Here is a 67962-nt window from a genome sequence, read left to right as displayed (position 1 = left end):
AGGTGTGAAGAGTACGGTAGAGTCGCAGGCAACGGAACAGGACACAGGTGCCAGAACGGATGCGTGTGGAGGTATCTGGAGGTCGTCAGTGAGGGACAACTTGGTGCGGGAAAGCGAAACGTCGTCAGATATGGCATTTCCAAGCGAAGAGAAGGCGACTTCTGCACGGGAGCAATCAATAACAGCTTGGTGACGGGAGAGAAAATCCCAACCTAAAATAATATCGTGGGAACAGTGGGGAAGAACGACGAACTCGGCGAAGTAGAGCACTCCTTGAATTTCAAGTCTGGCGGTGCACGCAGCCACTGGCTGGACGTGCTGTGCTGTGGCCGTGCGGAGTAATGGACCGAAGAAAGGCGTCGTGACTTTTCGTATTGAGCGGCATAGTTTTTCGGCAATCACAGATATGGCGGCACCTGTGTCAATGAGGGCAAGCACAGAGACACCTTCAACAGCGACATCAATAACGTTGGGCGGCGAAAGAAGAGGGCTTGAGCGTTGCGACGATGACGCAGTTCTTGCCTCGGGAACTGCGCCACTTAGTTTTCCGTGTCAGCGGTAGAGGGACGTCGACGCATCGGGGAGAGCGAGCGACGACGAGGAGAAGGAGAACGGCGGTCAGAAACTGGGCGATGGCTTGGGCGGGGAAGGGGTAAATCGCGGTCTGGAGCGTAAGACAATGGATGGTCGTACGCTGCTGTGCGTGGGTCGTCACGTGGATGAAGTGGACGGCGGCGGCACAGGCGTGCAACGTGTCCGGCAATACCACACGAATAGCAGATGGGCCGATTGTCCGCTGTGCGCCAAGGATTTACTCGATGCACCGGAGGTCGTGAGGGCGTGGAGGTAAAAACAGGGCTAGGCATCGGAGGCGGAGCCCGGAACGTCGGTGGGCGTGGTCGTGCGACGGCGTCGGCGTAAGTCAACGGGGTGGTGAGTTGAGGCGCCCGCTCCAGAGGAAGAACTTCGGACACTTGTTCTTCTATAACGTGTCGTAGGGTCGGACTAAGGGACGAACTTGACTCCGGCGGGTTGTTGGAGATAAGGGAGAGCTGGCGAGCAACTTCTTCCCGGACGAATGCCTTGATCTGCGAGAGGAGGGTGGAATCTGGAAAAGGGGAGGTCAAGCCGGACAACGATTCCTGATGGGGATTAGGGCGGCGGGTGAGGAGGCGTTGACGGCGTAGCTCGTCATAGCTTTGGCATAGTTCAATGACTTGGGCAACAGTAGAGGGGCTCTTTGAAATGAGCATCTGAAACGCGTCCTCGTCGATGCCCTTCAGTATTTGTTTGATTTTATTGCCCTCAGGCATGGATGCATCGACGCGTTTGCAGAGATCGATGACATCTTCAATGTAGCTGGTAAAGGTCTCACCAGGCTGCTGAGCGCGCGACTGCAGACGCTGTTCGGCACGAAGCTTTTGAACAGCAGGACGGCCGAAGACCTCGCTGAACTTCGTCTTGAACACGGTCCAGCTTGAGACTTCGCTTTCGTGGTTTCGAAACCACAAGTGGGCAATTCCGGTGAGGTAAAATGGGACGGTGGTCAATTTCGTGATGTCATCCCATTTGTTGTTGCGACTCACGCGTTCGTATGATGACAGCCAGTCATCAACGTCGTGGTCATCACTGCCGCTAAAGATGGGAGGGTCCCGCTGACGGAGTGTGCCGGGGCATACGGAGGACTGGGGAGCAGCTGGTGGTAAGCTCGTGGCGCTTGCGGAGGTCATGGTAGCAGGGAGAATCCGGCTGCGCAATTCCAGGATGACAGAAGACCCAGCAAACCTCCACCAAATATGACAAAGAAGTCTGGCACAGCTGTGGACGACACGAAGGACGCCGACAGGAAGACACAACTGCGTAGGCTTAGCCAGGCGCACCAGGAACAGCGTCGAGCCCGTGCCCCACTTCAGTAGCGCTGGCAATCCGGCTGCGGAGCTCTGCACGGCGTACTTCTTCTTCCTTACACAAGCAATGCATTTGTGTTTAAAAGTGAAGCCGACTTTAAGGGGATATCGGTGAAAGCTTGATTTTTCTAAGCCGGCTTTCCCAAGTTCTGGGTTGCAATGAAGCCTACTCATTAAGAAAAATGCGATGCGAACAGGGCCCGATAACGCTATATCGTGCTCCACTCTTAAAGGCGAAGCTTACGCGTCCTCCAATTTTTGGTCTGCCGACTGTTGGCGACAGCGTTTTCCTTCCATTGGCCATAGCGTTTTCCGTCCTGTAAACTGCTCCCGTCATCAGTTGGCAGACCAAAATCGTTCTCGTGTTGGCGTAGTGTGAGTCAGCCTTTAGAGGTGAGGTGGGGGCAATATCCTCTTGCCTAACTGGTAGTGCTTGGTGATGTCATTGTATCTGACTAAGCGTTCTCGCGTGTTTCGCACCTGGAGGCATGATTGGAGCACAGTGCGTTAGCGAAAACTCAGTTGCATTTCCAACAGCTGATTGCACAGAAGCACGGTAGAAGTGGTAATGGTTTCGTATTCGTGCGCGGTTGCCGAGGCCTTGAGGTGACGTGCGATGATGATGAATGGTGGCTGATCCCTTTGTAACGGGCGGGCTGCCTTAAAGCGACCTAGCCGGAGCAAATAATTATACATGGCGATAAAAAAGGAAAAATTAGATCTTGGTGCACAGACATTGATGCTGAGGCACTGGACAGCGCGCCGCCGAAAGCGCCATCTCGTTTCGCGACAACAAACTGCTCTGCGAAAAGGGTCAACAATGCACTTAATTGAGATATGCTCCCATTACGGCTAGCTTCAGAAGTAAATCTCTTATTCACCTCAATAATACCCCTAAAGGGGCCTTAAAGGGTCATTAAATGACAAATGATGATGACTACAACCCCCTCTCCCCCTGAGCAGGGAGGGGGGGGGGGTACTCTGTCTCGCAATATGTTGCCAGCGTAATAGTGGCTACAGCGGGCATCAGCAAATCAGGCTACCGATCGGGTGAAAGCACAGAGTTTCTCCGCCGTGGAGCGTCGTCTGCTCTTGAAACACTGTGGGCACACAGTACGGTTTGCTTGCAGATTTTCACTTTCCACTTTTCGTGAACAGCGACAGGACAAGTACTTATCGCACGCATCACGTTTCACTTGTGTAGAAGCTTTGTGCTCGCAAACATAAGCAATATGCATAAGTTACTCGCGCGCGCGGCGTGCTTCGCGTAGGGATAGTCAGTGACGTGGCACCATTAAGAGACAATAAGAAGTATAAGCAAACATTTGTAATTTGTAGCCTCTAAGGTATGGCATGGCCTGTTGAAGTCTACGTCACATCTCGGAGGCCGTGTACATATTGCCACCTGTAGGTAGTGGGTCGAGGGCAAGAGTGGGTCGAGCCCAAGAGAACAAAGAAGACCGCGCGCCCATTTCCCTGCTCAACCAAGGCTTAATTTCTATACCCATAGGTCTGGTTTGGCGCCTTTCCCTCAATGCTTTTATTGCAATGAACCCGAAACTATGGATCATTTCTTTATAGAGTGTCGTAGGTTCACCATGCATAGAAAACGACTTCTAGAAGGTCCCCTCCGCCAACTTGGATTGATCATTACGCTACCTATCATTCTATCTCTGGGGGCGTCGGCACTGGGACACTGTAATAGGAACGCGTGTGATGCCATATTTAATTTTGTAATGGAAACAAGGAGACTGCCATGCTAGTTTTTTTTCACAAGGCAACAAAAATATTTGCTTCAAATTTTAAGATGCTATAGCATGAAAATTAATATTAACGATTATAATTCATTTATTATCTCATTCTTAAGTAAAAAAATCCCATTTAGGTACCCTTCATTTTTCTTCCCACTGCCGCCCGATTCATGGCCAATCCCCCGTAGTGAGTTGTGCTATTTCTATAGGCACCAAACCAAACCAAACCAAATCGAGCCAGCCCCGACGGTCGCGTCTTCCAAGAGCCAGCTGCTCTACGGTTATTAAACCTTCAGGATTACTTCTCGAGGCTCGTGACAAACTGGTGGAGGTGCGGGGTAAGCGTCCTCACGGAAGTACTGGAGGATGTCCGTGTAAGTGGTGAGTAGAGAATCGCGCGATATAGTGGTGTCAGGGGAATCGCAACCGGTCCTTGGACTGGTCCCCTCTTTTTGGGCGAAATAAAGAATTCACCACCACCACCGTCCTCACGGATGTTGCAGACCCCTCCAAGGATCCGCGCTACAAATCCAGTGCCTGTCGACACTCCCGTGCATCGGGCCAGCCGCAGGATCAGGGGACTGTACCCAGAAGTCTTCGACGCTACAGTTCCCACCACATCAACCGGTATGACCAGCGCTTCCCTTCAAACCGCCCCAACCGGTACGGGAAGCACGATGTCGAACCGGTACACACTTAAAAGCCCACGAATTCCGAAGACGTTTCATGGCACAGTGTTCGAAGACGTCGAAGACTGGATGGTCGACTTCGAGCGCGTGGCCTCCGTGAACGAATGGAACGACACGGAAAAACTCAGAAACGTCTACTTCTACCTGGAGGATGGCGCGCGTACGTGGTTTCAGAACCGCGAGGAGCAACTGACGTCGTGGCGCGAGTTTGGTCGTCAGCTCTTGGAGACCTACACCAGTGCTGATCGCCACGAACGAGCTGAACGAGCGATTCAGGCCTGCGTCCAGTTGCCAAACGAAACTGTGACTACGTACGTACGTCGAAGACATGACGCGCCTCTTCCGACGAGCGGATCCAAGAATGACAGAGGAGAAGAAGTTACATCATCTGATGCGCGGGGTCAAGGAGCAACACTTCGCTGGCTTCGTACGGAGCCCTCCGAAGACGGTGGCGGAGTTCTTGTCCGAGGCCGTGACCATGGAAAAGATGCTTCTGCATCGCTCGAACTTGTATGAGCGGCAAGCGAATAGCATGTCTGCTGCTGATATTTTCACGGCCATAGGAAGCAACGGCGACTCTCTGCGAGAACTCATCCGCTTTGTAGTGCGTGAAGAGTTGCAAAAGGCCGCCGTAACAGCGCAACCTACGGTAAGCTCCATAGCGAGCATTATCAAGGACGAACTGCACCAGGCGCTCCGGTACACCTTGCCTCCTGCTAACGCTGCGGCAGTACCTCCTGAATACCCCCGTGCGACCTACGCGGAAGCCCTGAAGCGCCCTGCTTCCTCTCCGCCGCTATTCGTTCGTGCTCCTCCTACGGTGTCAGTTCAGTCGGTGCAGCCGATACCGTACTACGACGCTGGGTACACGCCGCCGCCCGTTGTTAATGCCGCTCCATTTGCCCATCGTTCGGAGCAAGCGGTTCACTACGTCGACGGTAGACGCCCGCCCCCTCGGAAGTCAGATGTTTGGCGCACACCCGATCATCGGCCTCTTTACTTCCACTGCGGTGAAGCCGACCACTTGTACCGCCAGTGCCCATACCGGCGCCTTGGGATTCGCGGCTTTTCCGCATACTCGCCGCCGCGCCGATACGGCCAGTGACCCCGGGACATTCAGGAATACCTGTCCCAGCAGCGCTTGCCACCGCCTGCCAGGCGGCAGTCGCGTTCGCCATCTCCGAGACGATTTTCACCTCCGCCCCAGCGGTATTCTCCCGAGCGGTCGACCAGTCCCCGCCGGGAAAACTGAGGCTATCTTTGGGGGTGAGGTCGCTGAGGGTCGAAGCGCTGAAAACCTCCGACGGACGCAGTTACGGAAAGATACCGATCCGACATCACCTGCAGCTGAACGGGACGACCGGCTTTCGCTCGATATACCAGTTACTGTTGACGGTTATGCCGTTAGTGCTTTAGTGGACACCGGCGCAGACTACACGATACTAAGCGTGAAAATAACAACGCAGCAGAAGAAAGTGATCACGCCCTGGAATAACTCGCACATTCGGACGGCTGGCGGCCACGTCGTTACTCCACTGGGCGCCTGCACGACTAGAGTTGAGATTCAAGGATCTACATTCGTAGCGAGCTGCCTTGTCTTACGTGAATGCTCCCGCGACGTTATTCTTGGGGTTGACTTCCTGCAGGAGTACGGCGCGATTATCGATCTGCAAGAGCGTCGTATCCCTTTCTCTGCCGAACGAGCAATGGACGTGCAAGACGGCCAACGGCACGACGACGTACTTCGTGGTTCTGCAGACAGTGTAACGCTTCCTCCACGAGCCAGTGTCCTCGTCGACGTCACATGCTGTGGCTTACGCGATGGCCGAAAGTAACTTGGAACACCTACTGGAGCAAGGTGTTTGTGTGGCTGGAAGTGTTATACAGATTTGTGCTGGTCATTCGCAATTGCTTGTTACCAACTTTAGCTACGAGCGCCGACACCTGTTCCGCGGCACTTCGTTAGCGTTTGCAGACGCAGTAGCAAACGTTAACAACTGTTTCACGTCAGAAGTAGGGGAGACAAGAGACACGTCTCTGGGCCATCTCGACTAGAGCACTGCGCGGGCCCGGGCCGGGCTCGGGCTTGAGGCCGCGGGCCCGGGCCGGGCTCGGGCTTGAAGCCACGGGCTCGGGCGAGACTCGGGTCCGCTCATTGAAGGGCCTAAGTAGGCCTTCGAGCACACGCGACCGTTATGCACTGCATGGTTTAATGCATTCTGTGCAAAGCTGAAGTGACACGTGCAAGGTGACTGTCAGCATCATCATCAGCCTATATTTATGTCCACTGCAGGACGAACTCCCTGCGATCTCCAATTAACCCTGTCTTGCGCTAGCTGATTCCGATTTGCGCCTCCGAATTTCCTAACCTCAGCACACCACCTAGTTTTCTGCCGTCCTGGACTGCGCTTCCCTTCCCTTGGTATCCATTCTGTAGCTCTAATGGTCCATCGGATATCCATCCTACGCATTACATGGCCTGCCCAGCTCCATTTTTTCCGCTTAATGTCAACTAGAATATCGGTTATCCCCGTTTGTTCTCAGATCCACACCGCTCTCTTGACTGTATATCTTATCAGATGACTATATCTTATCAAAGAAAATAGTAAAACAGATGAAGTTCTCATTTTTAACAGCGGAGCTGTTTCAGCCGGGCCTAATGTGTCCGCTGAATCCAAAAATATGGGCAGATCCTGGCAGCAGTGCAGAAAGGGTCTAAGAGCAATGACACATACACCTGTGAACTAGCAAAGCTGAGCCTGGATATGTCTAGCTAAGAATGGTGGGGACTAATTGCCTATTGATAGGCAATTGATAGCCGATCAATAGCTAGTCGATAATCGATCAATAATCAATAAATGCCCGAAAATGCTAGGGATTACTTGGTAGTGCTTAGCCTAGCCCAAATACCTGGCCAATACCTTACGATAACCAATCAACAGCCAATCAAGAGCTAATCAATAATGGATCAATAATCAATAAATTCGGATAACTTGGTAGTGCTTAGCCTATCCCAAGTACGTGGCCAATATCTTGTAATAGACAATCGATAGCCAATCAATAGCTAATGGATAATCAATCAATAATAAATAAATTCAGGGAAATGCTGGGGATGACTTGGTAGTGCTCAGCCTAGCTCAAAAGCCAGGACTAGCTAGGTGCCCATCATCTCCGCTGTCTCTTTAGCATTGCGCCGCCAGTGTAAGCTACGCTAATTTTTTTTTTCCGCAAAAACGAACATTGTTTCCGCGTAAGAAAAAATAAATTAGACAAAGAACCACTACTCAAACCATTTCCATGTTACCGCTTTTGCGATCGCACTATTACCAGTGTCGATACTATGGCATTATTTTAGCGCTAAGTCCAGTTACTTTTGTGCTTCAATGCATAAAACAGCGTTTTCCTTCCTCAAAGAGTGAACTGGAACGCCCATGCATTTCTTCGTACATTTTGAAAATTAATATTACCAAACTGGTTCAGTCCTGAGAATTCGTTCCAAGTGGATACGCCTTGCGAACTCAGCGGCTATAATTCGTAGATTAAGAGATGTGCCGTAAAATATTTAATTAAAAAGTTAATTCGCGTAATTATGTTAAATATTCAATTAGGCGTTTTGACCATCCATTAGGCCATCCATGTCAGAATTAGCTTGGAACTACATAAAACAATTAGCCTCCTTAGAGTGTCGTCGCATTAATGCGAACACAAGAAATCCTGAGATATGGTCAGTTCCATTCTTCAGAACACTCTATAAGCATCAGTCGTTAATACATTCTACCATTCACTTTGAACAGATACAAAAATGGCGGTAATTTCAGTAAGAAAGAACTCAGCTGACACTTTGGTCGCTGGTAATGTATCTGATGTGATTATTATTCTGCCTTTGTGTATGGTTCTGAGTATATAATGTAAATCCTGTTTCGTTTTCTTAGCAAATGTGGATCTTGTAAAATTCAGTCTCATGCTATGTTGTATAGCTGGTGTTGCGTTGTTTTGTATAGCTAGTATTGTTATTGTAGTGTTGTTTAGAATGCATTCTGTTAAAACTTTTTTCCAATTCTGTTAACTCGCCGGGACGCAAATATTCTTTGTCTTTCCGTTCATAGCTAGCTATTTCGTCTATGAGGAATTCCAGCGACAACTGGAAATATATGTGAATATCTGTGCATGTGTGCACACTGTTTGCTGTACTATTGCCTTCCCTGGTCTTTTGGGTCACGTCAAGCTACATATGTAGCTTTTAGTCCAAAATGACCGTCCAGCATGTAAACTGGACAATAAATTGATTTGATTTGATTGATTTCGTCGGACACTTCGAAAATTATATCGAAACTGGTTTAGTCCTGAGAATTCGTTCCAAGTGGATACGCCTTGCGAACTCGGCGGCTATAATTCGCAGATTGAAAGATGTGCCATAAAATAATTAATTAAAACGTTAATTAGCGTATTATGTTAATTCTTCAATTAGGCGTTTTTATTTCTCGTGGAAGTAATGGCCGCCTCATCGAGTAGTTTAGATCAAGGATTATAACTGTGCTATCTGCCACAGGCAATCTTTAAAAATTTGGTTCAGCTAAAATGAAACGCCCTGTATGTTTGCATGCTAAATGACATCATAGAACCATATCGCACAAATCAAGGTAAGTGCATGCGCACCACCAGAAAAATAGTAGCACAGGCAATGGGCTGGATTACTGATGTTCCCGTGGGAGAAACAAAGATTCGCGCCTTTTATTGCTTATATACTGCAGCAGATTAAACCTCGAGAAGGATGAGGCTGACAGATACGGTACAATCTGTAAGTAAAAAAACAAGAATTTTTTTCTTACAGGCCGGGCCTGGTCATGCACGCGCGGGCCCTAGCTAAGCTTAGTAATGAACGCCCGGGCCCGGGTCGGGCCCGGGCTTGGAACCACGGGCCCGTGCCGGGCCCGGGCTGGTCTCGGTCATGTACGCCCGGGCCCGGGTGGGCTCGGGTATTGTAGTACGGGCCCGGGCTGGGTTCGGGCCTCGTAAAGCGGGCCCGGGCCGGGCTCGGGCCGAAAAATCAGGCCCGTGCAGTGCTCTAATCTCGACATCAATTCTGAACTGTCCACCGATAGCCAGACAGCATTGCGCAAGCTCTTGCTTGAATTCAGGACCTGCTTCGCACATTCTTCCAAGGTACGCCAGACTTCCGTCACTAAACACAGGATCATCACGTACGAAGACGCACGCCCGATACACCAGCAGCCTTACCGCGTCTCGGCAAAAGAACGCGAAGCCATACGTACGCAAGTCCGGGAGATGCTTGACGATGGCGCTACGAACCTCCCAACAGCCCGTGGTCGTCTCCGGTCGTTCTTGTCAAAAAGAAAGACGGAACGCTACGCTTCTGTGTCGACAACCGCAAGCTCAACAACGTGACCAAAAAGGACGTGTACCCGCTGCCGCGTATCGACGACTCGTTAGATAGACTACGGCGCGCCCAGTACTTTTCTTCTCTCGATTTAAAAAGCGGGTACTGGCAAATCGAGGTAGACGAAACGCGACCGCGAGAAAACAGCCTTTGTGACTCCAGATGGGCCCTATGAATTTCGAGTGCTTCCTTTTGGCTTGTGTTCAGCCCCGGCTACTTTCCAGCGAATGATGGACACTGCCCTTACTGGACTGAAGTGGCAGGCCTGTCTTGTGTACCTGGATGATGTGGTCATCTTCTCTGAAACGTTCGAGCAGCATCTTCACCGCCTACGGAGTGTGCTAGAAGCCATCCGATCGGCAGACCTCACACTTAAGCCCGAAAAGTGCCACTTTGGTTATGAAGAGTTCAAGTTCCTCGGGCATGTAGTCAGCGCCAAAGGGATCCGACCCGATCCAGACAAGCTTGCCGCTGTGACCGCGTTTCCAGCTCCTGCCGATAAGAAGGCCGTCCGGCGCTTCCTGGGTTTGTGCGCCTACTATCGACGGTTTATTAAAGGCTTCTTGAAGATAGCGGAACCCCTGACTCGCCTTACAAGGGACGATATGCCATTTGTGTGGCATAATGAGCAACAGGCGGCTTTTGCTGAATTACGACAGCGCCTGCAGTCAGCACCCGTTCTTGCACATTTTGATAATGACGCTTATACTGAGGTGCATACCGACGTCAGTAGCATTGGGCTTGGCGCAGTGCTCGTTCAGCTCCAAGATGGAGTGGAAAGAGTTATACCGTATGCCAGCCGCTCCCTAGCTGTCCCGTGCCAAGGCGAATTATTCGACTACGGAGAAAGAGTGCCTCACGGTCGTGTGGGCGATCATCAAGTTTCGACCCTATCTCTGTGGTCGTCCCTTCAAAATAGTGACGGACCACCATGCCCTCTGTTGGTTGGCAAGCATGCGCGACCCTTCAGGACGACTGGCACGGTGGAGCTTGCGGCTACAGGAATTTGACATCACCATAGTTTATAAGTCTGGCCGTAAGCATGAAGACGCTGACACGCTGTCCCGCGCACCCATTGATCCTACCAGTCAGGAAACAGAGGATGATGACAGTTTCCTGGGCGCCATTAGTTCGTCGGACTTGAGCAGACGGCAGCGTGAAGACGCTGAGATTCGACCGATCATCGATCATTTAGAGGGCCGCGACACAACCATACCACGCCATCTGTCCCGCTCGCTGACGTCCTTCTGTTTGCGAGACAACGTGCTCTATAAGAAGAATGCTCGTTCGACCAGCCGTGCTTACCTCCTGGTGGTTCCAAGGGACATGCGCGACGACGTCCTCTTCGCTTGCCATGACGAACCGACATCTGGTCATTTAGGCTTTTCACGAACACTCGCTAGAGCGTAAGCGAAATGTACTATTGGCCCGGGCTTTCGGCAATCGTCAAACAGTACGTTAAAGGCTGTCGTGAATGCCAGCGCCGCAAGACACCATCCGTTAAACCGGCTGGCTTACTCCAGCCAATTGAAACACCTCACACGCCTTTCGGCCAAGTCGGCATGGACATTCTCGGACCGTTTCCTATGTCTGCCGACGGCAACAAATTGGTGATCGTCGCGACGGATTATTTAACACGCTATGCTGAAACGCAGGCGATCCCACGAGCCACGGCCTCAGAGGTAGCGCAATTCTTCATGCGCCACATCGTCTAGCGTCACGGTGCTCCCTCCACTGTAATAACAGACAGAGGGACAGCATTCACAGCGCAGCTTATGGACGAAGTTTTTGAATTAAGCAACACCAGGCATCGCAAGACGACCGCGTACCATCCGTAGACCAACGGACTTACCGAGCGACTGAATAAGACGGTAACAGACATGCTCGCAATGTACATCGACGTCCAAGACAAAACATTGGATCGGATCTTGCCTTACGTGACCTTCGCGTATAACACCGCTGTGCAAGAGACGACGCGCTTCACGCCCTTTCGCCTTCTCTACGGTCGCGAAGTCCAGACGATGCTGGACGCTATGCTGCCGTGTCAAGACGCTGACCTATTGACAACTGACGCCGAGGAATTTGCAGAGCGTGCTGAGGAAGCTCGGCAGCTCACGCGGCTGCATATAGGCCAACAGCAGCAGGCAGACGCACGACGCTACAACATCCGCCACAGGGACGTGTCCTACAACCCCGGGGACTAGGTTTGGGTGTGGACCCCCGTTCGCCGTCGTGGCCTCAGTGAAAAGCTGCTCAGCCGGTATTTCGGTCCGTAAAGAGCGCTCCGCCGCGTCAGTGACGTAAACTACGAAGTTCCAGACACATAATCGCAGACACGGAGTAGGACACAAAGACAACCGAGTTCATGTGCCCATGAAGCCGTACATTGCGCGGCTGTAACTTTTGTTCTGTTTTCGTTTTTTTTTTCTCTCATTCCCTTCTTTGTTTCTACTTTTCATTTATCTTCGGGAGCTTGTTTCTTCGTTCATTGACTGTGTCGGCGTGACGTTTACTTTTTTTGTGTATTTCGCTTTGCCTGCTTTTTTCTTGATCTTCTACGCCTATTTTTTTTTAATTTTTTTTAGCATCGAGACGATGCTTTTGTTCGGAAGGGGGGATATTGCCAGCTGTAGGTAGTGGGTCGAGGGCAATAGTGGGTCGAGCCCATGAGAACAAAGAAGACCGCGCGCCCCTTTCCCTGCTCGAGCCAGCCCCGACGGTCGCGTCTTCCAAGAGCCAGCTGCTCTACAGTTATTAAACCTTCAGGACTACTTCTCGAGGCTCGTGACAATATTGTTAGGTGTGGAAAGACACACACGAAAGAGGCTATTTACAATATATTTACACTGGAATCAAACCGCCAGGCCGACACCTTGCTCGCGCCAAAAGCCCAGACATACTTCATCGTCTTTCTCGCGGCGGCTCGTCTCTTGAGCATCTCTAGATGATATCGTAATACTACCCCCCCCCCCCCCCCCCCGGCGGCAAAAGCGCCGTCACGGTGCTGTTAAATATCCAAGGCGCTTGGAGAGGAGTAGGGTTTGAGTCGGGCGACGTGGACAATATCACTGGTTGTCACAGCGGAGGACGTAGTGGGCTAGGCCAGAATGATTTCATAGGTGACGTCGGTCACTTGGCGGAGCACGCGATATGGGCCTGTGTAACAAGAGAGCAGTTTTTCAGGAAGGCCAACTTTACGCGATGGTGACCAAAGCAACACGAGGGTGCCGGGCGCAAAATGCACATCACGGTGACGGAGGTCATAGCGTTGCTTCTGTTTGTCTTGAGACACTCGCAGACGAGCACGCGCAAGTTGGCGAGCATGGTCAGCACGGGCGATTGCATCACGGGCATAAGCGCTAGTAGAAGGTGTAGTGGACGGAAGCAGAGTGTCGAGTGGTAGCGTCGGTTCTCAGCCATACAAGAGGTAAAACGGGGAAAAGCCAGCAGTTTCAAGATGGGAAGAGTTGTACGCAAAGGTAATGTAAGGTAGAGCCAGGTCCCAGTCACGATGGTCGGCTGAAACGTATTTAGATAGCATGTCTGTAAGAGTGCGGTTCAAACGTTCAGTGAGGCCGTTCGTTTGTGGGTGGTAGGAGGTGGTAATTTTATGCTGTATTGAGCAGGCACGCATGATGTCGTCAATGACTTTGGACAAAAACGTACGGCCACGGTCGGTGAGAATTTGACGCGGAGCACCATGCATCAAAATAATATCGTGTAGGAGGAAGTCCGCAACATCAGTAGCGCAACTGGTCGGTAGAGCGCGTGTTATGGCGTAGCGGGTCGCGTAGTCCGCAGCGACGGCAACCCACTTGTTGCCTGAAGTAGATTCCGGAAATGGGCCGAGAAGGTCTAAGCCGACACGATGGAAGGGCTCGGCAGGGATGTCGAGCAGCTGCAGGTAACCAGCGGGGAGCTGGGAAGGCTTCTTGCGTCGTTGGCAAAGTTCACAAGCGGCGACGTAACGCCGTACGGAACGTGCAAGGCCCGGCCAGAAAAAACGGCTACGTACTCGGTCATAGGTTCGAGATACGCCAAGGTGTCCTGCCATTGGAGCGTCATGAAGCTTTTCTAGAACGGTTGAGCGGAGGTGTTTAGGTACGACGAGTAGGAACTCAGAGCCGGCTGGATGAAGGTTACGACGGTATAGAGTACCGTCGCGGAGGACTAAGAGGCGTAGAGTAGCATCGGCCGGAGCGTGTTCAAAACGGTCGATGAGTGCTCTGATGTAGGTATCACGACGTTGCTCGTCGGCGAAATTAAGGAGCTTGGATACTGAGAAAACGCAAGCAGCACTGTCAATATTGGAGGAGTCAGAGTCGTCAACAGGGTAACGCGACAAGCTGTCAGCGTCTTGGTGCAGGCGGCCAGACTTGTAGACCACGGAATAAGAAAACTCTTGTAGCCTCAAAGCCCATCGACCAAGCCGGCCTGTAGGATCTTTTAGCGATGAGAGCCAGCAGAGGGCATGATGGTCAGTGACTACGGAGAAAGTACGACCGTAAAGGTAAGGCCGGAACTTCGCAACTGCCCAGACTACAGCAAGGCATTCCCTTTCCGTAATGGAATAGTTGCGCTCCGATGGTGATAGGAGGCGGATTGCGTAAGCAATAACGCGATCCTGGCCACGCTGACGCTGGGCTAAGACGGCACCGACGCCATGACCGCTGGCATCTGTACGCAATTCTGTAGGGGCATCAGGGTCGAAGTGGGCGAGAATGGGTGGTGAGGTGAGAAGAGTGACGAGACGAGAGAAGGCGGTGGCTTCTGAAGTACCCCACGAAAATTGTATGCCTTTCTTCAACAGATTAGTGAGGGGTCTAGCAATTGCCGCGAAATCTTGAACAAAACGACGAAAGTACGAGCATAGCCCAACAAAACTGCGAACATCTGCGGCTGTCTTCGGAACCGGGAAGTCTCGGACAGCGCGAGTTTTGTCGGGATCAGGCTGTACTCCGGAAGCGTCGACGAGATGGCCCAGAATCGTAATTTGGCGGCGGCCAAAACGACATTTGGACAAGTTGAGTTGCAGATTTGCCTTTCGAAATACATCAAGTATAGTTGTTAGACGCTCAAGGTGAGTGTCGAACGTTGGCGAGAAGACGATGACGTCGTCGAGGTAACAGAGACACGTGGACCATTTAAAACCCTGGAGCAAGGAGTCCATCATACGCTCAAAGGTGGCAGGGGCATTGCATAATCCAAACGGCATTACCTTATATTGGTATAGGCCACCAGGTGTTATGAACGCGGTTTTTTCTCTTTCCATATCGTCAACAGCAATCTGCCAGTATCCAGAGCGAAGATCAATACAAGAGAAATAGCTGGAGCCATGAAGGCAGTCAAGGGCGTCGTCGATACGTAGGAGCGGGTAGACGTCCTTCTTAGTAATCTTGTTCAAATGACGGTAGTCTACACAGAAGCGCCACGTGCCGTCCTTCTTTTTAACCAACACCACAGGTGACGCCCAGGGACTCGAAGAAGGCTCAATGATGTCTTTATCTAGCATTTTGTTTACTTCATTTTGAATTACTCGGCGTTCCGTCGCAGAAACTCGATATGGTCGTCGGTGAATGGGCGTAGCATCGCCAGTAGGAATCCGATGCTTGACCGCGAGCGTCTGGCCTAAAGGGCGATCGTCGAAGTCGAAAATATCTCGGTACGACGATAACACTTGGCAAAGGTCTTCAGCCTGCGCAGAGGACAGGTCTGCCGCAACCATTTTCTTTATGTTGGGACCGGCGCCAGAGGCTGGCGCGAGGGGCCCGCCATGTTCGTAAGAACCATCGGTTGATAAAGCTGCCACTTGATGGTCGCCGAGACAATCAACCTTGGCAAGGCAAATACCTTGCGTGAGAATTTGCTTTGCCAATCCAAAGTGAAAGATAGGCATTCGAGTGCAGTTGTCATTAATAGTAAGAACACTGTGAGGCACGGTGACGTCATACTGTAGTGGAATGTCGGGCAGAGGAGTGACTAGGTACTCGCCATCAGGAACAGGTGGGGAAGACATCAGTTCAACATAGGCTAATGACTTTGGCGGCAGGCGAATAAAGCCGGGGGGGCGTAAGCGGCACTGGGGTGCATCAGGAGGTTCTGCGAGAATCGGAAACTCAAGGCGAAGGGTACTGGCAGAGCAGTCAATGAGAGCAGAATGCGCGGAGAGAAAATCGAGGCCGAGAATTAGGTCGTGGGGGCACTGAGCAAGCACGGTGAAGAGTACAGGAGTGTGGCGGCCGGAATGCGATGGGCGGGGTTGGGCGAACGAGACTGATGACGTCGAGGGGAGGGCGAGCGGCTGTAGCGAAGGTTCGGAGCTGGGGCATCAGCGGCAGCGGGTTCATGGCGGGTAGCATAAGGAACAGTAGGTCGAAAGGTACGGGAATAAGCGTCGGCGTACGTCCGAGCAGGTGGTGGCCATCGGTTGCGGCAGTGACGAGCGACGTGGCCGATGCGACAGCAGTGGAAGCAGATCGGCCTGTCATCAGGGGTACGCCAAGCAGAAAATGACTGCCGGGGACGAGGAGGGCAGCTAGAGAACTGGTGAACGCTGGGTTGAGTGGTTGAACACACGGAGTTCAGACCCATGTTCTCAAATTCCTGTCGTACGACGGCCTGAATCATTGCAATCGTGGCTACAGGCGGATCGGGAGGCGTCGCGGAGAAGGCTGGTGAACAGGTGGCCTCAAGCTCGCGGCGAACAATTCGGGTTACGTCGTCACAGGTGGTCGTCTGACGAGGTCGACCCTCACATGTCGACGTAGCAGCAGTGTTTGGTAGCCGCGTGATGTGGTGAGAGATACGGCGGCTCTTAGCCTGTTCAAGGCGACGGCATTCTTTGATGACGATGTCGATAGTCGAGACGTTGCCGAAAACAAGCAAATTGAAAGCGTCGTCGGCGATGCCCTTTAGCACATGTGCCACTTTATCTGCTTCAGACATAGTGTCGTCCGCTTTGCGGCATAGAGCCAAAACGTCGAGGATGTATGAAACGTAGGGCTCCGTAGATGTCTGAACACGGGACACAAGAGCCTTTCTCGCGGCAACCTTGCGCCCAATGGCGTCGCCGAACAGTTCCCGTAGCTTCTCTTTGAAATAGAGTGTACTAGAATATGGTCGAGTGGGACGAGCGGCTGGGGCGGCGCATGCTTTGCAGTGAGGCGCCCGACGTGGAAAAATACTGGGGCGGCGCTGCGGTCGAAGTGGATTGGGCCGCTTCAAGGTCGCGCCGTTGGAAACTGCTGGCGATACTGCTCGGCAGGGTCATTCGTACTACTTCGCGCGCCTGGTACTTGCGTTCAGACCGATCAAATGGGGTTCATAATTGCATATGACATGTATTTATGCCTTAAGAATAAATTGCTTTTCTTTCTCTTATTTATTTATTTTTTATTATTTTCTAATGCCGCTCGGTGATTGCGCGTGCATTGCGGCCGCAGTGTGGGCTTTCATTCTACTATGTTATTGTACGGTTCCCCTTTGGAGAAAAAATATTTTTATCGTTCTTCAAGCAGCATGTATTTCTCGTGTGTGTTATTGCGCATATAGTTTTCCATCAGTAGGTCTCGTGAAACGCAGACGGAGAAACACATGTAACCTTCCTGCTTGCCGCTTCAAACAAGTGTACAGCATATCTGCCCCATCCGGCGCCTTGTACTCAGATTTACGGGAAGCATTGTTATAGATAAACAAAGAGTAAACTGCAGCGCAACATTCCATTCAAGTTTCCGCCTTCCTCGCGTAACAGAATGCGGAGTAATAGGTACGGGGTCATTTATTGCGGTAGGACCTCGAGCACCGAGAACAGTTTTAGTTAATCATTCTATATTCTCATCTTTGACCATATAAGCCGTACGTGGAAATTGTTTCCCCTGTCAATAATTCAAAAAAAAAAGAAAAAAAGAGAGAAGAAAAGAAAGAAAGCAGAGTAAAGAAAGCGGAGTAAACAGAATGCGGAGTAATTGGTACGGGGTTATTTATATATTGCAGTCAGGCCTCGAGGGCCGAAAACGGTTTTAGTTAGCCATTCTATATGCTAATCTTTGGCCCTAAGCCCGTACATGGAATTTTTTTCCAGTCGATACTTCAAAAAAGAAAAAAAAAAAAAAAAGAAAAGCCTGCGCGGTAGCCTAATTAGTGCCTATATTGTGGATACGGCGTTGCGCTGCTAAACTGGAGCTCGCGGGTTCAATCCAGGTCGCGGAATTTCATGGGAACGAAATGGAAAGAGACTCGTGTACTTCTATTTAGGTGCGTGTTAAAGAACCCCAGGTGGCAAAAACTAAACCGGGTGCCTCATAATCATATCGTGGTTTTGCCACGTAAAAGCGAAGAATTTGCTTATATTAAAAAAGGAAAAAGCAGGTGGCTGCGTTCTTCGGCCTATTTCTGGAGATGTAAACAACATCAATTATTCTCGAGTCTGATTTCCGAGAAAACATGTTACGCTTATCCTATATACCATGCATAAATGTAATGCCGTTCCCAAATGTATGACCGCTCAACTCTGCAGCTTGTATATTATAAACGGCTGCGTTCAGTTATCCGTACAGTATATCAATGAGACTTGCACACACACACACACGTGGTGTGTGTGTGTGTGTGTGTGTGTGTGTGTGTGTGTGTGTGTGTGTGTGTGTGTGTGTGTGTGTGTGTGTGTGTGTGTGTGTGTGTGTGTGTGTGTGTGCGTGCGCGCGCGCGCGCGACGCCAATTAGTCATTTCCGTTCGAATGTAACGCATAACAGCACTATTGAAATCTCAAAGGTGAGTGACTGCATGCAAGTGAGGACTGTTATCCCGCATGATTTTGCTGCCGGAAAGTCGTGGCTGTTGCGCAGAGGCGCAGTGCCTGACAGAATTAACGGACGGGTGTTAATAAGTCCTGCTTAACAAATTCCCAGCTCTCATTCAATATAAACGCCCCGTTTTGGGGCAGCCTGTAAATCTGCTTACTTGATTCCGACAAGGAAAACTTTTTTTGACAGTCTCACCATGTTTGCAACCCATTAAAACTGGGTGCCCCATGTGGTACGTACTTCAACGAACGCGACAGATCTGCACATATCTCTGCGTGTATGTGAGACATGCAGTTCCTTTAATTGTTTCACTATGGTCGGTATGATAGTGCACCGGATAAGTGAACGCAACCGTTCAGTTATATATATAATCAGATGGTTTTGCCTGCTATGAATATTATTGCTGCGAATAAGAGTTTTATTTCCAGTATTCACTAATAAGTGTGTTTGTTACTGCAAACACATGCGCTTATTCCCCCCCCCCCCCCCCCCTGGTCGGGAGTTCTCACTTTTTCAATTAGTGCACTTAGAATATATGTTATTTTTTCCCTTACATATATATATCGCAAATATATATGTCCATGTACCCTTTGATTTAATTACCTAGAAATATATTGGTCATTCTTCGCGCCACGCAGCTAATAAACCTGGTTTATATAAGTCGAATATTGTTTTCTTCGATCATTGTCCCTGATCAATATCCACCAACAAGAAGCGCGTGTAAAATGACAGGATATCAATAATAAAATTTTGTTACGTAGCCTTCATGGCGCGGAGATACCATTTACTTTTAGAAGACAGTGGTAAAAACAGCAGTTCACCTGGCTAAAACTACATTTCGCACCGGCCGTCAAGAGTCATGGGCGCACCAAAGCGATTAAACCATTAAAAAAAATGTACTGCACAGAGGTTCTGCGAGAAAAACTGGGCGTCCGCCAGCGTCCGCGTAGCGAACGCGCGCTCGCTAGCAGACGACGCGCTTGACAACGGCAGCAAAATGGAAGACGTCGCGTTGTATAATCTATGCCTCAAATATATATGTTTGGCAAAATCGTGTAAACATAAATTTGCAGTTGAAATAAAGCGCTATTTGAAGAGCGCACTATGCGCAATCGGTCTCGGCGCCCGCAGCGAAAGTACGTTGAATATGCCGCGGAGCGCGTCTCCGCCCCAATCCAGTTCGCTCGCAGCGCCCTCGCACTATTTTGCCACACGCGGCGCCTCAGCGGCAGAGCGCTGTTCGACCCACTCGACCATTGTCTAGTACACTCTACTTTGAAACTGTCCCAACTGGTTAACTCATCTTCGTGCGTTTGGTGCCACACGCGTGGGGTGCCGCCGAGATAAAAGATGACATTGGCGAGCATAATCGTTCGGTCCCACCTGTTATTAGCACTGGCGTACTCATAGAGCTTGAGCCATTCGTCAACGTCCTGTCCCTCCAGGCCAGAGAACACACCAGGGGCCGTATTCTGAAACGTTCGCCTAGGCGAAATTTCTTTTTTCGCTTTCAGGCGTGCGCCGATTGGCTGTTTTAGCAAAATTGGATGAGCTGATTGGGTGGTTGAGCCCGACGTCATTCAATTTGCTCAACCAGCCAATCAGCGCGCATGCTGATTTCGCCTAGGCGAACGTTTCAGAATACGGCCCCAGGGTCGCGATGTTGGGCAACCGTGACGATTGGAGCAGGCGGACGAGCCGAAGCCGTTGCAGACGCGGTCTCGTCACCGGGAGGCATGGTGACAAGCTCGATGTACCGACCACTTCGGAGTTCCGTGGCGAGGACGGGGATCGCAATCCTCCACCAGAATGTTACGTGTGGAAAGACACACACGAAAGAGACTATTTACAATATATTTACACTGGAATCAAACCGCCAGGCCGACACCTTGCTCGCGCCAAAAGCCCAGACACACTTCATCGTCTTTCTCGCGGCGGCTCGTCTCTTGAGCATCTCTAGATGATATCGTAATAATATAGTACATCAATTTTCACTAAGCCTAAGCGCCGAAAAATCGAGAACGGATCTTAAAAACAGCGCTGAACGGTCACTAATACCATAGTCCCTTAATAGCATATTGAGGGACTATGCTAATACTTTGCTGTCAAAGCATTACGACACAAAGCTAGAGCACATACAAGCATCAGTTGGGAACACAGTGCGCGACGACACTGGAACTATGTTTTGGCGCGCAGACGTGAACGGCGTCCCGACGCTCGTAGCCTTGGCTGCACTGCCAACGCGTGCGCATGTCTGTCAAGGCGGTACGCGGCTGCTTGATATTCGCTGCCTTCTGTCTGCGCTCTTCATGACGGTCATTTTCGGAGATATCGCATTCAGTGCGTGCAGATTGGCTGGTGCAGTAAAGCCAATTGAGCTGATTGAGCAAAGCCGCTCCAATCAACTAACGCACCTTGTACTATGCCAGGCATAAGTGATCGCCCGCCAATACTACTCCATGGTATTGGAATTCTTTTTTCCGATTACTCGATATTGCGGAAAATTTTAAGGCCCCTTCCGCGTAAGCAAAATCCGTCGGCGACTGCACTTTTCATAAAAGGTCGAATTTCGATATAACGAACTTAAGTGCCATGTTTACCAACTTAGTTATACTAGGTTTAACTATTGATATTCGAACCTTTATGCAAATAAATACAGTCGCCCGCGGATATTTTTTAGAAGGAAGGGGTCGTAATATTTTCTGTATTATATGGCAATCAGAAAAAGAAAAACGAATTTCAATGAGAACAGAAGTTCATTTTGTTGAAGCTGAGAGTCGATCACCAAAGATCTGCTGTATTGACGATGTCTTCACATCGGCGGTATGAAGTGAAGCCTGTGATGCTTTTGTGTCCACTCTGCCCCGGCGACTGACAGTGTCGCCGGCAGTGGGACGATGTTATCATAAAGAGCGCAAGAGAGCAAACGCTTCGTGCGCTTCGCTTCACCGCGTCTCTGAAAATCGAGGTTACACGACCTCTAGCGCCCATGAAGATGCAGCCATCTCGGCTTGCCCACTTTTGCACCCGCCACAGATTACCTCTAAGACGGCCGTGTGCCCCGTTTGGAGACCTACGTGACGACTCGTTGCAGTTGCTACCGTTTGTGCTGCTATGCACCAAACATTCCATAAGCCATAATGACGCACAAGAAATGCTCCACGAATGTGTTCATTCAAGCAAATCTTAACAGGGTCTTGTGGCTTTAGTACTGCATTGTTTGCAGTGCATGATTGAACTATGTGGCGAATGGTTTGCCGAGTGGACACAAGCTTCAGCGTGGTCCCAACATGGGAGTGGATGCAAAAGCTTTGCTTAACCAACTCTTGCACTGCGTGAAGTCTGCATAATTTTTATATGGCAACTCACCTCTGCCAACATTAAAATGCTTAAAGCATTGGTGAACAACGCTGCATACGCACTAATTATATGTACACGTCTATCGTGATGAGCATTATTGGTGAAGTGCACTGCTTGGTTGTCACGTCATTGCTCTGTGCCGTCCGATTCATTCTCTTTGGAGAGAAAGTGGTTCAGGTGCAGAATGACACTCACGGACTCGTACAATGCAAGCTGGCTCCTCCGATAGGCTCACATCCAAGTTGCATCCAAAACGAAAATGTCTTCGTTATATCCGATACTCGTTGTAAGCATACATGACACTATCAGTGAAAAAATTAGCAATCATGTCTACGCAAAAGAAATGCAAGCGTGATGCTTCTTATAGGTCAGCTAAGGGTCTCCTGTCAATTTTGATGGCCCGTCGTTGGCCTGCCATGCTGATAAGTTATTAAGTTACAGACATGCTTTGCACTATCATTGATAGGCAACCATGGAATTGGTGTGATCACATGGGATTGGCACTTTGGCTTGCTGCTTGCAGGACAGCTAAGCCAAGCCTGGTGGTGAGACCACATCCCTCCAGAATATACCATTTCAAGTTACCATGTGTTCGGCACTTTTGCTAAGAGAATACATACTTGCAGTAGCAAGTGAACAAATACAGCTGAGCCTCAATATAATGAACATGGATATAATGAAATGTCAAATATAATGAAGTAAATCTAAAACGTTTCTCACTGACATCACCATGTAAAAATACATGCTTATAACAAATGTCGGATATACAGTCCGAGCCCGGGTATATCGAACTCGCCAAAAAACGTTTATTGAATTGAATTGAATTGAATTTTTATTCCGCAACAAGAAAAAGTTACGAGGAGGGCAGGTAAAAGCTGTAAGAACAGCTTGAGGTGCCCTGACCCCCCTAGCACACGGGAAAGCATAAAAGCGTGCGGCTAAGGAAGTACAACCTACTAAGGAAACACAAAAGATATAAAACGTCACTTGAAAAGGGGATTACGAAGCAGTCATAAAGAACAAGGAAATCGTCGTATCAGATCATTATACAAACATTAAACGCAGTTGTTTTGGTGATGTACTAGATATGTCAATGTTATTTTCTTTTATTATGTGGTTTAGAAGTGTAGGCAATTGAAATTTTAACATTTGATTTCCGTAATTAGTTCTACATTTCGCGACATACCACACTTCAGGATGGCGTACATTATAAGCATGAATGTTTTTCTCTAGCCTTGCTAGGCTAGTCATGTCATCATTATTTTTCAGCAAACCGTGTTTATATAAACGGCATAGCTTGTAATCATACATTGATGTAACCTGAATGATGTGGTACTTCTTAAACAAGTCTACAGTGTGGTAGCGATATGGAACTTTACAGGCTAGGCGTAGAGCACTTTTTTGCAGGACGGTAAGTTTGCTAATGTTTCCAGCTGTTGTTGTTGACCATACAAGAAACGCGTAATTTAATAGAGACAAAAATAAACAGTTATATATGAGTATGTTAACGGAGGTAGGAAAATTGTAGCAGTGGCGGCGCATAATGCCTGTTGTCCTAGATAGTTTATTAATAATGTAGTTCACGTGATCATCCCATGTCATGTTTTGTGAAAAATACACGCCCAATGATTTGAAGCTTTTTACCACTTCAATTTTAGAGTTGTTTAACAAAATGGTGGGTAACTGGACATATGCGTGGCGGGGGTGAAATAAAACTGCCTTCGTTTTATTAATGTTTAGTTTTAGGGAGTTCATTTGGGCCCATGCATTAATTTCAGACAGTGCGCTATTCACTCGACTACCCAAATCGGCACATGATTTGCCCGAAAAGAATAAACTCGTGTCATCAGCATAGATTATATAATGGGCTGTTTTATCAATGTGGACAATCTCATTAATATAAAGTATGAACAGAAACGGTCCCAGGATGCTTCCCTGAGGGACGCCTGTTTTAATGCATTTTATTGAAGAATGATTTCCTCCGATGGCACCAAATTGAGTACGGTATAGTAAATACGACTTGATTAGTTTGTGCGTGACACCTCTTATGCCATAGTGATCCATTTTTTGAAGCAGAATATCATGATTAATGAGGTCGAAGGCTTTTGAAAAGTCTAAAGAGAGCCCAAGCACCATATTTCTACACTCGAAATTTTCTAGAATGAATTCCTTTTGGGCCAGTAGTGCGAGCTCTGTAGACTTGTTTCTGCGAAAGCCATACTGTACAGAGCTTATCAAGTTGAAGCGGTCAGTGAAAGAGGTCAGGCGTTTCAAAATTATTTTCTCCAAGCCTTTGGAAAATACAGGCAGAACTGAGATAGGACGGTAGTTGGACATATCATTTCTATTACCCTTTTTGTATACAACTGTAACTTTTGCTATCTGCATATTTCGAGGGAAGATTCCTGTAGACAAACACATATTAAATATGTAGGTAAGGCATGGTGCTAGTATATCAATGACATATTTTACAGGTTTTATTTGAATATTGTCCGCGTCAGGGGCTTTGCTATTGCTGAGGGTTAGAAATGTGGCTACAAGCTCACCATCTGAAACTGGCTCTAAAAATATGGTTTGGTTAGTTCGGTCATTCATATATCTTAGGTCAGCGCTGCTGGTGGTAGCGTCACCAACTGATAGGAAGAAATCGTTATGCCATTCGATATATGACATAATTAGATATAGGCCCGCTATAGGATTTGATGACGCAAATCACATACCATTAAGAAAAGTACTTTATTAATATGGTGGCTTACTTGCGTGCCCTACTTTGGAACAAAATAGTCCTGGATTTTCTTCTGTTTCAACGACTTCGCTGCGTGCGACAGCACGCACGCCTCCACGTTGTCCAACGAGTCGGAGCAGCTGAGGCCGCAACCTTCTATATTCACGCAATAGCGCCGGACCAACGCAAGTGCAGTAATCACTTCGGAGGATGTAGGCAACGGGCCATCGTCAATTTCCTTATTGCTGTCGCTTTGGCTCGTGGTCGGCACGACGTCTGCAACGTAGTCCTCATCTTGTAGCCGGCCCATGATGGCGACATCATCGTCCGCACTGACGAACTCGTCGAATGTCGATCCGTCGATGGCACCCGGGAACTCTGCCAGCTTGCTCCAAACCGCCTCCGCGCCTCGGAGAAAGCACGATGGCCTCTGATTGGCTGTGAGCGCTGCGAGCAGGCCAGGATCATTTTTTGCAGGGGGGTGTTCGCCCGTGCACAGCCGGGTCTAAACCACTTTTTCTAGGGTGGCACCGGCAGTTTTCCCCGCCACCGCGAGAGAAAGCCAACTTGCTGGGGCACTTTTGAGGCACATGGAGTTTGATATATCGGTTGTCGTTGCTATTTTCGTCCGATGTAACAGTAACTTTTGCGATACATTCTCAATGTAAATTTACCGTGTTTAGAAATTGTTCGATATACGGGATAATTTGATATAAACGAGTTCGATATAGTTGGGCTCGACTGTAATGAAGGATTTTTATGCCAAGTGCACCTTTGTCAAGGTTCGACTTTATTCACTTTACTGCAACCTGTATTATTCCCAATCTCTTATTTTTGGTATATCTTTTATTTTTGGTTTTCTTTATAGCAGTAGAATGCTTTTGAAATATGACAAGCCCCAACCAAATCTTGGGTCTACTTCGTTATATCCATGTTCGTGTATATGTTGAGGTTCGACAGTACTTTGGAAAAAAAAAAACACAAAAGACACAATGGCTGCTTAAGTGCACTTTCAAGCTTTAATTTGAAACTTTGCTTCTCTCTTCGAAAAGCCCCTACTGTGTGAAGGGGTAACAGTGCATTCATAGACACACTGTCGTCCACATGCTTCCCTCGCTCACTTGGCTTGTTCACACCCTACAACGCTCACTGCAACTTTCCTCTAGTGTGTGTCACAAAACTGGGTGGTCTAATAAACAACCCACGCAAGTGAAGAACAAGGGCCTGTTAAAACAAAAACAACAAACTGCCGTTCGAACAACACTGGGCACTAGAAACCTAGTGCCAAAAAAAAAAAAGAGAGAGAGAGATACAAAGCAATACGAAGTTTGATGACAATCTCACTCAAATCTCTGTGCTGCAAAAACCACGCTGCCATAGAAAGCACAACATTGAAAGATGAGTTGGCATTCCCGGGCAGACTGGTTTTGGCAAATGGAGTTTGTCGCTTGAGCGCTGCGTTCACACCTTCTCCACCCCTTTTACATGTGTGTGCCGACTTCCTCATGAGATATCAAGCATCTTTGCAATTGCTCAGCATCGCAAAATTTTCATTTAATGTATAGAATGAAGGCCTCCTTCTGCTGCCCTGTAACCATTACAGCCAATCTAAGAAGTCTGATGCAGCTATATACTTGCACCCATAAGAGTTTCGTGCTAAGAACAGAGAAATGTGGCGCTAGTGTCTGCATATGGCACATGCACATATGTTTTTCCAGGATGGGAATGATATGCAGAGATCAATGTGCCTGAAATTCGTCCTTTTGTATTCAAATGACTCGGTGGATTCTTATAATGTTTCTGAGGCTCTTTTTTTTTTTCATGGCAAATTTATTGTGCAGCAAAAAATGGTCTCATATACCCTCTAAGTTCTGTCATTTGATGGTTTCCAGAACATCGCGAACAAAAATGATTTGTTTAGGTTCACAAAAACAATTAGGCGCTGTGGGTGTTACTTGCCAATGGCAACACTGTCCAGCTTTAGCAGCATATAAACTCATTGTGATCCGCTTATATCCTGGAAATTACACAACAAAGTCATTGTGGGGTGCAATGCAGTTGAACGGCAAATAACCACAAAGAAACTGCAATATGCTTTCTCAATAAATCCTTGCCAAATCGTAGAGAAACCCACAATTCTTATGGTGTCGGAGTAATTACAGTGCCCTCTAATAATTATAATATGAAAACTCTTCTTTGTGAAACGAAAGTGACTGGACCCACATTCGAAAAAACTTTTCATACGTAAGAGTTCCAGGTTATTGGTCACCGCTACAGTGAACTTGTTGGCACACCGACTGCTATTATGAGCGTTACGTACACGAATGCCCGTCACTAAGGAAAGGCTCTTCTGTAAGATAATTTTTGGGAATATGGGCCTCGATCTGTGTACTTTAGTTGAAGCAAGCATGAAGACAGCTCTGTTACACTCCCAATAAAAACAAAGTTGGCAAGTGTAGTTTTTCACGGCATGCACTTTGACTAAGCTGTAAGATAAACAGCTAACTTAAATGTGTGACATTAAGCTCTGAGTGCAAGGGTAAGTCCACACTAAAATTTGCACTGGATTGTCTTCTGCAGGGGGCAGTAGTGTGACAATCTGCTCAGGTTTGTTGGGGTGCAGGTCTGTGAGAATCAAAAGAGATTCTGAAGAAGCTGACTAGCTGCATGTGCAAGATTCAGGGGCGCTGCTGTGCTTTTGATGAATGTGTATGCGAGGCATAACACCGTAAACAAAAGTTTGCTCTCAAAAGCCTATGAATGTGTACAAAGGAAAAGTAAACATTTCTGGCACTTACCTACAGTTTTAATAAACTGTTTCACTAAAAAAGTAGGTTACTGACAGCAGCAAGTTCTTTCAAGTGCTTGTCACAGCTGTGCTTGGGGGCCATAATGTTCCCGCACAAACCCAAATCGACAGCATGAAAATTGTGTCTAACTTAAAGCACTGGCCGGAACTACGGTTTGTCCAAGTAACACTATCATAGATTTACAGGATCGCTGCTCGGGCAGAGTACAGAACTTCAAGGCATGCTAGCTCAACAACACAAACCAACCCTCTGCATTCACGTTAAAATCACGTACAGTCACTTCAGCCCATTCAAATTCAACACGTATGCATGGCTCTTAGCAAACAGAGCATGAAAGTAATTTGACTGAAGTGGGACAGTCGTCTGGTTACCCCACCCGAGACATTTTTGTTTAGAACGATGTTTGCGACACTGCACAATTGAACTGCTTTTTCACCATGCAAAAGCAAATAAAACTTCTTCAGCTGTTGATAGAAAAGCAAGAGAAGCATAGAAGTCAGGGCTAGCACTCCACCGAACAAGATCTCAAAAGAATGCTGGCTCCTAGGAGACCATCACTGGCCTTAGAGGTGGATGTGTTTGACTCCACTGCTGTTAAACAGCACGACAGATGAAGAGCACTGGACTACACGAGACAGAGCTCACCCTACGTAGGCTGTCGGTCTGTCGTCTGTCATTCTGTTTTACCATGATGAACACCACCGGCTTTCCTAGCAGCAGATCATAGCTCTTGCCCAGACGCTCAAGCTCGTTAGTTCTTCAGCCTCACTTGCGCGCTAGGTCCGAACCAGCAACCCTGACCAAGGTTGATCGACAGCAGGCACGAAGAACGGAACGGAGGAGCCGAGTTGGAGGAGTAAAAAAAAGAAAATGAAAAAAAAAAAAGAGTGGTTAAAGGCAACAGGGAAGACGCTGCCCGCTTCATCCGCAGCTGCTCAGAGCCTGAGCTCCTTGTCACTCGGCAGTGGCTCGAAGTAGGAGTTGACTTTCTCGTCCGTGACTTCTTCCAAGCTTGCTGGACTCCATTTGGGAGTGCCCGTGCGGTCGATTAGCACTGCACGCAGGCAGAACAGGGCGTTCCGGTCAAGTCAACAATGCACAACAGTACGTGCCATATTTTACTGTACGCTGGGTGCAACATTACAGGGCTACTGTCACCATCATCGGCCTATTTCGTGTACACTGCAGGACAAAGGCATCCTTCAAGAACCTACAGTCACCTCAATCATCGAACTCAAAGAAATCGGGGGTCATAATATGATAATGAGGCAAACCGTAGTGGAGGACTCCAGATTAATTGTTATTATCTGTAGTTCTTTAACAGGCGCTTAAATAAAAGTACACAAGTGTTTTTGACTGTCGGCCACTGATCTTGGCTACACGAAGTCTTGGGCTGTGTATGTCAATGTACACCTGTGCCCCAAATTGAAAAAAAAAGAAAAAAAAAAGAAAAAAAAAACTTTTGTGCATGTTGATCACACAAAGAAAAGAATCCCACTACGACGTGGGATGGGAAGATCTTTGCTCAGAAGACTGAATCTTACGGTTGTTGCAAATAATGCATGTCTCTGACCTTGATAAAATTGACTAATCAAGGTTTCACGGCTTCTAATGATGACATCATGTCTGGAAGCACTATGCACGCAGCATATATATATATACACATATTGCCTATATGGCAAAAATAAGAACTGCCTTTCTTTTGTCCACCTTAATGCGCATGCCCGTATTACAGAAGAACAGAACCTTGCACTCATCGCTACGTTAGGCTTGGCTCCTGACATACTGATGTTGACAGAAACATGGTATGAATGCGTATCATAAGTTCTCAAGTCGCCCGGCTACAGAACATTTTTTTATGAATCGGTCATGTCGAAGAGGAGGTGGCGTTGTGCTAATAGCAAAAAGCACGTTCCGTTGCAACATTGTTGCATCTCTTTCCCTTGTTACGTCGGATTATGAAGTGCTCACAGTGCGGTGCAACGATAATGTGTTCTGCTTCCAATATTGACCACCAGGAGCGAGTACTTGAGCTGGGTGAATGATAAAGGTTAAAAGTTAATTCTGGCAAAAGACCTAAACATCGATTTATTAAAAGGTTTCTGCTTCTCGACAGGCACTTAGCAAGACAATCGAATCAAATGGTTTTGAAAATGTTATTAATAGTCTGACTCGCATTTTAACAGATACATCGACATTAATTGACATCTTCACAACCAATATCCACCATTCTACCATTTTTATCAAATTTTGTGAGTGCTCGTATAAGTGATCACCTTCCAATATTTCTTTTAATGGGCCAGTGATCACTTACAACATGCAAACATTGTCTGCCACAAACAGTTATACATGTCAATATATACAGCCTGAAGAATTTTCGTGAGGCAATATCGCTAATGGATTGGTCAGAACTGGTGCGTACCACAGACCCAGAAACTGCTCATGAATACTTCTGCGCTAGGTTTAAGAATGCCTATGATAAATGGTAGGAAATTTGCAGGCACAAGTTGGAATCAGCTAGCGCAAGACAGGGGTAATTGTAGACAGCTGCGAGAGGCCTTCGTCCTACAGTGGACATAAAAATAGGCTGATGATGATGATGATAAATGCTCTAAATACAAAGTAGTTAAACCTGAATGCAAAAGCACCATGGATAAATAAAAATTTTATCAATGAAATTCGAACCAAGAACTGCCTATACACAAATTTTATTGACATCACAACTGAAGAAGCAGCGCATGAAACAAAGTAAACAGAATTTTTTTGCATAGAGAGAAGAGACAGTATTTACATAATTTGTTCAATAATGACGTAATAAAGACATCCATTGTTGCCTAGAGGTGTATTAATGGTTTTTTCGGACGAAGAGATGCGAATAAGACAACAAGCGAAATCACATTAGTTGATAAAGTTTTATTAAACAAGGTGCTTGCAAATACTTTTAATGCCTATTTAACAATCTTAGTAAACAGTACTCATGATTCTAATTAAGTTACCTCAGTTGCAGGACTTATCAATCTACGGTTTTAGCGTCGACTACGAAAAATGAGGTATTTACTGCTTTTACGTCTATCATGAACAGATGTTGCGATGTCGACGGATTTGAGATCACACCAATTATGCATGTCTTGAACTTGAGTTTACTTGCATCAGTACACATTTCTAACTTAATATTCTTGAGCAGCTCCTTCCCGAAAAAACCACAGGTTGTGAAGGTAATAATGTTGCACAAAGGTGGTGATAAAAACGAGTTAACCTAGCGATCAATATCCGTGTTGCCCATTCTTTCTAAGGATATTGAAAAACTAGTACATACCCGCATGACATCATTTCTAATCAAATACAAACTGATCACTAGTATGTAGTATGGCTTTATGAAAGGGCAGTCGACAGAAACTGCCTTACTTACTGAAAAAGAAATTATACTGGAGTTGTCTGCACAGCAATTGTGTACTATGTATAATGTGCAGTGCAATGATAGAAACTTGCTAATGTTGTGACTCTACTAAGAGTTGAAGATTGGTGGTGAGAATGGCAGTTCATTATTCCAAAACTATTTGATAAGTATTCGATATTTCAATCGTTTCACTACTGGTGCTGCTTGATTCATTCGATTCTGCCACAAAAGTTGCAATTTGCACACGCCTAAATAATACAATGCATTAAGGGCGACGAACCTGATCTGACTCCCTCGTAGAAGTCGGAGTCCTGCATGAAGCGCTGGGAGAGACGGAACTCCATCTTGAGGGCGTCTTGTAGAGTCAGCCGAATGCCTTCTTCAAGCTCTTTGAAGGTGATCTTGAGGGAAAGCGGTGACTGCGGAAAGCAGACACAAACATTACTCACACTCTGAGGGCAAAATACACGAGGCGAGTCACTCAAGAGCACCAGAATTGGGCGAGGGAAGTCACATGTCATGCATATGACAGCACAAGTGACTATTCTTTTAACTCCATTTTCAGGAGAGAGACCTATACTGCTCCCGCTGATGTCAGGCATCCTAACGCTGCAGCAGACCTGGCCAAACTTAAAACTCATACAATACTACAGTCAAAGGCCAAAATATACAAAAATTTGCTGACAAATACAAAAAGTTTTCAATGAGTCAAGATGTCCAAACGAGCAAGTAAGGCGAGGTGGTAAATTGAATAGCAAATAGCATGAAAGAAACAGAGGATGAGAGAATCAGATAATATGGGCACTGTATTTTGATCTCTGTTTGTTCTGTGCTGTTTGTTTTCTATGGTGCCAGGATGTTGACTGTTGATATAAAACTTTGTTCTTTAAGTATACTGCAAACACACAATCTGCTGTAAAGTTGCGATTATACTGATCTGAGCTGCAGACAAATGAAAATTTCCAAGGATTTTATTGAATTAATATTTGCTGTAAAAGTGCGCAGAATTTCTGTAGCTGTTATGCATTGGTTCTATGGAGTAGCTGGCCGTACTGCGGGTAGGCCCGAACAATACGAAAATTTGGTTGCCAACTATACTTTTTGTGCACTATTTAAATGAGCGTCGCTCTAAATGGGACACAAATAAAAATTATAAGGTTATTGGTGTCACTATGACAATTGTAAACAAGTGTGGTAGGAGGATGGCATTTTGAAGTGAGCGAGCGTCGAAAGCAGTGCTTGTGTCGGTGTGTGGGACCGGAGAGCACGAGAGTGTGCGTGATTGGGGCGCGGTTCCCTCGAGATGGACTTGAGCGACGGGGCTGACAAGCTGGGCGGAGTGGGATAGCACGGTGGTCCCGTCTCGCTGTACTCGGGGGCTGAGCTACCTGGCGGATCCTGCCATGGTCGGGCTTCGCCCTGGCTCCTGATGCTCCCGAGACAGGCTGTGCTGTGGTGTCCATCGCTGTTCTGCCCTGTCGAGGCGGACTGCGCCCCAGCTCCTGTTGCTGCCGAGATAGGTCGCCCTACAGCGTTCATCGCCGTTCCTCATCCGCCGAGACCGGGTTCCGCCCCGGCTCCCGTCACTGTCACAGCGACGTGCTGTGTGGTAGCCCAGCCGTCGCTACCACACCGTTGCGGCTTGTGATCAACTACTGCGGTTGGAACTGTGAGTGGTTGTAGCACTTGACTGAGATTAGCGACAATAGCGCAGCAAACTTGTGTAATGTACTATCCGTATTTAGTTTGTGTCTAGTCCCATGTCTGCTGTCCATGTTTAAATTCGTTCCTCTCCGTCTTTGGGTGATTCCTTAGTACGTCCGGCTGACCTGAGCTCACATATTTGCCCTCACAATGCTCTAAATATCAGGCATTTCGCTACAAAATCCAAGAGTTGGCAGGCATGCTGTGGTGTATGCTCACAGTATCTGCTTCCACTCAAAGCTCCTTCTCCTCCACAGTCGAATCTTGTTAAAGCGAAGGTAAAGGGGAGCTGATATTGCTTCGTTATACAGTGTAGACCACTTATAACATAAGTCGCCGAATATCTGCACTATAAGCGGTACCGCACTATAACCAAAACAATGATTTTCAAGCCCTGCACGTATGCAAACATGTAGACCAAGCATGTAGACACGCTTTGTACTACAGCGCGCACATCGCGATTACGTTTTCGCCAGTGATCTGGCGAAAACATAATCGCGATGTAGCCGGTGCTCTTTAAAACAAAACAACAGTTTGCCGCAACCGCTGCGGAAAAGACCGTGACCGCTATCGACGCGATTATGAACGGCGACTTTGCGGTGCTGAAGGCACGTGCCCGACGCACGAACCAAGTCTGGACGAATTAACTACCATTCGCTGCAACTGGCGGTCGAAACCGCGGTCGCGATCTATGCGATCATCGATGACGACTACGCAGTTTCTTAGGCATGCGGCTGACGCGCGCACCGTGTAAAAACAAAACTACTGTTCGCCGCAACTGCTGCGGAGAAAACCGCGGCCGCTATTGACGCCATCGTGGATTACGACTACGCAGTTACGAAAGCCCGCGGCCAACGCGGTGTTATGCGCAGCGGTAAAAGCAAGAATACAGGCTTTAAAGACAGAAATAGACTCGAAGCGTTCCGGCGTTGCTGTCATTCACGTACGTTTTCAACTGATGGCTGTGGTGATGCGGACTCCGCCGCTTCGTTTCAGTTGGACGCTAGCGCCGTTCTTGCTCTTTTGCGTCGCACATTTACGGCACTCCTTGAGCTCCAAAAGTTGTCCGAATTAACCGATGTGTGGCCAAATAAGTCCGAATTAACGAGAGTTTGATTGCATTGAATAATGCACACGCCGGGCGAGAGCACGCACCTTGTTGAGAAGCGTGCTCGCTGCCACCATTGTTTGCAAGATTTTCCTGCGGAAGCCGCATTATAACCGGTATTTCGTCTCACGCGGCTGCACTGTAAACGGTATGCGTATACATGGAGTGCTATGGGAAAATTAACGGGAGTCTGAAAAGACCTTACTATATCCGGTCCTGCACTATATAAACGGTTACGTTATAAGTTGTCTATACTGTATTCATTATTGCACTTTACTGCCACCATATGCCCAGCAGGGTGCACCACTTTAAACATGCAAAGCAGGGAACAACTTTATGGCCTGCCATACTGCTACATGGCCATGTATGCTATGAAATTTTAATAAAACGCCGGCAACAAATTTTCAGAAGAAATAAATGTTCACTGTGTGCAACACGCAACTTCTCAGCCACCTGATGCAACAGCCTTTACGATTGCTGCTTTGTGTTACAAAGTGATGGTCTTTCGCTTCTGCTCTACGATTGGCTCTTTCATATTGTCGTAAAACCGGTGAAATGGCGATGTGGTTGAACAGACAGCACGCTGTGCCGCGAGCAAAGTATGTCGTGGTCCTCGCTGCGTGGGTGCCTGCGCAGCACGCCGCAAACAAGAGAGAGAGAGAAGTGCTTTCGTGTGGCTACATGCAGCTGCCCGAAGCTGTGCTACAGTCGAGTAGATTAGGTGGGAGTCCCGGGTTTGAATCGTGGACCAGGACAAACTTTTTTTCAACTGCGAAGCTTTCTTTCCGAGAAACCCATCGCATAGCTTTGGGCTACAGTCGGGTGGATGACAATTTCTCGCTTTCACAAGTGAAGGACTGATTTGGTGATGGCTTAGTGCACTCATGCAGTAGCATGACGTGGCCTAAGTCCACAACTCACTAGACCGACTGGCATGTCAATGATTTGCAATAACACATGACCACCAGGATTTTGCCCACTGTCCACCAGCCCATTAACACGTTTGCTGCAGCAGGTCTTTGCGAGGTCTTGTTATTGTGTCATCAATAACCAGTAAGCATTTAACATTTTCTTTAACATTTTTATATTTACCAGAGCAAATGGGGATAGCCGATATTCTAGTTGACATTAAGAGGAAAAAATGGAGCTGGGCAGGCTTATGAGGATGGATAACCGGTGAACCATTAGAGTTACAGAATGGGTACCAAGAGAAGGGAAGCGTAGTCAAGGACAGCAGAAAACTAGGTGGGGTGATGAAGTTAGGAAATTTGCAGGCGCAAGTTGGAATCAGCTAGCGCTAGACAGGGAGAGGTCTTCGAGAGATCACAGGGAAAGGCCTTCGTCCTGCAGTGGACATAAATACAGGCTCATGATGATGATGATTTAACATTTAAAGTTTAAGTGGGCATTGCAAATGACAGAATTGAAAGCCAGGCTAGTTAGTTTTTATTCATCTTGAAATTTCAGAGCATGAAAGAACAGGGGCAATAGAGAATCACACACAGACAGTGCTGATTTGCAACACTTTTTTAAACAAATGTCTGGAGACGTGTGCAAAGATGCTGAACATACGACTGGTTTCCTTGTCAGCTAGCTGGGACATATGGGTGCATCAATTTTCTGTATACTAATGTCGCATATTTCTTTTATCAAATGTGATGAGTTTAGAGCATTATTGTCTTTTTGTGTTTCCTGTTACATATTTGCCTTGGTTGATTACGTTTTATGCAATAAAGATTATTATGTGTCAGAGCTGTCTGTGTGTGCTTTTCTGTCGCTCCTGTTGCTTTTTATGCTGAGCCGTGCTCGTTTGCACTTGATGGTTTGGAGAGATGGTGCCACCGTGTTTGCAATAGGTGATGTCAAAAACATGGCGACCACGATGCATTTCTGGCTCTGGAATGCGTAACCCTTGAGATTTGTTTTTGTTACTCCGAGGATACGGTTGTTTGGGGCTGGATTTGAACATCACCCATTGAAAGCACAAGGAACTTTTCACTTGCATTCAATTTACCACAAGGATATAGCTTCTGCACTTAGGAAAGAACTGCATTATTAGTCCCACAGGGGGAATAATCACCAACACTTGTCATGACCTGCGTTACATGTTTCACACTGCACCAAATGATGCCTCACTGAGTGATTAGCGAACTGACATGCACCTGCTAAACAAAAAACAAAAATTTCTCATGTCAGCACATGTGAAGCAAGTCATAAGTGACCATGCGGAATATCACGCTGCCCTTCTATTAACACGCTGCACTTCTGCAATTGCTTTCGTGTTGTTCGAGCAAGCTGAAGGGCATCATCTCAACACTCACCATTTTGCTGAGAGTGGTGAGCTGCTCCTTGGCCCAGTCCGAGTTGTCCTTTTTGAGGTTCTCGATGATATGCTCCACACTCGGGGCATCAAAGGCGGCATTGATGCGGCCCATGTACTTCTTGAGGATGAACTCCTTCCGGAAGTCAGCTTCACACTGCAACAAGCGTCCAACATCTGATGCATGTTGCACATCCATCACTGAATGCAGCAGCATGGCGCCAAGCTTGTGCATGAGCTATCACTGCATCTGTATGCTGTAAAGCCATCAACCAGGCTCATTCAAAACTGTTCGCAGATTGCAGCAACAATGCTACATGTTTCTCGCACTTGGGCCGAGAAAAAAAGGAAGAAACCCACATCGGAGTTGCTGCTATTGTTTCACAGGTCAGTACGGTCTACTTCAAATATGAAGCGTCAGTTTTTGAGTAGTTATTATGGTTAGGATGCGTTGCTACAAAGTATGCAATTTTCAGCCTTTGATACTGAGCAGAATCTGAAAGACATCCTATCAGAGTTATAGAAGTACTTAAAGGCCATGTCCTCATTTGGTAAATGTCCTCCAGAAAGCATTTTTACAACCGGTCATCATGAACTAATCATTACCAGCTATTCTGAACATAATTTTGGTAGTGCTGCATGCTCATTTTTCTCTATACTTGTTGCTTTTATTGTGATAGAAATTTTATTGACACTCAAGGCACGTTCCGATTATCGGCACTGCCATTGTGTTGTTCTGTTATCAACTGCACATGTGCAGCCTACGTGCAGAGAGCTAGAAGGTCTTTAGAGACGCAACCCCAAGCTAGAATACAGGAGCAAGAGCTGGCAGCAAGCAAACTGAAGTCTTACTCTTTGGAGCTTCACGTGTTCTGATCGTCTTATGACAATGCTCACCTGGTCCTGATGTTTGACGAGAATCTTGTCAATGTCCGAGATATTTGGTGTGTTCAGTCGCATCAGGTCACCTTCGATGTGCTCCATCTGTGGACACAAAAGCCAAAATGTGAAGCAAGTTAGTACTGCAGCTAATGCCCCTATATAATCTACAACAACATGGCACCATGTTACACCATGGTCTAAACGGCACCAACTGCCTGCTAGTAATCAACAAAAATTACAGAAGGAATATATTATATATATACAGATTTTTGTCACCATCACATTAGGTGCGCAGGCTAACAGTGTGTTATTTGACTAAGAGAGCTTTGGCAGTGTGTGGTACAACTCCAAACAGGGAATTACACAGAACTGCTTTCGATTAATTTCATAGACTACTACCAAAACCAGTTCATCCTGTAGAAAAGCTCCAACATATTCAAACAATTCAGCTGGTGAGCTTACTGTAAACTGCTTAGAAGGTACAGTACAGAAAAAAGCAAACAGTGGAGGCTTCGATGGAACACTCGTTACGTTGATTATAGTCCACAGATGTGCACTTGCGATGTCATCCTCTGAGGTTTCCTTTTTGTCTTCGTCCGAGAATCTGCTGACCTCAGACATCATCACATTTGTCTTCACTTCCGGAAACGATGTACACCTCGGTTTCTGAACTATCATTGTCGGAAGAAGATGAAGAAATGCCTCTTTTTCCAGAAGACGGCCCGGCGATACATGCATTTCCTCTGTCAGACGCCATTATGAAAATGCCGATTGCCACAAGAAAAGCACGCTCCCGCTGTAGAAGAAGAAAGAAATCATCAGGCACGTACTGCCATCAGGCCGTACATCAGGCCGCAGACAAGCATTTCTCGTCCAATACGCTCAAGAGGAGAACAATTTCCGCAAGGGCAAGCCACAATCGTCCTAACTGGTTTGGGGATGCGAGAGCTTCTCGTCCAAAAGAGTGAAGGGGTGAAGCACTGTGATATAAGAACGGTTGTGGTTACGTGGTGACAGGCATGTAGAGTGGAGACGGGTGAGGAGCGCCAAGGGCCATACGCAATCTACCGCATTTTTTACCGTGTTTCAGTGCCGCATTCATGCTCTTTCATCGTCGTGATTATGGCACTGACTTACACTGCTAATCAGGTGTTCTTGTGCAGAACGCTCAGAATCGTCCGCTGCGCAAAACAAATCGAATGCAACAGCTCGCATGCGAGACCGTCACCTGAAGTGCACCACTCAGCAAAAATGCAAGAGAGAGAGAGTACCGTAAAATAACGTGGAAGCGCCCAGTTTCACACAAGTCCCTAGTACAGTCAAATCTCGATAACTTGAACTCGAAGGGGCCCGAAAATTTGTTCAAAATACAAGAAGTTCGAGTTAAAGAAAGGACGTATTTTTTAAGTATTCGAGCACCATAGCACTATACACGAACGCTGCAAGTCATGAAATATCGCAGCGTGCAAGCGCATAGCGAGCGCAACCGCCCACCGCGGCCAACGCTCGGTTCCCGATAACGGCAGAAACGAAAATTCAGGGAGCAGACGGCACTGGCATGGCGACGGGCAGGTGCTTGCGGAGACCGTCGAAGGTGAGGGAGGAGGGCGGCAGGGAAGCAGATTTGGCCTTGGCCTTGGCAACTCCGCCGCTTCTTGTTGCAGTGGCTTCGGTGGCTCCCCTCTCCCTCAACTCCCTCGCAGCTCCCTCACCTTCGAGTGTATCCATGCGTGCCTGCCGCCGGTACAGCCGGCCCGACGCAGATTAGCCTGCTCCCTGAAGTTTCGTTTTGTTTTCTGCCGTTATCGAGAAGCGAGCGTTTGCCAGTGTGGGCAGTTTTGTTGGCCGGACTGGGCCACCGCCGCTGCATTGAGGAGTCTCTCCTAAGCTTTTGCTCTATGGCGGTGTCGGAGCAATGCCGGTCAGAGGCGCCGCCGCGTTATTTGGCGCGCTGCTGAGAGCATTGTCGGTCCGCGGTTTGTTCGAATTAACCGTCGCAAGTGCTTTCGCGTTCGAATTACTGAGCGTTTTCGCCCACTGAAATACACATAACTTTGATGGGACCACAGCGTCAGTTCTAATAAACCGGCAGTTCGAATTAAGCGTGTTCGAATTAACGAGATTCGACGGTATTAACATTCCCAAAACTTCAGAATTCTGAAAGTTATATGTTAAGCGCCCACCCCCTGGTCATTGACCGAGCCCCCATCTACAAAATGAAGGCAGTTGTCGACGCAGGAGAAGCCGCCAGTACCAGCATCGTGCACATTCCAGGAGGGTATACAGGAATCCTGCAGGGTGCAGACGTCTACTAGAACAAGTCGTTCAAGGACGCCCTCCGCATGTCATGAGCTGAACTCATGCGGAAGGGAGAGAAGACTCCTAAGGGGAACATCAGGAAGCCTTCGTGCCAAAGCGTGCTGAGCTTTGTGATGGCCGTGCGATCCTTCAAGGGGTGTGGGATCAGTGTTGTGTTGGACAGCAGCGAGGCCGGGCACCTGCATAACCGACTTGCAGGCACCGGAGAGTCCGTGGTCTGTTCAAGTTGCACGAGTGTCAGCGACGAATGCATTGACCTCCTATTTTGCACCGACTCGTAAGAGTCGTTCGCTGGTTTCAGTGACGATGAGTAAGCGCTAGGGTACCCCATCATTTACCATTTGAAAATAAACATGCTTTCTTCGATTCCGTAGCCACCGTAGCCCTGCCTCGAAGTTTTTCAGTGGCCACCATCTTGGTTTTTACTACTTCGACCGGACAAGCGCCCATATCTAGATTAACCTAATTTTCAGTGAAAGTGGCATGGGCGCTTCCGTGGTATTTTACGGTAGGTTGCCTCGGCTTTAGGCTAATCAAATTTTTTATTGGAACTGCTAGATCTGCTGCTAGCACGCGCATTGGGTGTGACACAATGAATGTGGTGTCCTTTTTCTACACTCTCTTACATGCCAACCTGTGAGCTTTAAAATTTGCATAATGCTGCGGACACGACACCGAGTGATATTGTACATAAACAAGTAGATTTTGTTCCTCATCTCAAAAGTGATTTTGAGTACAGGCGTGGATGCAACACAGCTCAATAAAAAAATCAAAATCATGAATCTGTTCCGCTGCCCTTTGTTAAAATAATGCTGACAATATTTATGTGAGAAGGACGCACGCGTAGACTTGCTGCATCAGATGGCACGGCAGTCTAGCCAGTGATAATGGTCTTGCAATTGTCTACCGATCCCATCATCTTCGTTCTCTTTGCAAAAGAGAGAACTATTTGGTGTACAAAGGGCACACGAGTATGCCGATTTTCTGAATAAACTACGCCTAAGGGGGTTTTTTGTTCCAAAGTTGCAGTGTTGGTTATGGGGGGGCTTTGGATTAATTTTTACCACCTGGAGTTCTTCAACCCTTTTCGTGACATGGACAAGATGGGTTCGTCCACGCGTTTCTGGTAAAAACAACCAATGCCGATCTCTGCTTGTCGACGACACTTCTCATTTTCTGGAAATTTTGATTATCTCATCGGCAATGTATTCAAATTCAAAATTGTTTTTTTTTTCCATTTCTTTGTATAGTTCTGTCAAGGTCAATTTTTGCAATGATACAGTTGAAATTTTGTAAATAAATACTAAAAAAATACTGCCTACATTGCTTTTTTTGTGAAGTATTCCACAGTAAAGAATTTGGTCATTCTTGGTCAGATTTAAGAATAACAGCGTGGCATGGAATGGCATGCACCTAAGTTTAAGCACCCAGTCGTTTTTGGATTTATGCCTCATCGAAAGGCAGCTCTGGCGGCTTGGAATAAAATTCAGCAGCAGAATGCCACAGTCATTGTGGTAAATCCATGCACCCATCTGTCTTGTCCCACTCTCATTCCATGTTCTGCCCACCGAGTGACCTCAAGAGATGAAGGGCCCTCTCTCACCCTCTGGGACGAGGAAAAGTGTGTGGCGATGCGGCCCTTGAGGACGTCCCAGCCGGTCATTCGCTGTCCAGTCAAGCCCAGGTAGAGGCCCAGCTTTCCCGGTAGCCGTGGCAACACATAGCTGCCTCCAACATCCGGGAAAAAACCTGCATGAAAAAAAGCGTTGCCGGACACGCCAGCTAAAGGATGTCACCGCAACAACTTAAAAGAAAGGAGTACTGGCACACATTTTCCAAGTTGTGTAAAGTGCTTCCCCCACACAAAAGGATGACACTTAGTATAAATGGTGTTTTCGGAAAACACTTCTAATAAAACCGGTGTTATCATGATGTCATGTAGTGGTAAGCTTACGTATAATAATGACACTGCTGATAAAAAACTTAATGAGCGCTTTGTGCAGGCGCCTGGCAACATTCTCATTTAATCAACTGCAAAAGGTTAATAGAGCAATAGATTCCCATTGCTGGATGCTGGCATTCAGGATGCCAAGAATACAGTATTTGTGTAACACAGTGGAAAAGATACAGTCTAACCTCGATGTAATGAACATGGATGGGACAGATTATTGGATTTAACCCCCCCCCCCCCCCCCCGAAGTAAATATAAAACGTTTCCCACTGATATCAGTGTGTAATGAATATATGCTTGTAATGAATATTGAATATAATAAAGTTATTTTCATGCTGAACATGACTTTGTTATAACAAGGTACTCCACCAGATAGTCGATAGTTATGTATACTCAACTAAGTACATGAACGTTTAATGGAAGTAAAATGGTTTATCACCACATAAAAAATAAATCCGACAACTAAGCACACGCCTTTAGATGCAACGCTTTCACTGTAGGGATGGTCGATTAAATGTTTTAATCGATTAACGATTAATCGTTCGTCGCTTTAGCGTATCATCGATTAATCGATTTCGATGCGGGGTTTTTCGTCGATTAATCGACTTTTTTTTTCGGGCGCTTTAAAAAGGCTGAAACACAGTTATCTATTCACGTAAGTACTTATTGTAACGTTTGAAAGGTGGAACCCGGATAAGACATGCAAGCGTATAAATTTTGATAAAGAATAATGTTTAATTTGTTAGAGGTCAACTATAATTGCCACTAGTGACTAGTGAAGGAATAAGCAATATACAGAGTGTTCATATTGACACGTGTACTTGTTTATCTTTCCCCGGTGACCGCTTTTCACCGGCTAACAAATGTTAAGGTGGTGGTCCCACTCCGGCGGCACCAGCCCTCCGTTTCGAGTACTTTTGGAGCAACCGTGGTGGCTCTTCTAATTAGGATATAAAGTTGTCGTATATGCCATAAAAAAAGCCTAATTCTTGTAGATTCCAACTATTTATATTATAAAGAAATTGAATAATGTGATTTAGAAATAAATGTTCAAGATCAAGCATGATATGCATGGTTTTTGCGAAATGTGTCTCAGTTGTGACCATATTTAGAAGAAACTACCGCATTTACTGCATTGCGGCTTGCTCTGTAGCTTTAGGACATATTTATCTATTTCCTAGACGCAGCAAAATAATGTTGAATTTTTACTTTTTGGATAATTTGCTTTTGAAGATTGCCAAATATCGCAACTTCGGTTGTAAACAGCCCGGCCACTACATGCTCTAGAAAGCTAAATTTTGGACAGTTAGAGTTCAAGGAATTTCCATGTAGGACGCTAAATTTAATTCATGTACTTTTATTAGTTTTACACCACACCTTCGTAGCTTTAGTACCTTCCCGCAAAAATGGGCAAAAGTAGGACCAGAATTCTAAATATTGCTTAATTTCGGTCGCATTATTAGGAAAGCCAAGAAAGGTACATAAATGAAATTTTGCATCCCAATTGGAAATTGCTTGATCTCTAATTTGTCCAAAATTTAGCTTCCTTGAGCGTTTAGTTGCCGGGCTGTTTACAACAGAAGTTGCGATATTTTGGCAAACTTCAAAAGCAAATTATCCAAAAAGTAAAAATTTAACATTGTTTTGCTGCGTCTAGGAAATAAATATGTCCTAAAGCTACAGAGCAAGCCGCAATGCAGTAAATGCGGTAATTTCTTCTAAATATGGTCACAACTGAGACACAGTTCGCAAAAACCATGCATCTCATGCTTGTTCTTGAACATTTATTTCTAAATCACATTAATCAATTTCTTAATATTATCTATAGTTAGAATATACAAGAATTAAGCTTTTTTATGGTATATACCACAACTTTATATCCTAAGTAGAAGAGCCACCGCGGTTGCTCCAAGGGTACTCAAAACGGGGGGCTGGTGCTGCCGGACCGCCACCTTAAACGTTATCACTCGGCGCAGGAAGCGCCTGCATGTATCGGAATTTTCTCGAACGTTATCGATGCTTCTATCCGTTGTCAGTTGTCACCGACGCTTATGTAATCTGATTGTATGAGCGACGCCAATTGTCTAGTACCTTCTGGAAGACACGCGGGTACCAGAGATTACTCTGGAACCTTCGATGACTCATGTATAAAAGCCGACGCGCTTCGCCGCTGATCAGATTTCGACGATCGCCGATTGTGTTCGCCGCTATCGTTGTGCTTCGAGTGAAACTTGCTTTTGTGGGCACAGGCTCGCCCATTAAAAAGTCCGTTTCGTCATTCACAGTTTTGCGACTGTTTTCTTCATCGTAACTACTACGTGACAACTACTACGGAATTTTTAAAGTCGCCTGTGGCCGGTAGCATAATTCTTATCGTTGAGCGGTGGACATTAGTAGCACGAGCAATCGAAATACATATTCAACCAATTAACAAAAATTGACTAATGAACTTCTTGGTTAATTACTTTATGACACATATCGCAATTTACGAATTGTAGCCGGTGAGTTTGCAAGACGCATCTACTTGAAATGAATTTCCAGGATGACACCAGTTTCGAGATACTATTTTTCAAAGTGTGGGACGAAATACATGGACGTTACAGTTACTTTTGTGCTTCAATGCATTTTGGTAAAAAAATTAAGTGGAACAACAGTGCATTTTTACGGCGAGTATGATGGCGCATATCTCCAAACTGGTGTCATTCTGGAAATTCATTGCAAGTGGATACGCCTGACAAGATCACCGGCTACAATTCGTAAATTGTTATATGTGTCGTAAAGTAATTAACTAAGAAGTTAAGCAGTGATTTTTTGTTAATTAGTTGAATATGTGTTTCGATTTCTCGTGCGAATTTGCGCCTCATCGAATAACCCAGCTCAATGATAAAATTATGCTACCTGCCACAGGCGATTTCTAAAAATTCCGTAAAACTTAAAAATGAACACCCTGTATGTTAAAAATGGCGCTTACTGAGGAGGGTGGGCATGGAGGAAGGAATAATTAGAAGAGAACATCGCAGCACGACTGACATCAAGAAGTAATGGCGCAACACGCGATCGCCACATCCGAGCGCGCGGTAGGTTTAATGCTGCCGGGTGCAGGGCAGCAGCGCAGCTGAACGGGTGCGCATTGATTTGAAACTGCTGCGAACCAAACATTATCGGTCAATACGTTGTCACTCAGGGTCACGTGTTGACCCTACTGCGAAGTAAAAAATGTCACAGTTTCGCCCTAAGGGCGAAGCAATGAATGCGATAGCAACACAGCAATGTCATACGAAGTAAGGTGAGCGGCTTTGGTAGCAATATGAATTGTAGTAAACATGAGCTGATTAATTAAGCAGGTGTGCTGCGGCGTAAGTAGACCGACATGAAGAGAGACTCGATGACCACGAGAAGGCGCGTGTGAAACGGTGGTGTTGATGAGAAGCGCTTCCTGTGGGCAGCGCGTGTGCGAAGGGACACACCTGTAGCGCTGCACTGCCGATCCGGGCAGCATTACATGTGTAGCGTGCGTTGGAAAATGTCGCCCGACTATTACTAACTCAATGAACAAGCGTGGTGTGAGCGCGCACAAACAAACATAAATAGATCACACTGAATGACTGCAGACAACGACTGTCAAAACGCTGGCAGCAAGCCCATACGCTGCAGCGGGCGAAGGAACGTGCGGTCTATCGCTTCAACAGAAACTGAGCGGCGAATACGCAGTGCATGAAGGTCAGAGCCGTGTGGAGATAAGAGACGGTGCGGCGAGCGACGAGCGCGGTTGTTGGCAGAGAAGTGCGCCCCCCCCCCCCCCCCCGCTCCCTCCGGCGCTGGCTTCCCGCTTCCTTGCTTGCGCGTGGGAGAGATAAGAGACCGTGCGGTCGAGCGACGAGCGCGGTTGTTGGCACAGTAGAAGTGCCCCCCCCCCCCCCCCCTGCTCGCTCCGGCGCTGGCTTCCCGCTGCGTTGCTTGCGCGTGGGAGATTGAGTGCGTTCTCTCTCCGTGCTAGCGCGCGTCCCCGCACGCTTCCGCTCGGGCATACGGCGCGCGGTGAAGATTTTATCTATACGGAACCTCACGGCGACGGCGACGCCGACGGCAGAAATCCGGTTGAAGTGTCCATATAATTGCTATCGGAATAAAAGCGAAGGAAATAGCTTGACGGTGAGTTCGCTTGCCAAGACTAGCTGCCTCACGTAATGCTCTCGCCTAGTTTATTTCTTCCTCCACGGGGGCGGCCTCTCTCCGGGCCCCAGGCAGCCTGTGTGACGTGCGCGTAAAGCGGGGAAGCGCTTGGCCAGCTCGACATGACTCGGGAAAACAGTCGACAGTCGCTCTCGGTCTTCGCAGCCGCGCGGTCGTTGCTCGTACTCCGCATTCTACAGTACGATTTCAAAATTTTCACGCCACTTTAGTCACTGTCTGGAAAACGATTAATCGAACTGCTTTAATCGATTAAACCGATTAAATTAAAGGTACACATCGATGACGATTAATCGTTTTGCGGCGTACTTTTAGTCGATTAATCGATTAATCGTTCATCAATATTACCATCCCTATTTCACTGTGCTCATTCAGTGGAGAACTTCGTGTCTAGAAATCACGAGTGATCAACGAAATACTGTGTCAAGGGCGGCACTAGGCAGTGGGTGCTACTTACACTGGATGCCACTTTCTAGAACTGAGAAACATCCGCAGAGAACTGGGGTGGTATTCTCGGTCAATCACTTTTGGCGAGAGTTTCAGTTTTGCAAGATTTTGTGAGACTCGGCCCACCAAGGCCAGCGAGAGCTTCGTTCTCACGTTAAACCGTTGTGCGCATGAGTCCAGTGCCGATTCTTCTGAAATCTCGTGAAAGTGGTCGTCTGAGAATGCGTCCTCTGGCTATGTCAGAAAAATGGCAGGCACTCACCAATTGCCGTCTCTGGCATGGCGAACACTGTCCTCTCTGTGGCTACACGAAAAGTGCCATGAACTGAGAGTCCCACACCCTGCAAGACGAGATATGTTGGAGCATTAGAACCCACAGCTGGTAACTCATGCGGCAGCACTAATTAAAAAACACGTAGCATTACAAGGCTGAACCTGCACAGCAACAGAGTGTCGAACCGAAACTCCTTTTTTGTGTTCTGGCAAAGCAAAAACGTTTAATTTATGACTCAACTAAAAAAAAAAAAAAAAAAAGACTTCAAAGCCGTTTGAATCAGTTTATGTTCATTTGCTTAAATTAATAATAATTATAGGAAAACAGCATAAATTTGTACAAAAATTCAACAATAATCCTTAGATGCAGGGAAAGATTAAAAAAGAAGTTATGAGCGCTGTAGTTATGGAAAAAAGGCATTGTGGATGCCCGCCTTAGAAGCAGATATGTAATTTCCATCGCACCTACCGAACTTCACATACCAGTGTGATCAAAAGCCGATCACGTAGCTAGGAAACACTTCCTTTGAACGATTGCAGTAGAATCTCGTTTATACGATATAGAAAAAAATGTAAGGATAAACATACTAACCAGGAAAACGTACGATCCGAAGACAAAAAATTTTTAGCATGCTTGGCTGTAGTTGATATCTACGAAAAGTGAAGCACTGCAAGAATCGTTGCAGCACGAGACACAGATCTTCGCGCCAAGTTGGGGGAGCTCGAGGGGCCATTGTTGAAAGCGAACATTGGCGCCGGGAAATCGTACGAAATGGGATCATATCAACGAGGTTCTATGTATATAGGTTTACCCCCACTGAATAACAATCTGACAGTAACCTATTTCTAACACTTAAAAGTGTACCACAATGTACCTGCCTCCTGACGAGCCAGTTTGAAAACCGCAATGCTGCCACTTCTAAAGTGATAGCAAGCCAGTGTGCATTTACAAATGAGGTAGCAATGTTTACGTGCATGGACGAAAAGCTCAAGAGACCGTGGTAAACCTGAACTAAGAATTGTTACATTTTTGGGGGTTAGAGGGGGGTGGAGGCTTCCATTCTAAAGTGAAAAACAAAAACTATCATTCTGGTTCAGTTCCGCATATGCAAACATAATTTTTCTGAATTTCAGTTAAAATTCGATACCCATTACGGCACAAAAAAATCTGGATAGAATGTTTAGGCACACAATACAAAATGCAAGCAAAGGCTCCCAAATTAAAGGGATTGGTAGATTAACAATGTTTATGTGCATGTGCAATAAACATGAAAAAACAACGACGACAACAAAAACAACAACATGCCAGCACGCCAGCACGCATAAACCATGCGTGCTGGTGTGACAAAGGTATGTGGGCTTAATTTTTTTTTTGCCAGTACAAAAAAACCTGCGCGACAGCATTCTGAAAGAAATAGAATGTTGTAATAATGGTGGAGTGACAGTGGCACAGATATTAGCTCCAAGCACTTGCAATGCAGGCAGCACGGCTGCAGCAATAGGAAAGCAGCAGTGAGGGCTGCCAGCATGGCCTCCATGACACAAGTGCCTCCGTGATTGGAGGTCACTGAATAGTTTACTGTTATATAGTTAAGCTTTTCCTAAAGAAAAGGTTAAACCCACGGAACTGATGCAATAAATGACCAAAGGGTGATACAACTTCTTACTGTTATGTTGTGGCATCCGATATATATCTGCTACAAAAAGCACCTATTGGTTATCATCATCATCAGTTGTCCGCACAAGAAATTAAATGAAAATCTTTACTAGTAAAGAATGGGACTGGCCTGTGGCCTGAGTGGGGAGGGGGGTTAATTAGGAGGGGGTGAGAGGCACATCAGGGCTCCTCTCAGATTCGTTCTATGACGTCGGATTTGCAAGCAAGCTCCCAAAATGATAGCAGCCTTTTCCTGGTGCACCTGGGGTCACGGGGCGTCATCCATGCCTCATAAGACTGCGCCAGCCTGGCGTGTTTCTTCCTAAAGCAGGTGAAGGCCCTCGCAGTGCCACAGGAGGTGTTTGATGTCTTGCCTGATGGCGGTATCGTTGCAGTATGGGCAGTCTCTCGAAGAGATGGTGTGGGTAGCAGTGCCGTCTTTTGTGTCGTCATATCGCTCAGCCACCTTTATATAGGAGCGCCACTTGTGCAAGCACAAGTGGCGCTCGTGTAAGGGGGACTTCGTGCAAGAAGTCACAGCGGTTTTGGCTTCCAGTCAAGATTTTCTCCTTCTTCTTTCTGGGGTTTTACGTGCCAAAACCAGTTCTGATTATGAGGCACGCCGTGGTGGAGGGCTCTGGATTAATTTTGACCATGTACTTCAACGCAAACACACGGTCGTTTTTGCTTTTCGCCTACATCAAAATGCAGCCGCCACGGCCGGAATTCAATCCTGCAACCTCGTGCTCTGCAGCGCAATGCCTTAGCTGACTGAGCCACCGCGGCGGGTCACCATTTTTCTTTTTGTATGCGTCTGTTCAGGCTGGTTTAGGCGTGCTGTGATCGTTTCTGCGTTTATTCCGAGCACGCCGTGCCACAGAAGCAATGCCAGTGGGGTGCCTACAATGCTGCGTAAGAGTTACTGTATTTTTCCGCATAAAACCCGCCACCGTGTATAAATCGCACCCCCAATTACAACCCGGAAAGAAAGAAAAAAAAAAAAAAAATCCATGCGCATAACCCCCAGAAATAACTGCATACAACAATGCTCAAATCTTTTGAAAAACAGTCTCCATTTGTGGATGCACGACTCGTCCACACTGTAGCTTGATATGATTATGAGGCACACCATAGTGGGGAATTCCGGATTAATTTGGACCACCTGATGTTTTTTTATTGTGCATAAATCTAAGTACATGGGTGTTCTTGCATTACGCCCCCATCGAAATGCAGCCGCCGTGGTCGGGATTTGATCCCGCGACCTCGTGCTTAGCAGCTCAACACCATAGCGACTAAGCAACCATGGCGAATGTTCAAACAGGTGTCTCTTATATATTAATTTTTTTTCGAAACTTAAGAAAAGTGGGGTGATGCAAGTTATAATCTGGAAAATACGGTAGCTTGTTTTTGACACTGTGGTGTAGTACCTGGGATTTATGCATTGTGATTTATGCTGTGTTAACTTGGAAGCTACCTCTCTTCCCATATGCCCTTTGTCAAAGGCCTTCAGTTAAATCTCGAATTGAAAATAAACAAAAAGTGCCACCAATTATCTGGACCAAGGTTACCTTCAGCGGAAAAGCTCTGCAAAAGTCATTGGGAGATGATCATTGGCAGAAATGTGTGAGGAAAAGAGGGCATCAGAGAACACGTGTGCTATCTCACTAATAGGTATGCAGTGCTAAACTGCCCCTATTTTTTTTTACTCGATTCCTACATCAACATGTGCGCCCGCTGCATAGAAATTGTTGTGGCTTGAACGAGGCTATGTGCACAGGGGAGTCATACTGCAAATTCGTTACGAAGACTACAGTGGGAGCTGTTTGTGGATCACCAACTAGCAGCTTCTCAGATGCATTGCTACACTAAAAAAGAAGAAGAATAAAGAGAGATAGAAGGAGACAACAGACTATGTCCAAACGTCAGCAGCAACTTACCCCGCCCATAGTGACACCATCCAAAAGAGCAACATAGGGGATCGTCAGACTAGCTGTGAGACAAAAAGAAAAGAACACAACATTAGGACACAGCCTGCAAAAACCACGACAGGCTAGGAACAGCTCTTCTAGCCTGTTGTCCCGATTTTGCGACATGCCAAATCTGAGCTCATAAATTGAAATGGTATGCTTAAGTGTGAGAAATCGAGATTTTTGACACTATGTGTGATCATCCAGCAAGGAAGCTCAGAAAAGTGATTCAGAAAAAAAAAAAAACGCTTTGCACATGGTGTTTCCAATGAGCGCGAACACTCCAGGAACCTCATGTGGCTGCATCCATTCATGAGCAGAAATGGAAGTTGCCATCTCTGTATTACAGACTGTTTTACAGACCGCCATAAGATGCGAGACTTTTCACCTGCTAAGTCTGAGTTTGTTCAGTACAAAAACATGCAACTATAAAGGCACTTTTGTGCCAGATGCCCATTTCAGTTTTCTTTAATGACTCTACAACTCTCACATCTGGGCAGCAAATGATGCGAGACTAATTTCAGAAATTTTAACCTCGCACACAAGTACTTCTAACTGCAATTAAAATGTTCTTTTACAGGAAAACAAAATTAAGGTTATGAGGTTAAAAGTAAAAGTTCGCTACAAATAAATGCACAAGCCACAGGAAATCCGCATTTCTCAGATTTTATGCAACATGGCTACAACTGCTTTTGTAACCTCGCTGTGGCTTGTCAAAACAGGAGTTCGAAAAAAAAAAATGTTTACTTTAATCTTATGCCAGGGTTTTATCAATCAAAGCAATCTTAGGTCTGCCAACACTTCCAATTGCACTGCGTTTCAGCCCTTGAGGGCAGTTAAAGGCACGCATTTGCTTTCACCGACTGCCCTGTTTTTCGGACGTTGACTGTAGTTAGCGTGAAATATTTGATTCGTATTTGAAACTTAGAATATTTGCCCACCTATAGTTTACATGCTTCTCTAAGGGCAAGAACCTGCAGACAGTGATATTCTAAAATTACACATATTCACAGAAGCCCGCTTTTCCAGACAGTGATAAAGTGTTGACACATGCCCCTCCCCGCTCAAGTGGATACCGCCTCATTGAGGAGCAATGCAGCACACACCCACCAATAAGGTTGTTCAGTCGGTACTCTTCCCGGAAGAAGGCGTCACGGAGTTCGGACTCCTTGCCCTGCGTCAAGGCTATGGCCTTGACATCGCCGCCTGCGCAGAAGGCCTTGGACCCGGATGCTGCTTTGATGATTACCATCTTCATTTCGGGATCTGTGTCCCATTTCTGCAAGGAAAAAATAAAAAAAGAAAAGACATACCTTACAACGTACATACACGAACACACGAACTTACAAACTGCACTCAACTTGAATGAATTAATGTTTTATATTCAATTGCAATATACATACAACATATGTGAGCATTTCATCTACGACTGCTGGTGGTGGGCTTATGCAATTGGTACACAAGTACTAACTCAAGTACACGTTTTGTAGGAAAAGATCTAGGTTGGATAAAAAAAAAAAATTTGGACAATGATTTTTCACATACATACATGTACATACATTAAATAACTGAAAGGTACACAGTAAGTATAACACATATATGTAACAGTGCAATATTAGTGTAATATACATAATTATGTAGAGATGAAGTTATTGTGGTACATAACGTTAGCACAATGCACTTGGTAATTTTACAGCAGTTTGACAAGCATCATCACTAACGTTTTCAGCATTCCATCTTCAGATAAGCTAATAACAGTATCTGCAGTTTAAAATCACAAAGCAACAGCGAAGGGCTTGAGGTAAATTTTCTTATCACCTTGGGTTACATTATTTAGCATGCATACATACTAGTCTTGGTTGGCTGTTCTTGGTGACGGCTGTGCTGCAGCACCACAGCATCTGCTTTCACATTAGCAGCCATAAAAACTCCTAGCTTACCTCCAACATGGAGCCAGTGAAATGAAACGTGTGAAACAAAAATTACGAATTACTGATTAGAAGAATTGTGCATACGAGCTGTTGTCTATACGAATGCGATGTACACAAGGTAAGCTTTATTTTATAATCATTGATCATCGTGCTTTAAAGCGAATTCGGGGCTCCGACACACATTGCATTGCATTCACATTTGATTTGATATTGACCAGGCTGCCGCATGAAAACAGCATCACAACTCCCCTTAACAGCTTCACCGAAAAAACTTTTTTTTTATTTTGCTGCCACATCTTGACTGACATGAAGACAGATGCTTGCCTTTGAACTACAATGGCTAAGACCATTCATGCTTCGCCTAGTTTGCTCCAGGCATGCTCATGTGCACAAACAGGCTTTCGATTCACTATTGTCATTTAGAATGTTTCTGGCTATGGGGGGCACCACCAACAGCTGATTTCTATCTCGTTCCTAATCTCTCAAAATGTTATTGTGAGATCCTCAGCCAAGTGGTTCTCTTACAGGACTGCAATACTTTGCTTACAGGTGGGCAAGTGCAAACTGAGAACACCAGTGCACCTGCGTTCCTTTATTCTAGGCACATGAGAATAGTTCATATTGAACAAACGATGCAAACAAAAAGAATTAAGGGAAGACGACAACACGCTTGCTGGCAAGCAATCTTTCGTTCCATAGCTCTTTCCGTGATTCTTAGTGTCTCACGCTTTTTTCTTAATCTTCAACTTTCTGCCACTAATGTTAGTTTTGGTTGAATGCAACGATTGTACACTGTTCAAGGATAGCGGTAAGCTGTCTGTCATGAAAAGGGAGTGTCCGTCATATCTTGCAATTAACACATGTTTATTGCTATAGCTCAAAATAAACTGCTCACTCTACCGAAATTATACCCCAATGGTTATTCCCAACATTATTCATGGGTATTTAGTTTATTTTTCACTGTTTTGTAACAACAAAACTTCTGGAGCTCTTTTTTTTTTTGCTGCTTTGCTATGATGATAAATTTAATGCCTTCTTGATGTTCCTCTTATGGCATTTAGAACTGGGATGATTCCTATGATTAAGAGTGATGGTTTAATTATTACACTGTGTATATCTGTACATTGTTATTGTGGTTATCACAACCAACTGTAACAACAAGCGGTATGCCCCCTCTCTGCTGTAATCACTGATAAGGTTAGGAATATTTTTAAACGAATAAAATCATATTGTCAGATTACCCTGCTCACACAATTCCATGCCAAGAAGTGACTGGTTGAAGGGAAAATTGTGAGTGTGAAGGGAGCCTCCTGTGGTGAATGTGTATTTTTTATGTAGCTGTTTCAGCAATCTCTGCCAGGTTCTACTGCCTGCTCTGAGGGCCAGACAGACAGTGTGCCACAGTCTCGTATAAATTAGGGCACCTAGATAGTTCCTCTCTTTGCCTGTACGTCATTGGCTTAGTGTGAACATGTGGCATTTTGGCTGATTAAGCGTGATGTTTATTGTTTTGGAAAAGGTTCTAAAGCATGGTTTACACCACCATACACAAGGATAAGGATTTACTGCATGCAATGCAGTTTTAAAATGAGTATTGATAATAAATGCAGTACAACTCAAACTAGAAGCTATTAGTTTTTGGATGTGTGTAATCCTCCATGTGACAGGAGGAGGAGCAGGGGAAAGGGAGAATGGCACTACCTTAAACTTATCTAGGGACCTTAACAGAAAGTGTTGACAGAACAGTGTGAAGAATTAGTACCAGTGAGTTTTATAGGAGAATAAATAAAAAAATTGGCCAAACTTGATTTTAATTTATTTTTAAATGCAATGTAATTAATATTGCTGTATAATAGACCAGACAGCACGATATCAACTGGGGTCAGGCTTCAATTATTTCCAAGGAAAAGAACTGGATGCAGGGGCAATATCCAGTCCTTGACTATTCAGACGACAGAAAAGTGGCTGAACTGAAACGACAGTACCGATCTCCCGCCTGCCTAAGCAAGATGCATGAACAGACTACAGAGACAAACTAAAAGGGAGACTGACACATATTTTTGATCTAGTAAAAACCCCTTATCATGTGTTTCTCACAATTAAAAAAATAACACTTTGTATAAAGGTTCTGAAACACTTATATTTAAATTTCAGCTTCAAAATGAAAGGCCTGGCATCGACATTAAAAGTCAACTGTAAGGAAACTTCACTTTGATTAAATTGGAAATAAATGACAATATACTACTGAAGCAATCTTGGCAAGACACAGGGCTGGTAATTGGTGCCTAATTTTCTTACTAGCAGCCTTTTGATAGCACCGAAGCAGACGGTGCACCTGGTACTGAGCGGCTATGACGCAAGTCCCAACACGTTGCCTTCGAGATGCTTTAGTGTACTGCAGGCCGCTGCAGTCAGTGCCTAATGATGGCGGTCACGTCAAAGAGTCGTGCGATTTGAGTCATGCGTCACTTCTGCTGAATAGTAATGGGGGAATTAAAATAATTTTTAAATTTTTTTTGTCAGTTGAGGCATCAGAAATGCCTACTTTTGCGAGCCTTTCACGACACATCCACTCGTTTTTCAAGTGTAAAATGTTGCACAGAGCCTGTTCTGCACCTACGCTACCTGAATCTATGCTTTTATTGTGGCCCAAAATTTCGCTGCAGTTGACCTTTCAGTACGGTGAGTGAAAAATCTGCCGGCTTGGTATAGCAATAAGACAAGGTATGCTGCTGTTGCTAGTAAAAAATAAGCAAGAGGGCCACATGAATTTGTTATGGCAGCATTCGTCAGTCATAAAACTTTCATGCCTTTGCGGCAGTTGCAGCGTTCTCCGGAACCGGGTTGTGATTCGTCCACCTCTTGGATACAGAAATTGTTCTTCTTCCTAGAGTTTTATGTGCCAAAACCAGTTCTGATTATGAGGCATGCCGTAGTGGAGGGCTCCGGATTAATTTCGACCACCTGGGGTTCTTTAACGTGCACTACAACGCAAGCACACGGGCGCTTTTTCATGTTGCCTCCATTGAAATGTGGCTGCCACGGCCGGGATTCGATCCCGCGACCTCGTGCTCAGCAGCGCAACGCCTTAGCTGATTGAGCCACCGCGGCGGGTGGTACAGAAATTCAAACTTCTTAATCCAAATTAGTATTACAGAAAATAATTTACAGTGCTTGCCTGGCCAGTTCTACTAAAAGCTTAAAGCGTTTGAAACTTCAATTACTGCAAAATGATAACAACTTGGAATGCTATGTCAGTACTCCTTTTAAAGGGACGCTAAAGAGATACACTAAATTATTTTGGACTGATAAAGTAGTCTTTCCCCATATGGTTCAGTAAACGTTGTTGAAAGTTGCTGGATTCAGTCTTAGGCTTCATTAGAACACAATGTAGTTCATTTTTACCAAGAAAAAATTAACTAGGCCCAAGGAGACGCCGCCAAAATCCACGACGTCGCGGCAAGAGGGTGCGAGAACGTTAAAGGGTACTGACATGATATTTCTGACTATTCATATTTTTTGCCCTAAAATCTGGAAGAAAGAATCTAAACCCTGGAAGAAAGAATGACAAGCCTCAAAGCATAGTAAATAATGAAATATAACTGCTTTTCTACAGCCAGTTAGGTTTCCTTTTTCAGGAGGATACTGTTGTGACGTCACAACACGTCACGACACAGTACGTAGTCACATCGGAGCAGGGCATTCCGACAATTGCTCCAGCTCGCTCAGTCGTCTGCTCTGCTGCTACATCGGCCTTCCCAATGAGTAGCAGCATATGAGGCGACCGAGCGAGCCAGAGCGAGCGTCACAACGTCACAATGTCCTGCTCCCACATTGTGTGCTGTGACGTGACGATGCAGTATCCTCCTGAGAAACGAAACTGGCTGTAGGTCCCCCCCCCCCCTTTTAAGGTGGCGGCACAACCCATCTTTCATTTCTGCTTTTCTGCCTCACCAAGTGTCTTCTGATGGCAAGAGTGTCTTTTTTCGTATTGCAGAAGGTTAATTTACTAAAACAACTGAAATAATTTTTCTCTTTACTGTCCTCTCATACCCGTGCCACACGGGTACAGAAAAAAAAAACATTAAACTTGCCAAGTTTTAATGCCATTTGTGTGATGCTACACGGACAAACCTAATGTCATTTGCCTTAATGTCATTTGTGTCTAATGCATTAACCAGCATTCATGTGACTGAGATATGCGTACTCTCGTCTTCATAGCTTGAGCAGTGCAGTATAATTGAAGTATTCGAAACAGTCTCGACCATGTAAAAAATAATTTATACATAATTTTAAACTACTACACTCCTGCAAGGAGTTGTACTTGGTGAACTTCGACAGGTCAAGTTTGGAACAGCTTCGACAGGCCAAGAGCCATTTTGATTTTGGTATTTGGCTTTCACTTGGAATGGCCGAAGTTGCTATGGCCGCTTGCAATGTTGCAAAAGACGGCAACAAACTCAAGCTAACGAAACTATAGTATGCTTGCTTTTATGATTCACTATTCATGAAGGTGCAAAGTGAACTTGTAAATGCATATTTATTTTTTATATAGCACCTCAGAATTGCTCACTTCAGAAGATGCTGTCATCGACATCACCACATCAAATGTCATTCAATTTGAAAGTGTGGCAGCTGCGCAAAAAAAAAAAAAAAAAGTGTTTAGGGAAGTCAAGGCATTAACGAACGAATGTCATTTTTCTGTGTCCGTGCGGCACGATTAAGCTTAATATTTCAAGCCTTTTAAAAAGCCAGTGAACAAAGCTTCCATGTGGAAGCCAGAACGTCTAACCCCTTTGACCGCACCACTTTGGTCAATATTGCTTTTACTTTCTTTAATAAGTGTTTACTTCCTCACCAAATGATATGTTCTCCAATTATCGATTTCATAGACTGTAATGAACTTTTCACTTTAAGTTCAATTTATTAATTACGAACGGGACATGTTTTGCAATGGGAGCTGCATCAGCAGAGCAAAGCCTGTCCCATATTTACATTTTTTTTTATCACTTATACAGGGTCTGTTCTAGATAAGTGAAATTCTTTAATGCTAATGTATCACTTCACCTCATAAATATCAACCTATCATTTTTAGCAGCATTTATAAGATAAGCAAGTACACGTGTCAATATTAATAATTCTTGGCATTTCAGCAAGGACAATATGGCTAACTTCAAAGGGAAAGAATTTACCTTAAGAACTGGATAAATCTGGCGAATCATGTCGAGAGAGAGGGCGTTGAGAGCCTTTGGCCTGTTCAAGGTGATGACACCTTTGTTGCCAACCTTCTCCAACAACACATCGCTGGACTCCGTTGACATCGCCCTCTGGAAAACCAGATATACCAGCTCATAAGCACAAAGTACACGAAAAGATAAATATAGATTGCACATGCGTGCACAATTTTCCACAATGTTTACTTCCTTAAAGGTTTACTTCACAAAAACATTTTGCGCTGGAAAAACGCACAAGCCCAATCAAGGCACTATGAACTAAGAAACAATATTGTTGAGCTCTCCATATTATGAACTTTCTTCGTACATTTAGGTGCATGCTTGTTTTACGTGTGCTACTATCAACGTAATTCTTAATCTTACAAGCAGCACACAATCATGCTTACTTCAATAAGGTGCATATATTGATGTCAGCCAAGAAACTAATACGGGTGTCCTACGGTGCACGTTTGATCGCGACTGAGACCAATCGGGATCGAATTTCTCTGTCGCGATTGGCACCTTTGCGCAAGCTGCGGGGGGCAACCAATTGCGGTCGAGAATTTCGATCTGGATCGGGCTCGATCGCGATGGAAAGTGGCCGTGTGACACCGGCATTAAATAACCATGCACTGGACATGACAACAAATATATATAAAAAAATAAACTAAAGTTGCACATACCACAAGTTGTGTCTGTAAACTCACTGGTCCCCTCAGGCATCTGAAACAGCCACAACAGAACCGTTTTTCCTGCTCAGCACGTGATTATTAAGACTAGCAGTGTGACGTACGTTACAGCATCGAATTAAACGTTAACGGTGGTACAACTGCATCAATTACTCTCGTTAATCACCGAGAAATGTTTGATGCAAACTGCCTCAAAAAAATTCACACAGCAACATAATTTACGACAACGTGCCGGTTGCACAGCCGATAAAAACTATGCATACGCAGCAGCACGCTCGCATTTACCTCGTATCGTATTCCACGAACCCCTCTGCACTTCAGCCGACCTTCCCCTCCAGACATCGCACCTTCGCATCGCTCACGACTAGAGCTGAAAATGGAGTTCGCAGTGCTTACGCGTCGCAATTAAGCCGAAATTTTGAAGTGAAACACACGCACTTATTCCAGATGTTGATATAACGGGCGAGGACAGACGCGGCAAACCGTAGCTCACGCCGCAGAGGTCAGTCGCGTCTTTTACGGGACAAAAGTTTTGCCTTAATGTAAGGTCCCTGTAATTTATGGAAAGGTGTGCCCTCATTCGGCCCGTGACAGCGTATTTATTGCCACTTTTGCCACACCTCAAAGGCCTAAACCTGAAGGTGTCATGAAAGTCGTCGCACACGCGGGGGTAAGGCCCGATCTGAGAGAAAGTTAAGCACGCGAAACCAACTTTCCGCGGGCACGCCAGTCACGCGGGTCGTCGACACGCCTCTTTCCTTAGATTACCGGTCTGTAGCGATCACAGGAGAAGGACGGCAGCAGTTGTTTACCTTTTAGCGAAACCCAGAACAGTCGTCCGCATCACCTTCGGGATCTTCATCTTGCAAGTCTCCACTGATGGCTCTCCCTCGCTTTTATTTTTTTCCAAGTGGGCCGGAGCTTTCGGAGGCCTTCAAAGTCCGGCACAAACAGTCGTGTCGACTTCCCTTTCGCTCACCTAGCTTTCTATTGCCTTGTGCCAGCTGTAATCACGCCCATATGAGTTTTATTTACAAATAAAACCGCATAAAAACTACACAAGCTTTTCAGCACCACAGGCCAGTTCGACCAATGCCTCCTTTACTAGATGCCCGTCGCGTTGCTCGCTTTCCCATTGGGGTGGCGGTTCCCTTAGTTCAGCATAAATTCTGTGAGGCGGCGCTCGATGCCTTTTCAACTTCCGGCGGCAGCGGCGGTCGAAGACTTCCGCCGGCGCTTCGATAGCGCCTGCCGACTCCGAGACGGTAACAGATGCTACAGTAATCTCAAAGGCCGCAGCACGTGATCTAAGTTGCAGAAGTGCGCCACAAGCGGCGCTCGTTGCCTTTTCGTGGAGAAGAGAAATGGGAGAGGGCACAGAACCGGTGTTACCGGACTACAGTGTACTAGAATACCTTGGGTAGTGGAAAGAGCGCGCGGCGCGGCCTATTTGAGAGCTGTTGCCACATCTGTAACCACCGCGCGTGGCGCTGGCGTCAAAAAACCGAGGAGATCGCGGCCGCAGCACAGAACACCCATGCCGCAGTAGCGGCTGTCAGTGAGGTTGCGGACGCAGTTTCTGCTTCTTTTACCGCGTTTCCGACACGTTAGATTTTCTTGCGCTATCGCAAAATTCCGCAAAATCTATTTTAACGCCTTCTTCTGATTTCCACTATCTTTGTTCACCGTAGAACAATAATCGGTGTCAGTTTCCTTTACAAAATTGAGATGCCATATACCGCCTCTACATTTTTACTTACACAGGTCTGGTCTCGCTGTGTCACCTCTATGTTCTTTTTGCAATGCACCTGAATTCTTTGATCACTTATTTTTTTCCTCTTGTGCCACCGAACATGATACTTATTAGCGCAAAACTCGAAATAAAAGACAACAGCGAAAGACAAGAGGAAAGGAAAGACGAGCGCTACTGTAAACACCAACTCGCCCAACAAGAAGTTATTCTGTTGTGCCACCGAATTTTAAGACTGATAAAACACTTAGAAATTCCATTTCGAAAGACTAACCTCGCCAACGATTCTGTCTTTTTTGGGGTGACTTCACTGGGACACAGCCACAAGGATGCTTTTCTTGGAGTTTACAATTTCATAAGACGCACAAAAAGAGTACCTTGCTGGATTTCTAGAATTATGAATTATTCCTATTATTTGCCTTTTTTATGTCAAAATTATTTTATCTTAAAATTCTTTATGGTATGTTTCTAATTTCTGCTATACAAATTTAGTTTTTGTTTAAATTCTAATAAACATAGTTTAAATCACCTGATTCTTGGCCAATCCCCCGTAGTGGGTATGAGCCAACAATTGGGAAATGAGATGAGGTTGCAACAACAACAACCTCGGATTTCGTGAGCTAAATGAACGGACGTTGTCGTTGTTTAAAGCCCCGAAGGACGAAGCCCAACGAAATCAGTGGAATATGAATTTGCACCGCAAAGACAATTAGGCCACACTCGGATACGTCGGCGGTTTGCGACTACCCGTCTGCACTTCATTGTAAGGGCTTTTAACCGCGCTGGGTGCCAGAAACCGGAAACTGCTAACTACCTAAAGCTAAGCCGCTGCACATGAGCATGCTTGGTTTTCGTGTGAACAGTTTACGCACACCAGCTTTGAACAAATTGTGTTGTGATTATACCTGGAGCGCATGTCTTGAACCAACGGATTTAAATAAACAGTTGGTCTGTAAAAAATGTTTTTTTCCCAACAATTTTGCATTTTATATGCTTCAGTATTAAATGAAACGATAGCTTCGTCTTGTGTTTGAGGAACAAGAGAAAACCGTAACAAAAGAGGAGAGGTTTGCCACTCCAGGGACAAAACATTACGCCGCCGTGGTGGCGTAGGGGCTTTGGTGCTGCGCTGCTAAGCCCGCGGTTGCGCGATCGAATACCGGCCGCGGCGGCCGCATTTCGATGGGGGCGAAATGCAAAAGCACCCTTGTACCGTTCATTGAGTGCACGTTAAGGAACCCCAGGTGGTCTAAATTAACCCGGAGTCCCCACTACGGCGTGTCTCATAATGGTATCGTGATTTAATTTAAAATTTACTCCAAAATATAAAAAAAGAAACGCGCAGAACACCTCCCAGTGAACCACAAATATCCATTGGATGTACCACAAAAGACCAAATATCCATTAACGACGTCCAGTTTACATCTATCGTACGTTCGACTGGTACGTGGCAGTCAAAGGTCATCCAGAGGACGTCGAATGTCCTTATGATTTGGACATCTCTTGCACATTCAAAGCTCTCGTGCATTGATCGTACATAGTGCGTTATGAGTAGATGCACGCACTATGCCGCAGAAATACAAAGCAAATTGTCTCTAATGCATAACAATGGGAAGCTAGGAGAGCAAAAGCATTTAATTAATTATTTTGAAATTTAGCACGACATTTGCTCGCACTGTTGGAGGTCTATAGTAACGTTGCTGCCGGACACCGCGCGCAAAAGCCAATACTTTCGCCATTTTTTCGCTATGCTTTCGGTCTCGGTTACGTCATTTTCTTTCTCATAAAAAGATGCTTTATTTTTCAGTTATATCTATTAGTACACTGTTGAAAATACGTAACCTTTAACTTGCTGATGTAATACGACAATTTATAAAGAAAAAATGTCACAGTTTCGCCCTAAGGGAGAAGCAATGAATGCGATAGCAACACAGCAATGTCATACGAAGTAAGGTGAGCGGCTTTGGTAGCAACAACACGCAGAACTGTTGTCGACGCCATCGGCGTTTTGCCCGCGTTAGCTCAAAATGCGTGCGGCGTTGGTGACTGTTGCTGGAGCCTCTGATATAAATAGGCACTTGGTGCCGCAGCTAAACGTCGCCTCCCTTCCCTCCCCCTCCCCCACGGCCTCTCGCGCGTCCGAAGAAGGCGCGTTTGCTCTACATATATGGTGATTGTAAAGGAGAAAAGAGACGCCTACTTCTGCAGCCCTTAAGCGAGCACGGCGCAGAACGCGCGTTTGTTCTCCGCCGTGCGTTCACTCCCCGTGAAAGACGCGCCCCTCGCGCCCTTTCACTCGCACATACAGCGTTCGGCGCGCGGCGACGATTTCATCTCCAAATGACGTCATACGGAACCTCACGGCGACGGCGACGCCGACGGCAGAAATCTGCTTTTGAGTGTCCATATAATTGCTATCGCAATAAAAAAAAAAAAAAAAGCTTGAACCAGCTTGAACTCGCAATAGCTCTGACTTCGCATCGCCACTGATATCAATTCAGCAACACGCGCCTCGATGCAAGTGCGCAGCAATGTTCCGGGCGTGAGCAGCGTGTGCTTTATTTGTGTCTTTTCGACTTTTGTGCGGTTGACCATGGCCCAAGTACGTGTATACTAGGCAGAACTGTACAGTTGCGTGCTGAAATTTCGAGCTGTGCTTCTGACTGCTATTTGTGGTACGTTTGTTCGCCTTGCGGAGCGCTTACGGGAATACTCGGGAGGCAATGTTTTGATGGTTAATTTTCGCACATGTTTGTATCGCTTGGTTTCCTGCGTTCCTCTTCAAGTGTCAGGGATATTTCTCAATTGCAATATGTTATTGGCACTTTTGTGATCTGAGAAGCTGCCTGACCAAGTTGCCTATCAAGATGAACATTCCATCTCTGGATTCTGCTTGCGTGGAATTTATTTCACCATATATTTTTCAATGCAGCTAGAAAGTACTGGCTTTCTATCTTGAATCCGGTGGCCCCAGAAGCAAGTGCTGGCAAGCAGGCCATGCGCTTTTGGTCATTAATTAGTATGTTATACTACCTCTTACTAATCAGTTTTATTCTTTTTAATTATAATTGTGGCACTGTGCCTACTAGTCATTTTGTGCCTACTCGTTACTTGTGTTTTAATGAAGTTTAATTTTCAAGAATCTGTTTTTGATTACGTTTTTTTTTTTTTTAGATCCGCGTTTAACCTGTTTGTATAGACGTTTTCACGAGGGCGCTTCCGACGGTCTGGCGTGGAGAGTATGTGTCAGTGTTGCCTGTTCGGTCTGGACTGTGAGCTTGCCTTGTGCTTGCATTGCGGAGTGGTAGCTTTCCTTCGATGTTTCCGTTTATTTTTGTCACGAATGACTTACGCTCGTAAATAATGGCATATATACTCATCAAAAGGCTACAGGCCAGCACTGTGCAGTTTATGGGTGCACAAACAACCAGCGGAAAATAACGATTTGAGGAGTATAGTGTGTCCACAACACAGCACTCCGCGAGACCACTGCCGATGTGATATGTTAACGTTTTGCCGGTTTCCTGCATCACCTGAGGACTTGGCATTTCAGTCTAATGTGAACCAATGCACACATCAGTAAAATAACGCATTTTGGTAAACTTTTTTCGGCACATGTCCCAATAGGTTGCGAGAATTGTCAGCTCTTCGATGCAATATTTTCTCGTATGTAGTAGCAGAGGCTACATTTGTTATTCTTTCAAACACGACTTCATTCCACTGCCTAATACGGGGGCCACACGGCGCACTTTTTATCGTGATCGAGGCCGATCTGGGTCGAATTTCTTGGTCGCGATTGGCTTCTTTGCTCAATCTGCGGAAGGGAGCCAATCGCGGTCGAACATTCTGATCCAGATCGGTCTCGATCGCTATCAAAATGACCGTGTGACACCGGTATAACACAAATTGAAGCACTCTGCGAGAGAACTAGTCGGTAAATACACTTCGCAACGATCTGGAAAAATCGTGTCCTATGGAAGATGTATGCAGACCCTGTGTCCACCAAAACATTGTCTCTGCGTTCACACGCGCCCTGCGCGGCCCTGCCCATAAAGTTAATAATTTCAACAGTGTGGTGCTGCATCGAGCTCACCCATCTTTGAGCGTTGTCTATGTGCTTGGGCAGCAAGAGAATGCAAAAACGAACGTGTCAACCTCATCAGCGCGGCCTAGCGCCAGTGCTAGAGTTCGGGAACCGTAATGCGCTAACTGTGCATGGAGTAGAAACGCGCTAAATGAGCCCGCGCAAGTTAGAACGTAAAAAATGGTATTCGCATGGGTACGCGCGGACAATAGCATCATACTTTCAAGAATAACAGGAACGAAAAAAATAAATTATTCGCACAGTCGATCAAGTGAAATACTTACGTGCATGCAGTGACCGCTTCGCTGACCACTAAGCGCTTTTCACTCACGGTCAGTAGTGGTTTGCAGTCATACGCATATGTATTTATTCGACAATTGTCAAGAGTTGAGATTACTTTATTATGAACATTGCACAGAAACTAGAGAAAGAGCAGAGATGGCCCTAACGCTGCAATATTATTGGCGTATTTCGCTTCAGAGATAGCTAGCGCACACGAACAATTCTTTCCGTACGCGATATCTTCAATACAAACTTCGCGCACGATCTACGTTAAGGTTCACCGTGAGCGAAGCTTGTTCCAAATTGAGACATTCGAAAGAAAAGCCATTCCAGGTAAACAAACGTAAAAAATAGGTAAACAAATATATCTTTATAACAAGTCATGTTATAATCCCTATTGGGATTGACAGTATGTATAAATAAATAACTACTAAATACTAAAAATAAAAATATAGCACCTGGGCTGTATCAGTTGCGCTGGCATCTGTGATCACTATCGCGCGTCGGTTCGCTGCAGGTACCACGCTGCTCGATCGCCACGCTTATGCTTTGACATTTGGTTATAAGCACCCTGCATTGCACCAGATCCAATAAATTTTGCATGATTGAGCTGTTCAGTTGCGTCGGAAGCGTATGGAGTAACCACCGCATATCTACCAACCACTGACACGCGTCGTCGGGCCGCCGGCGCCTGGTTCTAAGCATTGCCCGACACCTACGTACGCGCCTGCTTTCGCTAAATGAGGCAACCCTCAACCGCGAAACCTAATGGTGATCAGATTCAATCGACGATACGGTCACATGTGTCCAGAAATAACAATGAAATATACCGCTGATTAGCACGCCAGGTCTCGACGAAGCAGACGCGGCTGCCGCCGCTACCGACGACGAAACACCACATCCACTGGCTGGGCTTGCTGGTGCCATGGCACACCACACTGAGCGCTCACGCGAGCACGTGAAACATGTAACAAGTCAAGCCGCACAAGACAAGCGAAACGGAAGAAAACAATCGAAATAATGCGCGGCGAAGATCACACAACCGAAGTGCGGCCGGCCTGCTCTCGCAAGGCGCACAGTCCAAAATGGTGGCATAACATGTTCTGACGCTAGACGTCGCCCGCGTCGGCAAATGGCGCTGCTCAAACGTCGGTTTGTGAAAAGGTCTATACAACGAGAACATGTAACGAATAATTTCATACATGTGCGTGGCTGGGGGCCGATCATTTTTGTAATAAAGCTTTATCAGTTGTATAAATAAAAAAGTAACATTGGTATGACATTGTGAGTTTCACTGGTGTGCTTTACCTAGTGCTTACTGAACTCACTATTTTTCATTTATCCATTGCAGGATTTGTAATGATGCATAATGATCAAAATGCGGATTTACGGTTTTGTTAGCACAGTTTTCGCATTTTGATGAGCGCTAGAACTATATATAAAAGTTGACAGTCATTTTAGGCGAACACTGAAGAGGATGAAGGCAGAAGCCTGCGCACTCACGAAGCATTAATTAAATTATTTGTCATTCTCATTCGCATGCGTTGTTACTTCTATTGTTTTCTCCTACCAAAGTTGTGGGCTCGAGTGCCTTAATTAACTTCGTCATAATTAACACCAATGGTTGCGGGCTCTACTCCCACCAAAGGTCGAGGGTTTGAGTGCCTCAATTGTATCTTAATTAACTTTGCCTTAATTAACACCAAAAGTCGTGAGTTTGACTTCCACCAAAGGTCGAGTGTTCGAGTGCCTTAATTAACTCTGCCCTAATTAACTTGCCTTAAGTAACTTCGCTCTAATGAACACCCAAGGTAGTGGGTTCGACTCTACCTTCACCATGTCAATTGGAATCCAACTTGGAGATAATTTGGAGATGTGGCCGATTCGCCCATCTCTCCAAGTGGTTTTGACTCCCAACAAAGGCCGTGGGTTAGAGTGCCTCAATTAACTCTATCTTAATGAACTATGTCTTAATTTGCTTCGACCTAATTAACACCAAAGGTCGAAGGTTCAATCCCCAATTTTGGTGCCATTAAATTTTGGTGCTGCAACGCTGGACATCGGATTTTTCGACCATTGAGCCATCTAAGGATTTCACCTTAATAAGTGTTGCAATTTATATTTTCACATTCACACGTTTACACGTTAACAAAACATTTCAAGCAAAGTCACCAGCTACATGCCGACAATGGGGGTAACTGTGCCATTAGTGTGCCTCAGCAGATGTACCATCGAGGACAAATTAAATGCGAACAGCGGAGTGTGTGGCCGAAGCATAACTGAAGGTATACTGTGCATGTCGTCGGCCAGTCGTTGTGCACGTGCGTGGGGATAAACGTCACCCGTATTTTGTCCGAAAGTTGTTTTCTCATCTCTCCTCGACAGTGCCATACCCACCTGGCAGTACAGTGTTATGGTGACTAGCACCATCGCTACATCTGTAGTGTGATATAGCTGGCATGCTACCCAGCTTGCTAACGTGCATTGCTTTGCTTTTGTTACCACCATCAAAGCTGACAGTGTCTAATCGTAATTTGAATAGCACGAAAAATGTATTGCATTGGATGCGCAACAACAGTGCTAGCCACCTTAAAAGTAATCACAGATAGGAATGGCACTGCAATAGTGGGGTGAGAATACAAGCTTCAAACAAAATAGAGGTGACGTAATACGCACTAGGACAAGCAGCCCCGCACTCCGCATCGAAACCACATGCATGTACATGTGGTACATGTGGTTGTACATGTAACCACATGCGTGTAAAATGATCGCTGGCCGACGCCGCAGACTGTGCTTTTAGTTACGTTTTGGCCACACACTCTGCTGTTCCCATTTCATTTGTATTCAATAGTACATCTGCTGTGGCACTCGCAGGTATGCAGCTCAGTATAGCGTCAGCAGGAAATATCCACTAGATGTTCTATGGACCTCCTGCATCCCCAAAAAGAACATCTATTAGAGGTTACTTATGTCCAGCTGCGACATCCTTTCAACGTTAGAGCAACGTGATCTGGATGGGACTTAGATTATCCATGGTACGTATTTGTAATGTTGTTTGGATAAATATAGATATCTATAGGATGTGTGCAATGTCTCAAACATGATGTTCTATGGACATCTATGGTACATTAATGGTTCACTGGGCTGGAATTGCTGTCTGTTAGTGCCGCAAAGGCGCGTGCCTGTGATAAGAGAACTGGCGGGAGTACAAAGTGCCCGGAGCGTGCACTCGGGACGTGATGTATGCATCTCACAGGGGCTGTTCGTATTAACACGCCAGTAAATTGACGCAGACATCGCCGTTCCATGCAAGATCTCCTAAGACGACTTCTTACTGTAAGCGCGAAGCTTCACGCACTTCGTGCCTTGGCGCCGTCTCCTCAGCGGAGGTAATCTGACAAAAGTCTAGCCCTGCTGAAGTCATATTGCTTTGATTAATTCGCTCATAAGCTATCAATGACATTTGCAGCGCGAGTACTACGCATAACTGCAGTAATGATAAAAGAAAACTTCCGTGCTTGCGGCTGCCTGACCGCTTTCGAGCGCTTGCTGGTGCTCGGTTAGGAGCTGCTGGCGCCACCTGGTAGCGTTAACATAGAATAAAGAACCAACTTTAGAGAAGGGAAACTGTACCTTCCACAGTGGTACGAAAATAAGAAGCGGCAGCGCATGGAACTTACTTAGGCGTAAGACAGATGGCGCTGCTCAAACAGGAAGCGGAAATGTTTTTTTTTTTGAGCAATATTCAATATGGCCGCTTTTTACCGGTCGCATACGCTGGTACGCGCCGCGCTCGCCCGGTTGGCGTTGCGGCACGCCTCATTGCCTTGGCTGCCGCGTAGTTTTCGCGTTCTAATTGCCAGGAGACCAAAGAGCCTCTACTGACGCCCATAAAAACAAGCCACAAGTGAGTGAACGGAACGTGAGACTTTATTGGCAGAATACAAGCAGTGCACCTTCTCGTACAAGAGCAGAAATAAAAATTGCATGTCGAGATACGCTGGAATCATTAACGCGAGCTCGTAAACGGCTCACTTTCGTCGTCGCACATGGCGGTCTGGTAACGAGCGACGGCAAGTGCAAGCAGATTGGACAGTGTCCCACCTGTTTGCACCGACAGTCGCCGTTGAAGATGAGCAACTTGCATTGCGAAGTAATCGGGTGACGCTGGCATCTGCTGCCGCAGCCAGCACAGCGACATGGACTACCCGGAAAATTAACGTGACCTCCGTTCCAACCTGCACGTTTCTTTTTTGTTATTTCGGGGGCCGCGAATGTGTAGATCACACTTAGTGCCTCTCTATCTTTCAATATGGACATGGTCGGTTTCGTGGGCATCACCTTCGGCAGCCTTTTTG

At 46.2% G+C, this 67962-nt stretch overlaps 1 protein-coding gene across 1 annotated transcript; it reads right to left on the bottom strand.

Annotated features, from left to right (window-relative positions):
• Positions 1 to 25622: 25622 nt before the first annotated feature.
• On the bottom strand, positions 25623 to 58590 carry LOC119455295 (3-hydroxyisobutyryl-CoA hydrolase, mitochondrial). Its single transcript, XM_037716690.2, has 11 exons — positions 58301 to 58590; positions 57483 to 57522; positions 56779 to 56913; positions 50766 to 50934; positions 49626 to 49678; positions 46021 to 46099; positions 40773 to 40918; positions 36866 to 36952; positions 35970 to 36125; positions 31117 to 31255; positions 25623 to 28493 (listed from the first exon to the last, which is right to left on the bottom strand). Exons 1-11 carry the CDS (start codon positions 58348 to 58350, stop codon positions 28375 to 28377), a joined length of 1173 nt encoding a protein of 390 aa, XP_037572618.1. The 5' UTR covers positions 58351 to 58590; the 3' UTR covers positions 25623 to 28374.
• Between the last annotated feature and the right edge of the window lie 9372 nt (positions 58591 to 67962).

Source organism: Dermacentor silvarum, chromosome 6 (assembly GCF_013339745.2).
Source record: "Dermacentor silvarum isolate Dsil-2018 chromosome 6, BIME_Dsil_1.4, whole genome shotgun sequence".
Classification (NCBI taxonomy): Eukaryota; Metazoa; Arthropoda; class Arachnida; order Ixodida; family Ixodidae; genus Dermacentor; species Dermacentor silvarum.
Note: the sequence above shows the minus strand (reverse complement) of the source record. Positions and strands in the feature narration are given on the sequence as shown.

What these genes read in the sequence shown, in the direction of transcription:
- LOC119455295 (XM_037716690.2), bottom strand. Translation starts at nt 58,350, where the DNA reads ATGAAGATCCCGAAGGTGATGCGGACGACTGTTCTGGGTTTCGCTAAA. An exon ending in GTTTACAGACACAACTTGTG is followed by an intron (nt 56,914 to 57,482) that starts GTATGTGCAACT and finishes CTGGTTTTCCAG; the next exon opens with AGGGCGATGTCAACGGAGTC. An exon ending in ACTTTTCCTCGTCCCAGAGG is followed by an intron (nt 36,953 to 40,772) that starts GTGAGAGAGGGC and finishes TTGTGTCCACAG; the next exon opens with ATGGAGCACATCGAAGGTGA.